General features: G+C 51.4%; 1 protein-coding gene across 2 annotated transcripts; it reads right to left on the bottom strand.

Annotated features, from left to right (window-relative positions):
- Positions 1–45,755: 45,755 nt before the first annotated feature.
- MYBL2 (MYB proto-oncogene like 2) lies at positions 45,756–60,706 on the bottom strand. Of its 2 annotated transcripts, none has more exons than XM_086622969.1 (14): positions 60,687–60,706; positions 59,843–59,936; positions 58,611–58,682; positions 58,133–58,225; positions 56,115–56,335; positions 55,802–55,958; positions 54,757–55,026; positions 53,065–53,451; positions 51,285–51,424; positions 50,393–50,492; positions 49,664–49,777; positions 48,983–49,099; positions 48,607–48,753; positions 45,756–45,884 (listed from the first exon to the last, which is right to left on the bottom strand). In XM_086622969.1, exons 1-14 carry the CDS (start codon positions 60,704–60,706, stop codon positions 45,756–45,758), a joined length of 2,061 nt encoding a protein of 686 aa, XP_086479095.1. The 2 variants fall into 2 exon arrangements, with proteins under 2 accessions (XP_086479095.1, XP_086479094.1); XM_086622968.1 differs by having other exon boundaries at positions 54,757–55,039; positions 55,788–55,958.
- Between the last annotated feature and the right edge of the window lie 242 nt (positions 60,707–60,948).

Genomic DNA, 60,948 nt, shown 5'->3' on the forward strand with positions numbered 1-60,948 from the left:
TCTTTGGAATGTTGTAATCTTTTCAGTTGCGTGAGCCAACAAGCACCTCTGAGCAGCTGAACGGCGCTGCTACTGCGGGGAATTGGCTTCTACTGCAAATGCTGCACTCGGACAAGATGTGCAGACCCCCATCCCCAAGCACACACACGTGCATGCACACACACATGTTCACACCTCTTCTCTGTGCCACGGGAAACTCTTCAGTCCCAGAATCGTAAGACCGTTTGTGTTGGAAGGGATCTGAACGATCATCTAGTTCCAACCCCCTGCCATGGGCAGGGACACCTTCCACTACACCAGGTTGCCCAAAGCCCCATCCAACCTGGCCTTGAACACTTCCAGGGATGGGGCAGCCACAACATCTCTGGGCAACCTGGTCCAGTGCCTCACCACCCTCAGAGTAAAAAATTTCTTCCTTAGATCTAATCTAAATCTCTCCTCTTTCAGTTTAAAGCCATTGCCCCTTGTCCTATCACTACCCGCCCTTGTAAAAAGCTCCTCTCCAGCTTTCTTGTAGCCCCTTTAGGTACTGGAAGGCTGCTAGAAGGTCTCCCCAGAGCCTTCTCTTCTCCAGGCTGAACAGCCCCAACTCTCTCAGCCTGTCTCCATAGCAGGGGTGCCCCAGCCCTCAGATCATCTTCGTGGCCTCCTCTGGACTTGCTCTAACAGCTCCATGTCCTTCTTGTGTTGGTGATCCCCGAGCTGAACGCAGCACTGCAGGGGGGGTCTCACGAGAGCAGAGCAGAGGGGCAGAATTCCCCTCCTTGACCTGCTGCCCATTCTGCTTTGGATGCAGCCCAGAGTATAGTCACCTCCAATCCACAAGAAGCCCCAGAGAGAACCTCCACAAACTCCAGCCTACATCAATCCTGACACCCAAGTCCAGCAGAGACATACACAGTCAGCCAATGCACAAACACACACAGAAATTTTGGGAACTCATCAAAACATAGCTAAAATCTTATCAGCCAGACTCGTCCCAGAGGAATGACCCCCAAAGCAGATCCCCAAAAGCCTCTGACACAAGGACCCAGCCAAGAAATAAAACCAGCCGTGCCCAGCTCGGCTCACATCCCTCCTTGCAGGGCTGGAAATGCTCACAGACTGTCGAGGAGCCGTGCCCGGTACTGAAATCCTGCCTGGGAAAAGTTAGGAAAGAAAGTACAGGAAAATTATAAGGAAAAGAACCAAAACAAGCAACTGATGCATTTGAACATCAAAGCACTCTCAGACAGCTCTACCCCATTATATACGGTTTACTCATGGGTTTAATTTTTCTGCTTTGTTTTGAGTTTATTTGTTGCTATTTCTTTGAGAGAATGAGAGCAACAAGAGAACCCTCTGGGGGATCAGAAGATTTTCTCGTTCTGCTTAGTGAAAATTCTCAAATGATTGTGAAAATAAGGCAAAGTCAATAGAGGATTATTGTCTGCAGCAATTCAGCCACTCTCTGCCTGAGCGACGACGGCAGCTTGGCCGGACTGTCCCCCGGATATTGGCTCCTACCTCTCGTACCAAAGTGGAGAGGAAAGAGCAAGCACTCCTTTTTCACCAAGGAATAAAACAATCAAACAATAAATGAGGAGTGGGAGAAGAGGTGATATAACGAATAATTAGACAACCAGGATAATCCTCAGGAAATTAGCTAATTCCCAGGCAGACAGCAACTGGGAACTGATTAATTGTTATGCCCTGGGAGGTACCATGGGGTAGACAAGATCTGCTTCAGATCTTCTGCCATGGGCAGGAAATAAGCTGGGAAAAAGACATCCTGGGAATTCTCCTCACCTCTTCCCTCCTGGGACCTGGGTGGCCTCTGGGATCCTGCCAGGGCTCAGCCTTCTGGCACCGGAGGGACGATGCTGCAGAAGGTCACCGCCCGCCTCCAGAGCCAACAGGAATAGGAGCAGAGTAGGGTGTGAGCAGTCACTCAGCTTAAATGAATATTCCACGTAGCTGGGGTGACCGTAGCTTTAGTTGAGCTCGGTGGAAGTTATAGGACCAGAAAGCATGTGCCTGGCAGGGATGAGGCAACACTTCCCACGGACTAACGACCAGGAAAAAACAGCAGGAGCACCATCTTGATAACAGGCATTATTTTTATCTCCTGGAGATTAAGATGAAATGTTATGATCGTATTTATCTTGCATCAATGGAGATATATTATGGACATAATAAAAGTGGAGTCTGGCGTTCAGATATGAATTCACCACGTCAGCTTAGTGTTGCATTATTCTTTATTGACTTCTTCTATGGCATGATTAAATAACATTGTTTTAGTCTTTTACCATGAATACTCTCTCCGGGACAGATTCTTTGAGCTCTTGTGATTTTTTTTTTCAGTTAATTTCTGAGGGTCAACACAGGCACATGAGGAATAGGCTGCCCAAGTCACTGGGAAATCTGGCAGCTGGGTCTTTTTCTCCATTAATCCAATCATGAACTTACTGATTAAGGCCCCAGCCCACCCAGCTAGTCACGCTGGATCAACAAAGAGACGACCAAGTATCTAGAGCGATTCCTGCAAGAGCTGGCAGGCATTCCTCTGCTCCCAAGTGGAGGTACCAAAGCACACAAGGAAGCAACAAAACACGATACAAGCACCAGGGTGAGGTTTTCTGCTCCTTCAGGCAGCCAACAGCTGCCAGTCGATGAGGCTTCTCAATACATTGCTCATTAACATGCCAGGTCTGGGGCTGCTGACCTGCTGACTCCTGCTTGGGTGGTAGCAGCCCCAGCTCCTGCTCCAGCAACACCTCTTGACTCCACACACCCAGACAGCAATTTTTAACCTTTTTAACTTACCCCTCACTATTTTCCCAGCAGATCAAGTCTCCTGTAAGCAAATTGAAGCTCCTGACAGTGGTTCTGCTTTGCTGTAGCTCTCAGCATGCTCAGCTGCCTCCAGGTCAGAGCATGGGCTCAAAACTGGAGCCCCGGAGCCGTGGTGATGGTTTGCTGCGACAGCGATGCCGGATGCCACTGTGCCACCACCGTGTCGTCAGACACAGCCAAAAGCTTGGCCGAGGCTGGCCGTGCAGCTGCAGCAGACAAAACCCAGCACGGCAAGATGTGCTCATTGCAAACCCATCCTCTGCAGGAGCTGCCAGCGGCTCAGCTCCTCGCTAACGCAGAGAAAAAAGGGCTAATGTCTCTTTGGCCCATCCCGAGGCTGAGGAGTAATTCTAACTCTGATATAAGCTTCCAGAAAAAAAGGTAAATCGGCTGTTTAGAGGAGAGGAAGGGGTAAGGCCAAGGACACATTTGCTCATCACACCTGCTTTGAGTGTGCGATGCCTGGCCGTGGGCACAAGCATCCCAGAGTGAGCGCTTGTGTTTGATACGATGATAACGGCTCGAGAGATAATGAACACATCTCTTCCAGGACACAGGTTCCTACATATTTGATAGTGATGTTGTAACATGGATTATTTTCCATTTTTCCCTCTCTCCCATTAGAATAGCTTTCCCTTGCACAGCTGCCGAAAGTTTGTCTTGAAAATCTCCAGGCACTGTGTGTCGACAAGCATGATAGAAAAGTATTTGAGCTAACACCTAACAAAGCAACCAATCCCATCATTATGTCAATGGGACAGGTCTTGTACTTACATTCATTTGCATGAGGTCACCTAGAACCCTGTGCACGAGACCATGTTGCTGTCACCCCAAAAACACGCAAGCAGCCAGCTGGAAGCCAGCCGAACCCGGGTACCACACCAACGGCGGCCTGGGAGGTGCGGGAGCGTGGCTGCCCAAAGAGCCCGCTCCGCATCGCCCTGTGCCTCTGCCACTGGGTCATACGCCATGAAAACAGCAACGGGTGCTGCTGACGGGCACGGAGCTGATGCACGGAGGGTTTTCACAGACTCAGGTGGCTTTGCAAAGGAGCCAGGATGGAAGGATGCTGGGATGGGAGGAGGAGCTGGGATTTTGACACGATCGCTGGTGCAAAAAGACCTGCTTAGGGGTGTGACGTTCACCGTAGGCAGCTCTTCTACTTTGTATTCAAGTCCGGAAATAGTCTTTGCTGAGCTTTTCTGCCTCAAATCAAACTACATCCAGGCTTGTGGCACAAGCAAGGCACTCCCCAGGCCTTCAGTTGGACCCCGGGACCCCCAAACTCACCTGTGTGCGGTCTCAGCTCAACAAGAGACAATACAGCACTGGGAAGGGAAAATCAGCTTGTTCTTCAAATATGCAAAGACACCAACACTCTCTCTCCAGCAGCAGTGCCACCAGCTGTACTCCTTGGGGCCATTATCAATAACGGTTTGATTAAGAATTTATACATGTGTTTTACCTTGTTTCTATTGCTGCTGGCAGAAGCAGCCCTCAGCTGAGAGCTAAAACCTCACAGCAGAGAAAAATCCAGGTTTTAGCTAAAAGTAAACACACTTTGCTTGGAAATCCCTCCAGGACGAAGTTTCTGGATTGTCTTTCCAAGGGGAAGCGAGGTCCATGCCATGGTGTAGGCTATGGGGAATACCTTCAGCTCCCGTGTTGGCATGGAGACCGCAAAGCTTCTCATTGGGGACTTGCCATAGTGTCCTGGGTGGGCAGCGGAGGTGGGATGTCCCTCTCCAGGGGTCATTGGGGACCCCAGAGGCCAAAGCCTCCCTGACCCGCTCCCCATCTCACCCGGGTGGGGGAAAACCTGGCCCTAACCAGCGCCTGGATACAGCAAGGATGCAACTGGAGAATCAAGAAGCCAAACAGGTGGTTTGACAGCCTCCTTTGTCTTGCCAAGATGAAAAAAACAAGAAAAACCAAACACAGAGACATACAAGAAAATTCAATAATGTTTTTTTTCTAATGAACGCCAGTGGGCTTGCTTTTATTTGGTACTTTAGGCATTTACATATAAATTGCTCTATAATGGCTCTGCCCTCTTTCCCTTCAGCATTTGTTGTTAATGAGCTGTACAAAAGGTCATGGGGCTGAGCTGAACGCTGCTGCGGGGCTGTGGTGTGATCCTGTCCATGGAGCTGAGCCGAGCTGCGGGTCCCTCCTTTCCCTCCCCTAGTCCCTGCTGGCTTGCCAGGTTCCCAGGCTGTCGGGCACCCAAAAAAGCAGCCAGTCACCTCAAAGATACAAGATGACTCCTGTCCCAGCAGGGGTGCATTGTGCAGCCCATTCCCAGTGAGATCTGGTCCCACCATGTAGATGATGTGTGATGGTGGCACGGCTGGTATCTGCTGGCCTGAGTGCCAGGGGATTCACTCAGTTTCCAACAAGCCTCTTGCAGCCCAGCGTGCCAACTGCTGCCAGCCTGCCCCAGCCCTGCAGCATCGCAGAGGCCACCAACACCCTCAACAAAGAACGTTTGCCCCGAGACATCTTGGAGCACCCTGAGATCGAAGGGAAAGAGCTGTCGGCCAGGCTCCAGTGCTGCAGGATGCAGCAAGGCGGAGCTGATGGATCAAGGAGAGGCTGCTCACCCTGGTGGGAGGGCTGGGGGGACCCGGGGCACCTCCAAGCAGAGCCTGGCCCCAGGGGATCCCCGAGGGTGGCAGGCAGACCCCTTCGGGCAGGGCAGGTGGGGGGGCAGAGCAGAGCTGACCTATTTTCTGCCATCTCCCCGGGATGCACTTGTCTCTGGGACAGGATAAGACTCCCTTTGATCAAAGGAGACTTGTGCTAAAGTCAGCTTTTGTCCATAAAGAATTAAGGCGGCGGGTGCAGGAGGGAGGGGGGGCCGCACCGCGAGGGGAGAGGCGGGAGAGAAATGGCATTAAGAGCGAGAGGCTTTGAAGTGACGGAGCCGGAAGGCCTGTGACACCCCCCAAATGCAGAAATGCCTCTGACGAAAAGGAAAAAAGAAATAAAAGGGAAAAAAAGAAACAGCAGAGCAGCTTCATCCTGGAGTCCAAGCTGGAGATCGCCTTCAGCGGAGGAGGCTGCGTCTGCAGGAGAGAGGATCCCTGCTTCACCAGCATCTCCTCATCGAAGATCAGCTGGTGCCTACAGCACATGGAGCCCCAACACTTGCCCCCTTGTTGTCCACAGGCTGATGCTCCTTCTCTGCACCATTGCTGTGTGCCTAAAAATGGGCAATAATTAGCTGGCGGCCTGGAGAGGAGGGAAAGTGTTTAGGTTTGATGGCATGGGACAGAGCACCAGCACCCATGCATTAGGAAAAGGCTGTGGTGTTGCTCAGTGGCTCCAGGACCCTGAGGCATTGGTGGGGTATGGGTGCTTGTCTCACCTTAGGTCTTGCAGATGACCTGTAATTTAAAAAAGAGTCAAGAGATAGTGTCAGGAAAGCCCAAAGCTTTGGAATTGCCCTGAAATTCCAGTCAATTCCACCTCTTTGCAACCCAACCACACCTGCACGCCTGACACAGTCAGCACGACCCCACCGCTCATCCGTGAGTCTCTGCCCAGTCCAGGGAACTGGAACACCAACGAACCCTCTGCCAAAGAGGAGAAAACAACCCTTCTGCCATCAGATGGAGAGGTTTCTGGGAAGCTCCTGCACAGACAAAGCCAGGCACTTCATGTGATTATTTGTGTCCCTTGAACACGAGGTGCTGCAATGCATCCGCGAGATACGTAACTGCAGAGTATTGAGAATTTTTGCAGAGAATAAAGATTTGGGTTTTTTATTGCAACATTGGTTTAATCTAATGCCTACATTTGGTCAAAAAAATACGTACCCTGTGCATTTAGATGATTAAGTCTGAACTGAAGACAAAACCCTTAATGACAAAGCAGCAAAGGAGAGAGAACATCCTATATCCTCCACAGGGAACGTTTGGCCAAACAACAAAACTGAAAAAAAGGCAGCAAATATATCCTTTTCCCTCTGCTCTAAGCCTAGCTTAAGCCCTTCGGGGCTTTATGTAGGTGTTTCTGTAAAAACACATGCCCAAATGTTCCTGGCCTCTGCTAGGGAGGCTGTCTGCAGCACCGCCAACGCTCCTTCCTCACGCTGCGCACGTTTGGAGCAGATGAGCGTGATGCTCTGCGAATCCCAGCTTTAAGATCAGAACTGCGAGAGTGAGCAGGACTGGGGCATATTTATCTATGGAAAAATCTGGTTGTCACCCAAGCATTTCCTGCAGGCCACGTGCACCATTCCCTTTTTCTCTGAATGGAAAAATTTTTTGCTTACAGATATGCCCTAAAACATAGAAACAAGAAAAACTATATCCTGAATTCTTCCATACCAGAATATCCAGCTTCAGTACTTATTGGCAAGAAAAACTAAAACTGAAAAAAAAAATCACGAGCATTGCAATATCAAAAAGACAGTCACCCCCAAACTGAACAGACTCAACGAGGACATTCAAAATTTTAGTTATCTTTTAACAAGAAGACAGAACTAAAACTTATGCCAAAAAAAAAAAAAAAGCCTGAAGAGGTGAAAAATAAAAGAATGGTTTCTTTTGTTTTCAGAGGGAAGACATACAACTGGAATAAATTTACAATAATAACCTGAAACTTCAACTGAGAGCTGAAATAACCGAAAAAAATGATTCTTCACCGCAGTGGCAGACTGTAAATATTGGTATATAAAATATAATGTCTGGTTAGATACTAGGGAAAAAAGGTCCCCTGGGAGACTGGTGTAGCTCTGGGGCAGGTCACCAGAGGTGATAAAGTCTCCATCTTTTCCAGGATGTGGCCACACAGAACCACATCTGACCAGACCTAGTGGTGGTGACAGTCCTTCTTCGAGCGGGAGATTGGGCTACAGACTTCTAGGTGACACTTTATAGAATCATTAGGTTGGAAAGGACCTTTAAGACCATTGACTCCAACCATTAACCTGGCACTGGCCACCTCGGGGTGCAGAGCCATAGCTCTGGGGTTGCTGTGGTCCCTCCAGGACCACTCAGCTGCAGAGCTGAGCATCTCCAAAAGCAGTTTCTGGCAGAAAGATCTGTAAACAGCAAATTGCTACAGTATGAAGTGAGAAATATTACATAAATTACCACCAATTTAGTATAATTTAAAGGACAACCTTGTCCAAGGAGACAATTAATCATTCCTCAGAACAAAAAGAGAGGTAAACAGCCTGAACAATACATTCCTAAAGCTGGTGAGAGTGTGAAATCCCTCTTTTTATTAGTAGTATCATAGCATTGCAATTAAAATAGTTGCCTGGAGGAAGGAAAGCGAAGTTTTAACCCAGTCTATTAGATGACGCCTCCACAGCTCTGGCAGGAATAATGGGGTTTCACTGGAAATCTAGACCCTCAAAAAGGCACCGAGGGACCCAAGTGATGGTGATTTCCATGGTGACCACAGGCAACCTGGCCAAGGCGGTTACAGAAAACCCCAGGAGAAGCAGCCCATGATGGTCATGGACACCTCAGCCCTTCCGGAGAGCAGGCAGCTGGGGCCAACCAGGACCCACCAACGAGAGCATGAACACCCAAAGCAAAGAGGAGCTTTGGATGATGGAGGACATGCCAATTGCAGGCTGGCGAGGGATGCTCACGTCCCACTCATTACCAGTCTCCTGAACCCTCCCGCCTCTCAGCCTCAGCTGATTAGCAGAAAGCTCGTTTGAGAGGATGGGGGCTGCTCCCTCCCTCGTCCTCCTCCTGCATCTCTCAGGACGCAAACCCTCTTTGCTATAATTGATGGACACAATCCACCGCAATTAGTATTTCAGCAGCAGGTAGTTAACCCTCAGGGCAGAGTGCCCGCGTCTCTATTTCGCTGGCTCTGCCTGGCTGTGAATTTAGAGCAAGCTCTTCAGCTCAGTGTTTGCTTGCTGAGCCATCAGAGCGGGCAGCCCTCTCTGCTCCTCCGTCCAAATAAAGCCCACTGGTCGGGGCAACAGAATGTTCCCTCCCTCCCCTTGGCTGCAGAAGCCAGCCCAGCAAAAACCCTGGACCACCATCACCTGCCTGCTCCGGTAACGAGGCTGAGGTCCCATCCCTGCTAAAAGGAACCAATATAGGTCATAAATGCAGGTACTAATGCAAAACACCTTAATGGACCCAGCACCCAGGCTGATATTTAGACAAAAAGTGATTTTTTTGGTCCTTTAAGTTCCCAATAATCTGTGTTTATTTTAATTGGCACTCATGGCAAGAGCATTTACAGACAGCAGCTGGGAAGATACAATTATGTTATCATCTCAGGTATACGTACACCTAAGGGCTTTCTGCTCACAAACAAAAAAAGAAAAAAAAAAACACAAAAGAGAAAGAAAAGGGACAGCCATGAAGCCATGGACTTCTTGTGACCTGGACCAGACCCAGGCCAGCACAGAGGGCTTTGCACATTTCAGAGATGGTGCACCCCGTGCTGCAAAGAGACCAACATCTGCCAAGACTCCAAGGGCAGTAACATCCACAGAACTCTGCCTGGGAGGTGAAAACGTGGCAGAGAATCTTGCAGGGATTGAAAAAAGCAGGGATTTAGAAATGCAGGGATTTAGAAAGGGAGGGATTTCCCTGGAAACAGTCAATGTTGGAGCGAGGCGGGGGGGGTGTCTCTCGGGGAATTTGGAGCAGAAATAAACATCATGGAGAGCTTGATCACATGGTGCAGGATTACGGCAAAGCAGCAAAGTTTTGCAGGCAAAGAGCTGGGTTTGGAGGACTCTGCCCTACCCTCTCTGCCACGCACCCCTGCCCACGTGATAGCATCCTGAAAGTTTTGGCACTCAGAGACCAGGGACATGACACCTGCTTACGCACCGGCTGGCTCTGGGAAAGAGCAGTGGTCAGGGGAGAAATCCCTCCTGCCGTGCATCCCCAGACAGCCAGCTCCGCACCATCGTCTGGAACCCTACTCCTGTAGGAGAGTACAACCAGCACAATGTCCAGGGCACAAAACCAGCCCTGTTCCTCAGCCAGAGGCACAGGAAGACACCAGTATCTCCAATTTCTACCTCTATATTGTGCTGACCAGGGATCCTCGGGCCCTCCAGCACAAACCACACGAGCCATGCTCCCCCCCACCATATAAACACTGTTCTTGCAGCAAAGAAAAACTCCCTGTACGGAACACGACAGCAGCTGATGTACCACTGCCCCACACTGCCCACTGCAGAGGTGGGCTGTGTACCCGTCAGGTTTTCTTCCAGTTATTTGACTGGGAAAAAAAAAAAAAAAATCTTCAAGCTTTCCAACTCCTTTTCCAAGTCTCTGTCGGGTGGATGCCTGATGACATGCAAACACGTTATGGCATTTCAGTGGGCTGCTACTCATCAGTTGAGTGCTCTTGCCCCAAAAACAAGGTAAAGCATGATGTCTTTAAACTTCAGGGAAAGCAACTGAAGCCAATACCTCGGGGTTTTGCAGTTGGGTCACTCTAAGAGCGCACAGAGTCCACGTGGCAGCTCAGCACCACGATCCGCAGCTCGTTGAGCTGCTGTTATCCAAACCACATTTCATCGTGTTCATACCTCGCATGTTTTAATAAGAGCTTGCTTTTCTTTTTCCCCCCTCTCAGAAAATAAAGGCCTGTCTTTACCAGCTCAACTCTGTCCTAGAAAACTTTTTGCCTGCAAATAATAATTTATATCCACGGACTGTTTTTAACAATATCACAACACGCCTCAACAGCTGTCTTAAATCCTCCCTGTCCTGGATGTATTAACGATGCAGCTGAAAGCCAGCCTGACCAGCATATTTAAAATTGAAGTGGAAGAAAGCCCCAGGTTAATCATCAGTAACAAAATCGTCACTCTGGACAAAAGCCGTGGGCCAAAAATAAACTATCACTTGCCCAAATAAATAAGAAGCAAATGTCAGAACACAGATGGGGGGGATTACCTGCATGAATTGCCCCAGCCCCAGCACAACAGAGCAGAGGCAGCCCCGAGGCTTGGGGCTGGCATGGGGCAGTGCAAAATACTGGGGCCAGCCTGCTCCGGGGGGTCAGAGGCGATGCCCCCCACTCCCAGCCTGTCCCATCCCTCCAGCTCAGGCATCCTTGTGCCGCTGTCATGATGTCAGCCAGGCTCGATGGAGCTGACTTCTAAAGTGCAATTTGTGATTCTGTTACGGTCATTTTCTATATTAATTTTATGAGGCATCAAAAGCCCTTTCATATGTTAAACTCTAATTCATATGCTAATACCCAATTTATGGCAAGGTAATTATTTTTTGTCAAATTTATTACTCGGTGTGCACTGAGGACAGGAAAGGCAGGTAGCTGGGTGAGTTTTGGTGCTCTGCAGCGTGGATGGGCAGGACTGAGCCAGTTAACGCTCTCCTGCTTCCCAGGTGCAAACCGGAGTGGGCACACCACCATTGCCTCCTGCCGAAACCCACTCCTGTCCAATACGGGCATCCCAGCACCAGCTATTTATTTCCTTACTGGTGGCATCTCTGGCAGAGAGCTTGGAAAGGTCTGCTCCAAAGCTTGGAAATGGCATCACTCAGCCCAGCAAAGCCATCCCCACCAGGACTTGGGCTGGGGGCTACTCTGACCCCTCCAGAGCATGTGCCAGGGGAGCAGGGATGGGAGATGGAAGAGGGGATGGAGTTTTCAAATGATCAAGTGAGGAGTAATGGAGCAATCCGGGCAGAAATCAGACACAAATGAAACAGGCACCCACCTCTGCTCACAACAGCCATGTTTTCGCCCCAAAATAACCACAGAACAGTGGGTGCAGTTTCCCCGGCACAGCTGGCTCTCAGGAGGGGATGGGGACAGCCAAGGACACCCCGGTCCCGACCCGAGCACACAGCCCACGCACAGCGCGTTGCTTTACCCTCCCTCCCACCCCTGGAAGAGTTTTGCCGATCAGCAAGAGCCCCCACACCCCCACTACCAGCACGCTCAGGGCTGCGTTTGACTGGACACGCCGGACAAGTCCCCTTTACCGCTTATCCCATCGCCAAGACCTGCCCGGGGAGCCATCACCCACCCGGCACCGCTCCAAGGGGCCCGCGAGAGCCCAGCGAGGAAAGGTGGGGAGGGGGCAGCGGAGCAGGGATGGGGCGCATATGCTACACGTAAAAAACACGACAGCAGTTTAGCCTCCACCAGGGTTTTTTTAACAGCCTATTTTCTGCTTGAGGAAGCAGGTGCACTTCCCGTCCTCGCAGCATCAACAGCCGACAGGCTGTCGGAGGTGTGATGGCTCCAGGACAGTTACATTGCCTCGGATTTCACATTCCTGACACATCCGATAATTATGCCAAATGAGCTCACCTCATCTGCAGCCTTCTGAGCCGCGCGCATTAAATCAAGTGCAAGCTGTTAGCGTCACGGTCGGGAACGGCGGGGGGAGAGGCACCGACCCACCGCGCAGCGGGGACGGTCCCCAGCGCCGCTGCCTTGGCAGGTGACCCACCTACAAGAGTGAGGACCAGCCCTCTCCTTCCCCCAGCTCAAACCACCACCTGATATCTACCAACGCTGCCCATGGGAGAGACGATGCCAACTGCTAGAGCATGGCACTACCGCTCTTCCCCTTCCCTGGGAACCGGCCAGCACTGCATCAGCTTCTCCCCATCTCTCTTTTCCTGGAATCATAGAATGGTTTGGGTTGGAAGAATCCTTCAAGATGATCTAGTTCCAACCCCCCCGCCATGGCCATGGGCAACTTCCACTGCACCAGGTTGCTCAAAGCCTCGTCCAACCTGGCCTTAAACACCTCCAGGGATGGGGCAGCCACAGCTTCTCTGGGCAACCTGGTCCAGTGCCTCACCACCCTCTGAGTAAAACATTTCTTCCTTGTATCTGACTGAAATCTGCCCTCTTTCAGTTTAAAGCCATTGCCCCTTGTCCTGTCATTACACACTCTTGTCAAAAGCCCCTCTCCAGCTTTCTTGTAGCCCCTTTAGGTACTGGAAGACTGGAAAATCTCCCTGAAGCCTTCTCTTCTCCAGGCTGAGAATTAATTTCAGTTAACCCTTTTCTCTTAAACCCTGCACTTAATACCCCAGCCCATCCAGGGAATTTTTCACGTATATATTTTCGGTTCTCCATCTTACGTTTTTAGCATAAAAACCCCCTACGATTTCTTCCAACGCCATGAACGAACTCCACTAGACAAACTGAAGCTGTAACTCCCTCAAGCTAAACTCCAAATTCATTCCATAATCCTTAGATAAAAGCTTAGAAGGCAGAATATTCATGACCAACCCGGGCTCCACAAGCAGACAGGGTACTAATGGAATGGAGCAGATTTGACACAGGGGATGTTGCTACAGAAATTAGCCTGTCATAAGATTACAGGGACTAAGTGTTATTGGGTGATAAGGTGTGATGTGTTAATATTAAATTATCTTTCCATTTAAAAAAAAAAATTAAAAAAAGGCACTGATGAAACTCACATTTATTAAAAGCCTTGAATATGATATTAAAAGATCTCAGATAAGCCAGTTTATTTCTGTGCTGGAGACCAAATTGAAAGAATTCTCCAGCAGGGATTTCTTTGAATGGAGCATTACAACAATAAAACAACAACAAAAAAGAGTCCTTAATAAATGTTGCAGGACTAAAGCAGCCTTGAAATTTCCAGACTAATCTCTCCAGGGAGGGTTCATTAACCCTTCATTCCCTTTCTTGTTGCATCAAAACAGGGATTAACCAGAGAGTGTTTCCATACAAAATAATGCTCCATACATCTAAATTCTCTCTCTATAGCAAGAGGAGATTAACTCTGCTGCTGTGCACGAGACACGGCTGGCATAGCACGGTAACAAAGGTTTCTGGCAAAAAAAATAAATATAAACCACAAGCACAAAGCTTAAGTGATTTGTCCAAGTCACCAGGACCAGCAAGATAACAATAGGGCCATATAGTATCTAGAGTTTGCTTAAAAAACGTGATTTGTGTCCATCAGACAACGACAAATAAGGCTGACACCCAACGCGCATCTGTCCTGAAGCTGTGCGGTTACATCCATCACGCACGCCCGGATGGATGGGAAGCCCGGAGCGAAGGATGGGAGCTGCCACACGGCACAATTATCGGGGCTTTAGGAACGGGAGGGATCGGCGAGGCAGCCACCGAGCAGGTGGGATCCAGGCTTGACAGCAGCCAGCCTGGACGGCGCTCTGGGAGCGCAGCCTCGGCAGCAGCTTTTAACCCAGATAACCCATATATATATGTACGTATGTATATATGGACATATACATGTATACGCTGTAGCGAGTGTCTGACAGGCTCTGCGGGGAGACCTCCTGCCCTGGGAGCTCCCGTGGGTGTCAGGGGCACCAGGTTTGCCTCGCCGGGGGGATTCGGCTGCAGTTACATCTAGGTCAGAAATTAGAAGAGGGTCTCCAACCTCCTGGAGCAATAGAGCGAGAAATACAATTAACTTTAAAAAGTTATTAAGTTCATTAAAATAAAACAGGACCCAGAACATTCAAGTAGGAGAGATGGCAGCTCCACTGGTGAGATCCCCTAGGCTCAGGTCCCCGTTGCCCACAGGCACTTCCCTGTCCCTCCTGCTAACAGCGAGTTCTTGTCCCCTGGGGCAGCCAAGGGACCTCTGGGAAGGGGTTATAAAGACTTAAATAACCGCTTGCAGGGTTGCCTCAAATCCCAGTTGTTTCTTTCTCCCCTTAGAAAAAGACCAGCATTGTTTTCACCCGATGCTTGAGGAGGGAGGTGGTGGTGCTCAGCACAGTGGAGGTTGTCCCCGTGCGTGGCACAAGGGCAAAGATGGGCAGACAGACCCTCCCTGCCCACCCTGAGTTGTCCCTACCAGTGCAGGGTACCCAGAGGAAGTTGGTTTTCAGATGGAGGAGGTTCCAAATTATTGCGTCCGCTTCAATTCCTGAACCTTCAAGTCATTTGTCCTGCTGTCACCACCACCTGGTTTCTCCATCCCACCGTGTTGCCCTCTCTCCATGATGAGTCCCTGCCATCGTGGAACTCAAAGCACAGACCTATCTCTTCAGAGAGCTACAACCACCTCGGGGGCACTTCTCCCCCTGCCCACACCCACTGTGAGCTGGCAGTAGGGACCATCCCTCTACCATGCCAGCATCCCTCCATGTGCCAGCATCCCTCCATGCAGCTAAAGCAAAACCAAGGACCTTCCCCCACCTTCTGGCCTGGTTGAGTCGCAGCCCTCCGGCATTAACACAACTCCAGAGGTAATACAGGTGGCACGTTCTGCCCATGATCCAGCCAACTACATTATTCAAATCTTTTAAAATCCGGCCGCATTACATCTCCCTCCCCTCTGCTCCGATGCACCGAGCGCGGCTCTGGCTCCGCGTGAAGCAGAGGAGCTGCAGAACTGAACTCACGCTGCTCCTGTACAGACGGATCCTGACCTCCTGAGCTGGTGGAGAACTCTCCTGAAATCAAACCACAAGGAAAAAGGAGAGTTTTTCTCCCTTTACAGGAGTAAATTTTACAGCAGTGGGATGTTTCTGTTCTCTCTGTACAAAGGATTACACTTCTTTAAAATATTCTCTCAGTGAAATCTTTTGTGACCTATGAGCAGTATAAAAATGCAACTCAGGGATGCCAAACAAGGCTGTGGATATCCATCGGAGGATTTGGAAGCGAACACAGTGTCGGCACTTAACAAATAATAAATAACCATCATTAATTATTGATCACAACCCCAGCTAATCATGTTTCACCCCCGTGGTTACCATGATATCAACAGACCCCTTTGATAGAGCCTGCAAACAGCCTTGCAGCTCTCCTCCCCTCCGCCCCGGGAGCCCATCAGCTGCTGAGAGGGGATTTGGGGAGGGGGTGAGAGATGCTGCCCCCCCACACACACACAACCCCCCTCCGCCGCTGGGCTCCCAGAGGATGTCTGCACATCCAGAGCATGAAGAGCTTCCAAGGAAGCGGAGCTGCCTGCAAGAGCATCCCGGGGCACAGCAGGGCTGTAACGGGGTGGGAAAGTCTGGAATTATGGCGGGTGGTCTGCACTGCTGGGGTGAGCACGGAGCCAGGGCCAGCTTTGGCTGTGCTGGGGGTTTTGGTTGTACAGCCTGGGAACGGGTCCGAGAGCATCCCCGTGAGAGCAGCACCGTGACCTCGAGGATGCACAGCACAGCTCCAGCCCCAGCCCCACCACCCAACACACTGCTCTGAGCTCAGGGCAACTCCCCACGATGGGTCAGACACAGACTCAGGCCCCCAACACCTGCCCCAGCCCAGCAAAGCCGCCACTTGCTCTGGGCACGTCCACAGCAGTGGGTCCTGCTCCGGCCGGGAAGCGGGAAGGGATGGCACCGTGCTCCGCTGCCACCTGCCCTGATTTCACAAGCAATTTGTGAAAACGTAATACAAGAAAACTCTGTCTTGTGGTTGTGACAACACTTGACTGCCTGCTCCCTTTACAGGGACATTAAATCCTGTTATTAAATGCAAGCCATTATCAGGATGTCGCTGGCGCCTCTTGATGAAGCCATATACCTGTGCAGACAGCTAGCCCGTGTTTGCTTATTTACTATTCATTATAAATGCTCTGGATGGATTTTCCTCATCTTTATCTCTTTGTGGCTGGAGGATTTGTTTTCTCTGCATGAGTCCAGGGCACTAGACTTTGCTGCCTCCTCCCCCGGAACGTTTAGGAATGCAAAGCTCTGCCATTGACATCCTGCCCCAAAAACTGCCCGGTATTTGGGCAGGTTGGCGATCCCACTGCTTCTGCTGTTTGATCCCTTGGCTGTGCAGAATTGTGAGCAAGCCATAGATCACTGGCTGCTTCCAACTAATGTTTAAGGGCACTTCTCACACCTTGCCCTGCAAGTTACTAAGCAGCTGCTACTTTGTCAGAAAAGTGGTAGGACCACCCAGAGGACACTCACCATTTGGGATGACAAGGAAAACAAAATTTTAAAAAAATCTCTTTTTTTTTGCTCCCGGAACCTTATGTCCACGTTTTTCTCCAAGGAAGAGAAAAGTCTTGCAAAAAAGTTCAGGGCTGGAAGTCAAGAGAGTGAACAGGGTCCTACCAGAACAGGGACCTGAGCTCCATGTTGCTGCAACAGGACATGAAGCAAGCCCACCAACTGTTCAGCAAATAAGGGCCAGAAACATTTGCTGAAGGAAGAGTTAAATACATACTGCAAGTCCTAAAAGCAACGTTTCTGGAAGCTTTGATAAATATGCAAATAGAGAGTGCAAATGTTTTACCCACCTTAGTATTTCCCAGCAGATGCCTCCGTCCCCCAGACAATTTATGAGCCCTCATCCAAACCAAACATCCATCTTTCTTTCAATGACATCATGACCCTTCCCAAAATCTCCTTGCAAACGTGCATTTCAGTGATTCTTCCTTGCTGGATGCAATAACGCCGATTCCAGGAGCTGAGAACCTATCAACCAGACTTCTCCCAAAGAGCAAGGGATGGGGTTCACTTCACGGGTCTTCCCCGTCGGGACACCATGGGTTTGGTAGCAAGCCATCCCCAAGTGAGGATTTAACTTAAATAAACGCTTTCCCACTGCCACCCCCAGCCCAGCTCCCCTCCAACACAAAAGTGGCTGTGGTCCCTCTCACCCCATCCCTGCCCCATCCTTGCTGTGGGGCCAGTGCGAGGGCAGAGCTGGGCGCAGGTACTGGGGAGATGGGAACATGCTGGTCCTCATCTTTCTCTCCTACAGGAAAGGGCAAAGGCATCTTGCAAGTCACGGGTAGTTTTTAACCCTCCTCTGCTGATTTTTTAGGCACCCATGACCACTTCGCATGCTGGGGAGCCATCCCGACACAACACCGACCTCCAGATCTAAATGTGCCTTTTTCCCCAGGTGTGTTGGAGAAGCTGCTTCAGGGGCACATCCCAGCAAGGGACCCAGACACAGCGATGCATCCGTCTCCGAGAAATCGGGACGGTGAGGATGGCAGTCCCTGGAAGAAGAGCTGCCTCCTGCGTTATACAAGTTTCCCCAATCAAATTGTATTCCCTCCCGCTCAGGCAACACACACTTGCGAATTTGTGCTGGAAAGCAGGGAATTAAGTATTCCCCTCCCTTGCTGCGTGGGGAATAGCCCAAATTTCCCAGAAATCTCTCCTGATTTGTCCTTTACATAAAGCTTAAATAATGCCACGCTATCCTTTAGGCAGCTTATAGGAGAATATTAAGAAATACAAACAAATGTATACTCACATACAGACAAATATATACACAATACCCTCCTTCAGCTGCCCAGCAAGTATAGCAGGAAATCACACCAGTCTTAAAATACTTACAGATGAGTATTGTGGGACAGGCCTTTAACCCTTCTTTTGCATTCCCAGGAGCCATTGGATCCCAGAGGGACCCTTCAGGCTCCACTGCAATGCTGTGGCCCTGAGCAGCCCCATCGCCACACGTTATTATCCACGAGGTCAGGCAAAACACTATCAAAAATGTTCTGATTGTTTCCTAGAAGGAAGCATAAGCAGCCTTTCAGCCTGGGTGACCCTGGGGGCTTTATCTGCCATCAGATGGGTAACCACCTCAGCTGGAGGGAAGTAGTGAGGGGCTGAGACCCTCCGGCTCCATGGAAGGGCCTTGGCCAACTCCGCCGGGCTCCAGGCTTTGCAGCCACAGCCCTACTTTCTGACAGCCATCGGCTGTTAAAGTTCCTGAGCCATCCCATATTTCTGGGTCTCTTTAGAAAATCTTTCCCAGCAACTAACCCCACAGTGGGAAAAGCACATCCCAGTCCCCGCAGGGGAGGAGGAGGGTGCTAGGGACATGGGTGCTGCAGGGTCGGGATGGGATGGGGCTGCACAGGAACCAGGCACCATTCGCCATCCCCCTTCCCACCCAAGCCGCAATATTTTATCCTCCACAGCAGGCCAAGAAGGAATGGGAATTTTCCCTCTCCTCGTGCCTTCAGCTCATGGTGCATCCCCAAGCTCTACAGATCTCACGTTCTTCCAGGGTTTAAGGCAGATTCTTGCTGCCTGACTCAAGGGATGTGGAAATAAGCATAAAATGGGATTTAGAGAGCAAAGCTGTTACTAGGGATAACCGAGAGCAGAACAGGGGATGCCTCTCAAAGCCGAGGACCGTGCTCAGGTGCACGCTGTGCTGTCGCCTTCCTGGACAGGGGATTTCACATCAGCACAAGGACATGAGGAAGGAAGGGAGCATCAGGAGAGCATTGTCCCCAGCCCGTGGGCCAGCACCCTCCTGGCGTGGTGTCACCACTCAGCTCACACCCAGGGGAAGGGCACCCATCCAGCCCCAGCACCCACAGGAGGAGAGCAGGGAAGAACCTGATATGAACAGGTTCTCTTCTCTCAATGGCATCGATTATTTCTGTAATCAGCACCTCGTTGCCAAAACCAGACATCCATTATTACAGGATTCCAAAACAAAAATAACCCAAGGGAGGGAAAAAGATATAATTCAGAAGCTGTCCTGCTCCCGCACCGTGCGTGTTGGGTCAGTGCCATCTAGAGGCAGCAAACCAGCTGAAAGCAGCTGAAAGCACCCAAAAGCACCCACCGCCCAGGGTTCACCCAGATGCCACGTGGCCCCAGCATGTCGGGGAGGGAGACCCGAGAGGGCATGATGTGTCTCACCCCGGTGATGCAGAGCCACCGGCCCCACTGGCCGCTGCCCCATGGGACCCACGCCGCAGCCCGGCAGCCCTGGGGAACATGTATCCTGCATCCCACATCCCTGCCCCGCAGTGGGAAGCCACAGCCCCATGCCACCGAGAGTGGGACCAAGGCGAAGCTGAAAACGTTCCCTGCTCCCAGCAGCCCGGCTATTAATATGCACCCGCTGTATTAATAGAGCTGGCTAAACACCGCCTCGGGCCAGAGGCATATTTCAGCATTTCGTTTTCATCCCAATTTAGACTGAAACAGCTAAACAGGAACTTTTTTTTTTTTCCACTGATGGAAAGTTCAGGAAAAAAATCAAATGAGGGAAGAAAAAAAAAAAAAAAAAAAAATCACATCCTTCCCATCGGTGGGGTTCAGGCTGGGGCTGTATCTATCTTAGATATAAGGAAGAAATTTTTTACATTGAGGGTGGTGAGGCACTGGAACAGGTTGCCCAGAGAAGTTGTGAATGCCCCATCCCTGGAAGTGTTCAAGGCCAGGTTGGATGAGGCTTTGGGCAACCTGGTGTAGTGGAAGGTGTCCCTGCCCATGGCAGGGGGGTTGGAACTAGATGATCTTTAAGGTCCCTTCCAACCCAAACCATTCTATGATTCTATCTGTCCGGGCCACCCTGCCCCATGGGCACTACCAGCTCCTGCCTCGTGCTCACACACCTTGATGGCTGGTGCCCTTATGTCAGTGTGACAAATCTACCCATGGGACTGAACCGGCTCCTGGAGCCTGGCAATGCCCCCCGAGATGGTTACAAGTCATTCCCAGGGTTTATAGTCAGTTTCCAGATAAGGCTGGGACAAAGCTCGCACCAAACCCTGCAGCCAGGAATGGTGACACCAGCTCCAACACCGGGACCCTGAGCCAACACCGAGCCCACAGGAACCTCCAGTACTTCCCCCCGTGGTCCCTGACTCCATCCTCCCAGGGACAGCGAGGGTCCCAAAAGCATCTCCACGGTACAAACCTTTCCATTCACTCCTGTTCACTTCCTTTTTCAAAAAAAAATATGAATTCCTCTTCAATGTATTTCAGAGCAAGGAGCCTGCATAATGAAAGAATAAAACTGCTTTCTACCCCTGGAAACCCTGTCCTAGTTTGCAATGATTAACTAACCGTATTTGCATACTGTCCGTTCCTGGTTAAAGACTCAGGGGGACCATTTCCAAACACTTTCTAATCTTGCACAGAGCCTGCACGCACTGTTGTCATTTCCTGACAACCCCCAGCGTGGCTGCATCTGGCAAGCTCTGCTTTTGCTTCCTTTTAGTAATATTAGTTCATATTTCTGTGGCCAGCTTGCCCACAGCTAGGGCCCCGCCGTGCCAGGCACTGGACTAACGAGAAGGATGATGCCTTCCTCACCGTGCAACACCGCTGCATAAATCAAACAGTGTTTGCATGAGCAGCGGGCTGGTAAGACCTGTGCCCGCACAGGTACATGAAGGCATCACCTTTTCTGCTGGGTTTTTACCTTTTCTTGCTGTTTTTTTGTGCTCCCAGCTGTGGTCCCAGGGTCATTGGGAATTGCTGCTGCTTTTTTCCTGGGATTTGCACATGAAGGTTTCCCAGGACAGGGTCTCCCTGCATGCACCAATGCCAAGGGGCTCTTCAAACCACCCAGACATCCCAAGATGGTACCTACCTACTGGTACCTATCGATGAAGCAGCAGCGGGTCAGTCCACACATCCCCGAATTACACAACATAAACCCCAGACTGTCCCTGAAGGGAAACGCAGAAGCTCCGGTGGCCTTGGGGCTGGGAACACCATTGGAAATCAAAAGGTTTGGGGACTCAGCGATCACCATAGCAGGGTTTTATTAAGCAAATTATTACTGAGCAAGTAAATAAAGCAGCGGGAATCAAAGCGGCAATCGATAGCACAGTTCGATCCGGGGCAGCCTGAGCGCGGCCTCGTGCGTGATCCTACAGCACCACTGGAGAAGCGCAGGCTGGGATAGGAGCAGCTCGGGGGTCTTTGCTCTCTTTTACACCCCACGTTACACACTGACCCCATTGCTGCCTTTCCCTGAGACAGCCCCCTCCTCACAGCAGTAACCCGAGGCACCATGTGCACACTGCAAGCCCTTTTCCACTGTGATCTGCAGAGTTTATAATCATAGAATGGTTTTGGTTGAAAGGGATCTGAAAGATATCTAGTTCCAACCCCCCTGCCATGGGCAGGGACACCTTCCACTACACCAGGTTGCTCAAAGCCCCATCCAACCTGGCCTTGAACACCTTCAGGGATGGGGCAGCCACAGCTTCTCTGGGCAACCTGGTCCAGTGCCTCACCACCCTCAGAGTAAAATATTTCTTCCTTATATCTAATCTAAATCTCCCCTCTTTCAGTTTAAAGCCGGTGCCCCTTGTCCTATCACTACACATCCTTGTCAAAAGCCCCTCTCCAGCTTTCTTGTAGACCCTTTAGGTACTGGAAGGCTGCTCAAACGGCTCCCCAGAGCCTTCTCTTCTCCAGGCTGAACAGCCCCAACTCTCTCAGCCTCTCTCCATAGCAGAGGTGCTCCAGCCCTCTGATCATTTTTGTGACCCTCCTCTGGACCCGCTTCAACAGCTCCATGTCCTTCTGATGTTGGGGACCCCCAAGCTGAATGCAGCACTGCAGGGGGGTCTCACAAGAGCAGAGCAGAGGGGCAGAATCCCCTCCGTTGACCTGCTGCCCACGCTGCTCTGGATGCAGCCCAGGACACGGTTGGCTTTCTGGGCTGCCAGCACACAGTGCCGTCTCATGTTGAGCTTCTCATCAACAAACACCCCCAAGTCCTTCTCCTCCCAGCTGCTCTCAATCCATTCTCTGCCCAGCCTGTACTTGTGCTTGGAATTGCCCCGACCCATGTGCAGAACCTCGCACGTGTAATCTCCGCAAAGGCTCATGTGTTGCACTTTCTGTCCGTGCAGACACAGTGGCCAGCATGGAGCATCGAGAAGCACTAAGAAAGCCTCCCACCATGGAGAAGAAAGCATGCCACGGGCAACGGGCACCCGAGAAGTTTCCCATTTCTACACTGAGCCATGGTCAAACTGGACCACAGCATCTTTGCATGGCCAGACCGTGGCACAGGGCTTTGCTTCCCTGTGCCAACAGCTGCTCCATGAGCAAAAAGCATCCTGCAGCCACAGCCCATTCCTGCCCAGCGGCCCCAGGGCTGACCCAAAACCCTCTACAGAGAGCTCCAGTGCAACTCCCCTCAGCATTTATTTACGGCACTGGAGGTGAGCAGATCTCCAGTATTTGTTAATAAAGCACGACAGAAGTGAGAGACACCTCTCTGCCCCGGCGGGAATACATCATCGCTCCCTCCAGCGCCTGGAATTTACGTGCTCGATTTTCACAGGCTGCATTACTCATCGGGGGCAACACAAAACCGCGGCCGAGCCCAAGGAAATAAATCTGCCCACTCGGGAAGGCTGCACGGGACTGACCCGCGCCCGCAGGGAGCAGCCCCGGATGGGGACTTTGTCACGGCTGGATGCGGCCACACTCGCTGTACAGCCATGTACCCGCCGCCAGCCCAGTGACCCGGTGCGGTGTTTCCCACCTCCTTTTTTCCCACCTCCTTGAAGCAAAGGAGACCAGCAGCCACGATCTCCAAGGGAAGGGTCAACTATTCGTCCCAGGACCACGCAAACGCAGGGAAGAGCTCTCCCGTTCCCCGACACGCACCGACAGCCCCGTGCTGCTTGGTGCTGCCGGAAAGTGTTGGTGTCCAATATGTCCTTAATTTCCCGCTGCACCAGCCCAGCTGTTATCAGCTTTGGATTACCAGAGTCTTCTAAAGCACCAGACACTGATAACATCCCTTCTGCTACCGACTCTCTAAATCTCCCCAGTCACGCAGATGGTTTCCCCCCAGCAACCCAGCACCAATTACCAGGAAGTGAAAAGAACCTCAAAATAGAAAAAAAAAAAATTAATAATCAGGTGAAAGCCAGACGCTGTTGCAATGAGCAGCTGGTGGCTGGTTTTTTGCAGCAGCACGACTACAAGAGGATATAGAGTGAAATCAGACAGCGGTGAATTTAAAACTGACCACTTTCCCACAACGTATCATTAACCTCTGGAAGATGCTGCCGCAAATTGTCTCCGAGGTTTCGGTGGTTCAGGGCTCGAGCTGATCAGCTGTTCAGATCGATGGTTGAGAAGAGACAACGTCACCTGAAACATAAGGGAAGAATGTCATATGGGTTACGGAGGTTTATCCTTCAGTGTGAGCACATGAAGAATTTCCCTCTTACCAACCATTTTTTCCCATCCTTCCCCTGAAGCTGCTGGGATATGTCACAGCAATAACATCCTGGTCCTGCCCTGGTGTTTCGAGCTGCCTGGCCTGTACTTCTCATCTCTGATTTTCCAACGAAGTCTCCAGAGGCCCCTCGCCCAGCCTTCTCCTCCGACATCAGGACGCTTTTTTGTCTCCAGGTTTCTAGAGGTGTCATGTCCTAAGCAGGGACGTGTTTTGGGGAGGAGGGGTCCCTACACCAGCACAGCCCACGCACCCACAGGGTCACGGCACACCAGGGCCAGATCTTCTCCCTGTCACTGGAGATCCTGAAAAGCAGAGATTGCTGCTTTCCAACAGTTCTCCTCATTCCACTTAATTCTGGGTTTAAACAACCTTGCAGAAGGGTTTTCATCAATCCAGTTGCCTCGAGTGGTAAAACTCAGGTCATGCAGGAAAGAGAAAGGGCTTCAAAAATAACTATAGCAGCCAGAAAACAGAAATATATTAAAGAACATTTTCTTAAAGTCTCTTTCTTTGTGCCAGTGTGGTGTCCAGGGTGCACCCAACACCATGGCCAGGGGCAAGGGGCAGCTCAGTGCTGTGGCATCCCTGGTGCTGCAGCATCCCTGGGGCAAATAGCCTGGGGCATAGAGCAGAACGAAAGCATAGCCTGCCGTTTCCCACCAACCCAGGACGAGGGCAGTGACAACTGTCCCCAGTGACCACATTTTGCAGCACAAACTGGTATTTAAAAGCCCTCGTGTGCCTGAATCCCACTGCAATGTGTTGAGAGATCAGATCCTCAAGGTACTGGGATGGCTCATTGTCTGCTTCGCAGAATACAGTCACATGGGGACGTTTTGGTACTCAGACCTGTAGAAAAGCTTCACGTCCCGGGTCACATCAGTGCCCGTGCAGCTCAGGGTGAGCACCACAGCCTTCAGGGAGAGACACGCGGCAGGGTCACCGCTAACAAGGCACGGCACGTCCCAGGAAGGCTCCTCCAGTGACCCTGTGCTGGCCGTTTGGCATCCTCACTGAGCAGCAAGGGCAGAGGGCAGCCAGGAATAAAGAGGGCTTCGCAGCCCAGCCAAGCGCAAAGGAAATAAAGGAGAAAAAAAGAAAAGAAAAAAAAGAAAAGAAAAAAAAAAAGAGCTGACAAAGAGTGTGGAGAGAGAAACTTTATAGGTTCTCACTTTCATCCCTTTCCTCTTGCTGTACAGTGAATGGGAAAGGGCAAAGAGAAAAGCCTGATGCTTCCGCGGCGACGCTGTGTGCTGGTTCCAACCCCGGCACGCGGGCATCGGCACTGCCACCGTGTGTCATTTTCCTCCGGGTAAGTCGGGTGGTGGTTTTAAACTCTTGAACGTTTTCCAAAGAGCGATAAGGTAAGTCCTCCAGGCCCTGAGCAAGGCTCCCACTGGACCTCACAGGAGTTTTGACTGAATACTGAAGGATTATTATAACCAAAAAGTTTCTGTGGATTCAAATCTGAGCTTTTTCATACACAGCCTGTAGTTGCAAATTTTTGTCCGTGAATGGCCCTGATAAAGCCTTCCTGATTTTCCCCTCATTTTAATATAATTGGTATTTCTTTTCCTGTAATCTGGACAGCTCCTTTTCTATGCCGTTTCACACCAGTACTGAGGATTTACTTTTTTCCTCTCACTAAAGGGAAAAATCAGTTTCTCCACCCTGTGCCCCAAATACTCCCTTTTCCACCTGAACAAGCCCCGCTGCTCTTAAGGTGCCAAGATGGACCCAGGAACCCCAAAGCTGAGATGGCAAAAAAACGGAGACCTGCATCGCACCCGCCTGCCCCGCTCCAGCCAGAAAAACAAGGAGGGGGTTTTGTACCTCCACGTGTTCGACTGCTGCCCAACAGAGTCTGCCCATGTCGATGGAGGCATCGGGGCAGCTCTGGACAGGTTTGTGAGGCTGGGGTGACCCCAGGAGCTGCGGCGCTGGGTGAAGCATCACATCCTCGAGGCTCCATTCAGTTCCGTGCCCTGAGCTGCTCAGCAGCTTTGCCAGCAACTTCTGCAGGGCAAGGGGTGAGGACCAGGGCGATTACCACCCGGCAAGAGAAGCTGAAGCAGCGTCTGGAGGAAGCAGTTTCTTCTTCACGGCCTCTTTTGGGTTATCAGCATTCACAACATCTCCTCTTAGCGATGTGCTGAGAGATATCATCACCCAGCAAAGAGGCAGGTCTTGGAAGTTTCTTTAAAAAAAATCATCATCTCTTTCAAATCTTTGCTTTCTCTGCGTGTGAGTGCAAGGTGATACTTCAGAGCAGTTTCAGCAGGTGTACTGTCTCCTATGGATTGCCGCAGCGGAACATTGAGCCTGAAAGGAGGAAAAGAAATGTCTTTGCTGAGACAGCGCTGTGCCACACCAGGCTCCAGGAATGAGCTTCACCCCAAAGGTCTGAGCCGCTTTGGGGGGCTCACGCCGCAGCTGGGCCAGCGCTACCCCGCTCCCCTTCCCAGGGCAAGGGGGAAGAGTTCCTGTCCATACGTGCCAGCAGAGCCCCAAAGCGAACCGAAAGGAAGAGGAGCGAGACTGCAAACCCCAGGTAAACATCTAAATCGATAGCACAGCAGCTCAGTAACGTTTCCCTACAAATCCAGCGAGCCACGTTTCCAAATGCCTCCAATTGAAAGGCAGATTTCTCAGCAGCTCAGCAACCACCAGCCCTGGAGGCACAGGCTCACAGCAAACGGCCTGTGCCTGCCTGGGCTGGGAGAGAAATAGCAGCTGTGGCCCCAGAGATGAAGCCCCAGCGGTCCCCAAAGCCACTCGAGTACAAAGCTGGAGGCAACCCTGACGTTGCTGCCGATCGGTATTTTGGTGCCCAACTCTCCTGGTGCCTCTTAGCCAGGAACTGCATGGAGCTACTTCTGCCCACATTGCACAGGACTATCTAGGGACTACCTACGTTAGTGCTGGGGGGAAGAAAAAGGGAAAAAAGAGCACCCATCAAGGAAATAGTAGTTTTATGAGCAAGTTGTTTCAGCCAGCCTGCTGCTCGGCGGGTGATGTCAGCCCAGACATGCTGGGCTGCACAGCATCCAAACCCCAGCCGTGGTTTGAAGCTGGATAAGGTACAGCTCAGCATCGCACCGAGCGGGACAGGCTGTACCAAGGAGGAGAAACAATTCAGGCCCTCTGTGAGTGTGGCAGGGTGAGCTGGGGCCAGTCCCTGCTCCCCGAGGCCAGGCTGGAAGCAGAGGTGGTTGACCCCATAAGCAGGACTGGACGTGTGCCCACTGCATGGCAGGGACCAACACAAAGAGCCAGGGAGCTCCACTGAGCGCTGGCTCCTTCCTGGGACACAGACACGGGTATTTGCTACGTCTGCGAAGGCACCTCAGCGCCGCGAGGTCAGGGAGCACAGAGCGGCACAGTCCTGCCCGAGGCGCAGGCTGGCACGCCGTCAGCGACCGCCTCTGCTGAACAGATCTCATTTTTTATTTGGTTCTATTAACCTTCAGATGTCTAGACACAAGGGCTGCAATTTATAGCTCACACACAGGAAAACGTGAAATCGCCACATCTCCCTGTTCAAGATATTTGCCATCACGATGCGCGATCTGCCCCGTTATTAAACGCTGGTCCCGAATCCACCAATACGGGGTTCCGAGAAGGTGAGAGAGCCCAGCTAACCCTCCACCCCTGCACCCAATACATCACTCCTGTCTGTTTTCCACAGCTCCACACATCATCCTGCTTACCTGCCCCACCAGCCCGGGCCACCATCGTATTCTCAATACAAGAAGCCATCGCATCTGATTTATTGCATTCAATAAGGAGAAGGAATTTAAAATAGAAGGTCTATCCAGAGGCAAGTTCTTAAGCATTTCTGCATCTCTGCCTTCACCTCTACCATCCCAAAAGCCTGTGACTTGTTTTGAGTGGAAAAAGGTATTTTGAGGCAGTTTGCAGCTACCCCTGGGCTGCAGCAGAAGCCAAGAAGCTGAGCAAAAGCGCATCATAACGCTGCGACCTTGCGCACCCTTTTCAAACACATGCATCTTAATTACTTCAGAGAACAAATTTCTGACACTGGCAATACAGCTAACCTAGCTGGAGCATCTTTCGTGCCTTCCTAGCTCATTTTGCCACTGGTTCCTTCAAAGCAAACCGTAAAGCCAAAAAACATTTCCTCTAATGCGCTTGATAGGGGTTTGATGGGAGTGGTGGGCTCTTTCATCTTCTGCTGCTTCAAAAAAAGGATGTAGATAAAAAGATGAAAGAAAAAGGAAATGTCATGTACATAAGCATCAAGCAGGGGGAGGCAGCACCTTGCCTGCCCTGGTGGCCTCTGCCCGTGGGACAAGGCTCCTCCATCAACAGCCAACCGCAACACCAAAGGTCCAGCCAGGATGGGGACAAGGCCAGGCAACTTCTCCCACTGGGACAGATCCACAGGCATCTCTCCACTGCAGCCTGCCTCCTTAATACAGCAGAGCTATGCTGGGGGTCTCGGGCACCACGGTCCCACCCCAAGCCAGCCTGGACATTTCCATAGTCCTTCAGCATCTCTGCTCACCCAGAGCGTGACAGCACAGCCCTGCTGCCCCAGGGAGCACACCCCGCCATCAAGGCAGGGCACGGAGCCCCAGTCCCCCACCCCCTCGACCTCCTCCGCGGCCTCCCAGGAACTCATTTGCAGGAGTTTTTCCCCACGGTCTAAATGAAGCATCCTCCCATGTCCCCTGCGTGGCCAGGGCCACCCTGCCCACCTCCCCACCACGCACACCGCCTGCACCAGGCAGGATTTCGAGCATGCACGCAGCAAATCCATCCTCACCACGGCTCTCAAGCGATGCCCTGGGCTGTGTACGTGCGATCTGAGCCCAGCAAAGGCTGCAGGAAAAGGGGCTGCTTGTTTTCTCCAGCCTGTCCCAGCATTATGTGGCATCAGAGAGCTGCCACCCTTCCCACTAACCTCGTGATTACAGAGGTGGTTACTGCAAAGAGAGCGTCAGCCAGGGCCAGGAAAACACATCTCCTTCCAAGGAACAGAACAGGGAGGGAGAGGAGCAAGTAGGAGAGGAAAGATCAGGAGAAGAAGATATGAGAGCTGGCAGCACTCATCTGTCACCACAGGTCTTAGCCTCAGTGCTCATTAAAGCCCTGGGTCTTCAAGTCATGTGAATTAGAAGTGGTAAAAAAAAAACAACTACCCAAAACAACCTCAAATGGAACGGTTTCTTGTAGAACAAAGAAACGGCATTTCTGTTGAAAAGTGAAAAAAATCTGCTTTGACTTGAAAATCTTCTGCTATTGTAAGTGAAACAGAGAGGTAAATACATTTCATTTAGTTTTTATCACTACAACTCATTCTGACATTTACATTGTATTAAAGTTTTAATATTAATATCATGCTCCTACATAATTTTTAATATAAAAATTAAATATATATTTAAGTTAATATTTCATACGCTAAAATCCAAATGGCAAAATCCCTTTGCTCCATCAAAGATAAAAGCACCCGGCACTAATTAAACGTTATCTGATGGGACTGAGGCTCAGGACCAAAAGCAGCACCAAATAAATCCCCTGGAAACAAACCACAATGATTCCAGTAACGTTTGTAAGAGCATCCTGAGGGCTCATCACTGACCTGCACCAATGTGGGGACCAGACAGAAAACGACCCTTCTTGCTCTTCATGCCTTTGTGCATTGCACGTGGTGAGAGCAGAGCAGGACTAGCACTGTGACCAACACGTGGAGAAGTGGGATGAGGAGGGACAGTCGATGGCATTTTGCAGGAAAAACGTTAGCTGTGTAAGCAAGTCACCTCCAGCCAAGGCTCAGCAGCTCTGGACCATCCACTGCAGAGGGTCGGGGCTCCAGAGAAGGGATTGCTGCCTTGGGTCACTGGGTTTGGACCAGACACCACCGCTGTCCCCTCAGGCCATCACAGAGGTGTATTTCTTCAACGTGCCTGTTAACGAGGTCAGCAGCCGTGGAGCCCACAGGAGAAATCAAGAGGAACTGTGCAATCTTACAGGAAAACTGGCACCAGGTCCCAAGGCAGCTGGTCTGCCCTATGCACCACCGTGGCCAGCAGAAAAGGGAGGTTGGTGCTGAGAACAGAGGTCTCAAACACTCAAACCACAGACCCCAGGCCAAGCCATGCACAGATTTTTGGGTCTCAGAAGACAGGTGAGTGCCCACATTTCCTTGTAATCCACAGCTTGGTGGACACCCAAACACCTTGGAGCTATCCAGGACTTATCTCCCCATGCACACAACCACCCCACCCATGGCACAGCCCTTGGTCCTATCCAGGTCCAAAGAGTTACAGCCCACTGACACATCTCTGAAAGTCAGAGAAAACTGAGAGGAACACAGGGTACCCTTTTATTCCCCCAATTTCTCAAGCCCCTGATCCAGTCAGCAATATTCCCTCAGTCCCTAGTTGTTCCAGTGGGCATCACCTCCAAACCTCTCCTGAAGCCTCAAGCCTCTGGTCTCCACCAGCCTGGAGACCACCCTAACTTTCTCCATGCTAAAAGAGTAGATTTGGGTCATTCACCATGTGCAGGCAGGACCATGAGCATCCTCCTGCGACTGGCCAGAGGCTCATTCCCACCACAGAGGGATTGCAGATGGAGGGAGCTGCTCCACGGGTCCCCCTCTCCCCACAAGCTCTGGTTCTCCAACCGCCTCTGCTTAATAGGAATTCAGCTTTGAACTGCCTGTGTTTAACAGGACCTAATCTTCCAAATGAATGTATTTAATGGGGCCTGATCTTCATAATGGCTGTGTCTGAGGCCCTGGATTTCAAAGCAGCTCCACTTAACAGGACTTTGTCTGGAAGCCGCAACCATATAATAGGGCCTGGTTTTAAACCAGGAGTGTTTAATAGGATCTGATATTTAAAGTGTACGTATCTAATTGGACCTAATCTCTATAATCCTCTTTTCCTCCCCCTTTTCTGGTGTTTCTTCTCCTCCTGTGCTGCTCTCCCTGCCTCCAGCACCCAGACCCCCACCCCCGCTGTGGCAGATCCCTGCCTCTGCTAGGACCCCCACCAGGGCCACCAGCTGCTCTCGCAGGGACCAGCCCAAAGCATTTGAAAACCCTCCAGGGTTTCCCAGACCTGCTTCTAACTCCCACTGTGCTCCCACTGCTCCCACCGTCTCTTCCTCAGGAGCCCACCCAGACCCAGCCAGTCCTGGGGACACGGGCACAAGCCCGTCATTAACAGCTTGTTTTAACAGGAACATGAACAGTGGCAGAAAACCCCAAACACCTGATTTGGTGAATGAAGAACATGTAGGGTTTTTCCATCCCACTCTGCAAGAATCACCAGTCTCAGACTGTTTTATTCCTGTATTGCCTTCCCTTTGCTATGGGAGAAGTCGCACATTTTGGAAGGAAAGTCCTCTCCCAGGAGCAGCCAAGACATTCAGTTTCAGAGAACTGTAACTAAAAGGCTGAAGCAACCTTTTGCCTCCTCATTTGTCAAATGGGAATATGTTATTTTAATTTTATTTTTTTTTAAATCAACTCTGTTTCAAAGTTCAAGCATGAGGAATCAGCATCCCTTCCAAGCAAAGAAGCCATAAACACCCCCATACACAGTGTTTCTACAGCAGCTCTGAACAGTCCCATGCCCACCTACACCCCAGCCCTAGACATGCCCACCTCCAAGCCTCGCCACTCACGCTGCCAGAAGCACCGTACCTGCCAGGATCCCAAGCCATGCAAGTCGCCCTGTACCCATCCATGTCATTTCTGTCACACACAAATATTTCAAGGCACTTTTTCCCACGTTTTTAGAGTCCAGGCTTTCAAAACAACACAAATCATGGAGCCATACTGCGATTTCTCCACACTGACGGAGATGTTAGGCTGTGCTTTCGGGTGCCAACCACCACCCTGCCTGCGCATCGCCCTCCCGCTGCCGGCACCCGTCTCCAAAACACCTCTGAGATTACAAAAGCTTCAATAATACATTTTAATTAGTTGACCGTGCTTCAAAATTGTACTGCCCATGGGTCAAGTATTTTTTTAGCATATCTCACATCTAAGGGAGGGCACGGTAACCGAGCCACAAAGTTTGCTGTCCCCAGAGCGCTCCGCCAGCGGTGGGTCAGAGCGCAGAAGGCACCAGGTGATGGTTCTGTTCCCTGCCCAGCCGGCACTCTGCCACTAACACAACCGCTCTCTATAAGGACTTACAGAGAGCTCTCCAGCTCAGCCCGAGCCTGCCCAGGGCCCCCAGCAGCCCACCCTGCACTTCGGCTGTTGTCTGGCAACTCGTTAGCGACTGCAGAATTAAACGAGCCTGTGTCCAGCACAGCCTCCATCACCTTATCTACTGGTCCCTGGAGCTTGCGTTTTTGCCCAGAGACCACAACTTGTCCTCATGAAGCACTGCCTGTGAGCAGAGGCTGCAGCACAGCCAGGCAGGGACACAGCCCTGCACGAGCTCTGTGGGAGACGGGAGCCCAGGGCAGAGACCCGTGCCTCAGTTTCCCCTGCCCACCCTCCCTGCAGCACTGAGAGGGGACAAGCCACAGGAGGTATTTGTACTTCACAGCCCACGGCTGTAGGATCTTTCAGCAATGCTCCTCAGGGCCATCGACCTGCAACGTGGAGGAAACAGAGGGAAAAATATCCTTGACCCCAGCTGACCAAGAGAAATTAAAGCCAAGAGAAAGCAGGGGGTGGTTCGGAGGGTGAGGAAAGATGGAACGTGCAGCAGAACCAACGCGGCACAGCTCTCCTCCAGCAACTGCACAGCCTGACCGCGAGGACATCTCTCACCTCCAGTCCCTCGGATGATCAAAGAACCCTTCCCTGGAAATAAGCATCCCTCCTACCTCCTGGGGCCGACCCCCGCACCTCCCTGGATGGGGCAGCCCAGCTCGAGCTCTGCCACGGGATCGGGCACCTACATCTGCCCTGGGCTTGCACCTCCGCCGTCGCTCACCACCCGTGGGGTACGCCTGCGGAATTAGTGCGCCACGTTTTATTGGCAGTTGAATCGAGCTCTGGCACTGCCCTAAGATTTATGCTCCACACAAGTCTTGTTGACAGACAGCGGGGTTGGGAGGTTAGAGAAGCAATATTTCCAGAATTTGCATAAAACAAGGGCATTTCATAATTTAGCTGATGCAGATTTGGATAAGATGAAATCGTTGGCCATTTTATAATTAGATGGCTAATCATAAAATAACCTTTGTAAGTCATCAAAAACCATTATTATACAAATGAATTCCTGCTCGGTACTAAACTTACTTTACCCTCGTCCTTGAGGCTCAGAGACGGTGAAAGAAGACCTTTTTGGTAGAATTCGTTCTGCAGCCAGCCCCACATTGTTACGATGTTTTATGGATCACAAATGCTTAATCAATAACGCGGCGCTTTCGGGAATGATGTTCTTTCTCGCGTCTTTCTGTGGCTGGAATTGTTTGAGCTGGCTGCTCGCAAATCTTCTGACGTGGATTCATTGTTTTGGAGATACCCTTCCCTGCATCTCCGGGCAGATTCATCAGCTGAGCTAGAAGGAGGGGGAAAGTTTATTGGGGTAAAAAGAGACGTCCTGGCAAGCAGCAAGAATCATTGCTCTGGGTTCGCTGGCCGACTTGTCAGGTTAAGGAATGGCCCCAGGAAGCCATTAAGCATGTGGCGGCTGGAAGATCCCTCCTTTGGCAAATAAAAACAAAGTGCTTCTTCCCACAGCCCAGTGCTGCTTTTCTCAGAAAACCAGGCTAGGAAAGGCCATTCCTGCAAAGGGACCCACTCCCAGACCGAGACCCCCGTGCATCCCTCACTCCCTGCCCAGCACACCAGCAACACTGCTTCCCCTCCAGCTGACATCCCTGCTGCCCCGGGACAGCCCCTGCATCAGCACCTGGATAGAGAGATGGAATTTTCCAGAAAATCAAGTTTTTCCTCTATAGAGTTTTCCCTGCACTCAATTTTCTATCCCATCACAGGGGCAGGTGTGTTGCTCCATGGTCAGAGCTGGAGAGCAGGGGTCCAGGCTCCCCAGCACAGACACCCCCTCACCTCATCTCCCCTCGTATCATAGTATTTCTCTGCCTCGTAGGGTTGTTGTGAGAACAACTCCGTTAAGCAGCTCACAAAAAAGCCCTGCACCAACGCCAGGGACTTGGCTGAGCTCCAGGTCAGCCCTGACCCAAAGCTCACATCGAGCTTCAGCTTCATCCAGACCTCGGGCTCTCGCTGCCACGTTCATCCCTGCCCCAACATCTCCTACAACTCAGACTCTGCTCCAGTATCGCAGCTTGTGTGGAGGAGGCGCTTGGAACAGGCACAACTGCTTGGAGGTGGGGAAAGCAGCAGAAAATGCCTGGACATTTATATATCTGGAGGCGAAGCAATGGCCGTTGTCTGCAGGGCAGCCCCAGCCCAGCAAAGGTGGTAAGATACTTCCTTGGGAATAGTCTCTGGAAAATAGAGAGACACCTGAGTCCTACCCTGTTTAATTTTCCACGCTCGTTATACGAGGAACTATCTATTGCCATTCACCCGTAATTTGTGTGCCAGGCTGTCTAACAGGCGTACCAGCCATGTTTGACTTTGCCACCTGAGCAAATGTTGTGTCTGCTCAGACCTCGTGGACAGGCGAGAACGAGAGACGAGCAAATTGGGGTCTGGCTCATCACACAAACTATCAGAGACGACATTTTTCCTTCAATGATCTCAAAGCACTTTGGCAAACAGTGATTAAAGTGGAGCCCCCCATGCCCCCGGCGTGCAGGTGGGAGCAAGCACACGGCCATTAGAGCAGATGCTGCAGGAGAGGAGCCACCGAGGAGCACGAGAGCTGCAGCCCCCTGGCCACCACTAGCCCACACCCCAGCCACTGCTCCCGGAGCAGCCAGGTCAGCCCATGCACCCGCTCCCCCTCCCCAGACATCACAACCAGCATCTTCAGACACAATTTCAGTATAAACTGAACCAAGCCCTTATCCCCAGCTCTGCTGCAAGGGCTGCAGCCTCCGGGATGAGCCCAGGTAGGAGCAGGACCCCATTCCCGGCGGCACAGGGACCCCCAGCACCGCCGGGCGGGCAGCCCCGCGGGTCTCCATACGTGCAGCACAGAGTTACTGTAGAAGCATCAACCCTCTCTCATCAGCTATGCAAACAGCACGTTTCAGGGCCCATCGCACAAGCACCTTCTCACTGCAGCACACTTACATTTTAATTAGCAGCTTATGCACTGATTACCCTGCTGGTGCCCAGCACGCCATGCAGCGTGGCTGGCCCGCTCCCAGCGCTCGTCGCCCAGCAGTCATTGCAGGGTGCTGACTGCACCCCTCGACATCCACCCCTCATTGCTCTGGGGTCTGCTTCCTCGGGGGTCTCCTTCCTATGAGACCGGCAGACAGTCTCTGCCTGGGATGAAGGAAGGAGCTTTCTCAGGGGGGCTGAGCTGGCCAAGCTCCTGCCTGGAGGATCATCCTGATGGTGCTGAGGTTAATGGTATTCAGAGGAAAAGAGAGAAGCAGGTGGGAAGACGTACACCCTAGTTCAGCAATTAGATGTAGAGCCCTGGCCAACTCATCCAGACAATTGATCCTCACATCAAACCACTTTCAGATAAGACAATATGTTTAAAACCGATTCAGCTCCATCACTTTCCTGAAAGAGACCAAGGGGCTCTCCAGGCATAGTGACCTCTCAGCCTTCAACATGGCAGACATTCCAGTCATCTCTTCTGTGTTTGATACAGGGTTGGGACCTTGAGCTGAAAACCAAATCAAGGGGTGCTGTCTCCAGAGAGCTCCTCATTCTTTGGAACTGTAGTCTTACCCTAAGTTTGCAGGAAACAAAAGACTTTGAAGACCTTCCCATCCTTTGACTCCCAAGCAAGGTCACTGTCAAACAGCCTTTAAGCACAATGATGACAGGAGCCAGAGCTCAAGATGGGCCAGTACCCACCAGAGCATCACAGCTGCCCTTGCAAACCAGCACGTCGGCATTCCCCAGCCCTCTGCTCACTCTGCCAATAAATCTTATTTGTAGAAATGAAAGCCTTTAGAAAACAGTGGAGTTTTGAAGGCTTCACCTTCAAAGATGAACCTGAAAAAGACTTGTACCACAGCAGAGTCCACAGCCTGTCCAACCCAGGATCTGCCCCGTGATGAAGCCACCAGGACATCATGGGGTTCCTGAGCTACAGCTCACATGGAGTTCCACTGATCTCTGAGCCTCAGCAAACCTCTTTTGAGACATGAGATGCCACCAATGCCTCAGCTGCCAGTTTGCCCCTGCAACACATCAAGGAGGCAATTCATAAAATAAAGTGAAGTTTAGGGGCTGGGCCATCTCACCCAAAAGTCATCGTTTACCTGATAAAGCAGAAATCTTTGTTTTGTCCTGAATAAGAAGGATTGAATAAGTTCAGACAGGTGGGGAAGAAGAGGATTAAGGCTGTAATCTTTTTTTTAGAAAAAAAAAACCCACACCGGAAAAAAAAAAAAACACTTAAAAATGTGGGTCATATATCATTTACTGCAACCTATCTGCTCACACCTGTGCGCTGCAACTCAGACACGCACGCGATCCTCCTCTAAACCTGGTGCTAATCCTAAAAGCCTAAAAACTGTTGACCCATCATCATTAATTAGCTTGCTGGTACCAAAATACACAAGAAAGATAATCCCGTTATTAATTTCTGTGCCACCGGCTGTGATGCCGTCTTGGGCAGGGGGACTCTGACAACGACTACCGAAGGATTTCCCTCCCACGCCCTGGGAATCAGCTGCTCACCTGGAGCAGGATTCCAGCTTGGCTGCAGTCTCATCCGCAGCGCAGGACAGTGTGTCATGCAAGTGTGTAATAAACTTAATTATAGAAGAAACTTATGATTATTCAGAAGTGTGTGTGGGCAGAAGCAAGCACTAAAAGACAGAGAAGCATTTCAGTAACTGCAGCAGCACTTCTAAAACCTCCCAGATCCATATTGTAGCAGTAGAACAGTGGGGAGACACCAGCGGAGGATCTAACAGATCTTCCTGTTTAACCTCAACATTGCCACCAACAGTTTGAGTTGGGCAGGCTTTACCCACACCTCCTGCTCCGGACAGCTGTCCGAGCATCACACGGTTGATGACACTCAGCTGTTTACTCCCAAGTTTGCTTCCCAAAACTGTATTACTTCTTTTTGAGAAAAAGATGCACCGATCCCTTTCCACTCCACTTTGCCTCTCCCACCACCCACGGGAGAAGCCCCAGTGCAGAGCAGGACCCGCAGACCGTCGGGCAGCAGGCAGGTGTCCCAGCAAAGCTCCTGTGGGAAGGGTCTCCTCCTGCGAGGACACCAGGCTCCGTTGCACAGCCTCAACCTCCGCTGGGAGCCCACCTGGGTGTGTTGGGCCACTTTTTGGTCCTTGGGCTGAGGCTGCCTCTGAGCCCGGGCAGGCTGCTGCTGCGTTTGGTTCGGGTTATTTACAGCACGGGTGATGCGAAGCGTTGCCAGATGTACAGGCTGTGACACCAGAGCTGATGCACAACGCCTGGGGCGTGCTTCCTAACAGAGCTATGACGGATTTAAATGATAGCATTTTCCAAGCACTTGCACCAAGATGTTTTTAAAAGCCCTGTGCATTAGGCCTCTGCTGAATCATCTCTTGCAGAGATGGGGACACAGAAAGGAGGAATTTAGTTGATTCCTTATTAGTAACATCCCAAATGGCTTTCATTTTTTTTTCAGGACGAGGGCTGGTCCTCAGAAACAGCAGCTTTGCCTTTGCTGGCTGATGCAGAGCTGGAGGTCTTTGTCCTTACTGAGTTATTCTGTGTTCTGAGTTATTCCAGCGTCCTACCCTGACCTCGCTCCTGGTCATCTCCACCTCCCAAAGTCATTCTGATGCTCTGGCATCGCCCTTGTCCCAGGGACATGGCCGCAGGGGACAAAGCAGCCAGCCCAGAGCCAGATGGGCACCAGTAAAACCCCCAGCTAGAATCTTAAACAAGATAAGGGAAAGAAGTGGGGAAAGTTTTTTATTTCTTTGTGGGTTGTTCCTGATAATAGAGGAAATTCAGCAGGTCTCCAGCCAGCCCCAGAATACTCCAAACACCCACAGCAGACACAGCATGGCTTTTTACCAAGCAGAAAAAAGGTTCATCTCCCTTTGCTCTATCTCAAAAGACATCTCTTGAGGTCAGTTACCCAGAAAAAGCAACAGAAGGAAGAATAAAAACTTTTTATGCTTAAGTGTGCCTTTTCTAACATAGATCCCACAGGTGAATCCCCTGCCTGATGCAAAACCAGGGAAAATTTATTAGGGACAACTGGCAGAAAGCACCCGGAGAGCATCCCACAGGTCACCACCATTCACAGCCCAGCATCTCCAGGCAACCCTGAAGCAGCAGGTGGGCAGTGGGCTAACCAGCTGCCCTAGCACGAGCCACCCTCCCTGGGCTCCCAGCCTCTGCTTAGGCACAGCCAGAGCCAGCACGGCACAGGATCAGGCCTTTCTCCGCAGGATTTCACAGTCCTCCCTCCTATCGCCTGTGGGTGGGGAGGAGGAGGACAGGGAAGAAATAGGATCTCACTGCCTTCTCCTGTACATCACACAAAATAAATCCAAGATGGATGGGTGACCTACTTCATCTGAGAGGCAGTAAATAACGCACAGCACAACTGATTGCCTTTCAGACCCACCAGCCTCATGCAGCAGATAAATCCACCTGGGCACAGGAGGCTTTCCCACAGCACGCCTTCACCTGAGCACAGCCCTGGCCTCAGAAAGCCCCGAGGAAGGGACTGATGAGGGGTACGTGCCAGAGACACGCAAAGCCAGAGATGCTCAACAGGTCTGGGGTCAACAGACGGGAGCCAGGAGAAGGGTAAGGTGGGCTGGATGGTGGTGTCTGCCACGTGGGCACAGAACCAGCTCCCAGGGGAAGCTCAGCTGATGTGAGGTGCTGGTGTCTGGACTGCTGTGCTTGGACATAACTGCTTGACTTTTAGATAAGGTCCAGCCAACACAAAAGAGGTTGTGGCAGAGGATGGAGGGTATCAACATATAACACAGCTCACACTGTCTGGGTAATGTTGGCAAAGACACTGACACAAAGCTGTCACCTCTCACAACGAGGAAATCAACACTCTGGCTTGTGTCAGCCCAACCTGCCACCCACCACAGCCCTCAGGGGCTGCCCTGAACCCCACACCCCAGCCGGAGGCCTGCAGCAGCCAACCAAAGCCTTTGGGGGTCAAATCAGCCCCTTGCCACCTGCACAATGCAGAGGGAAGAGGTCTCAGATACAAGGACAAGCATTTATAAGATGTTTGTGCTGGAGCCTGTGCTTCACCTACCTGTTTTATTTTTAATCTTCATTTCGTAGAGCTCAGACAATTCTTTTAAGGTTCCCATGGATGATCTGTATCCCTTTTGCAGCTCATTCCAATTCTGTGAATAAAATCCCTAGGTCATCCTGGAAGAAGAAGAGAAAATGGATGACATGGGAAATGAAACAAGAAACTGGAAACAGAACATGTTTTTAAAGAAAACTCACAACTCTAACTTCAGCAAGCCATAAACACGCGTGTTTGGCGTACGTAGATCCCAATACCCTTTGTAGGAAGAGGTAAAAAAATTAAATGAACTGGGTTATCTGGAGTTTATAGGCAAAGGGACTGGTGTCCTAAGAAGGGAAGGAGCTGAATTAGATATAGATAACCGTTGTATCTCCCAGGGCAGAGGGATAACCTTGAGGGCAGCTTGAGCACGTAAACTATGACACGAGCATCGGATCATGTGAAAGTGGCCAAAAGCAGAGCTCCTGAACTGTCCTACCCTGACAAGTGACTAAGTCCCACTTTTAACGCTCCTCTCCAGGCGGGGAGGGACAACTTCCACAGCAGCTGGCTTTGGAACACTTCTTCTCGTCTTGATCCACTTGATGCTGCGGCGGGAAAACCCATTTCACCAGACTGCCAAGTGTTTATCCACCCGCCTGCATCCTCATCACGCTCTCCCAGCTCTTCATCACCACCCGTCCTCGGGCCCCAAAGGGCTTCAGGGCTCAACCAGCCTCTCTTGGCCCCAGTTGCCAAACCCATCTGGTCGCAAGGGAAGGACGATACTTGACCTGGCTGTCCAAGACAGGTCCAGAACTTGCGTCGCTCCCTCCTTTGCTATAAAACAAGAAGGTATTTGCCCTCCCCGGGTGATGCTGGGCCAATTCCTTCGCTTCTGCTCTCCCGCTGCTCCCGGAGGCAGAAGCGGCGGCGAGGAGGGACGGGGACCGGCTGCTCGGGCCCTGCGGCGTGGCAACACCCCCCCTTAGCGGCAGGAGCCGAGAACAAGCCTTCACACCAGAAACAGAGGGACAAAACGATCTGCCGGCTCAACACGGGTCCGGGGAGTGAATCCGGGAGTGAATCCGGCCGCGTTTCCCCAGCGCAGTTCCCGCCGCCTCCCGCAAAAAAGATGCCCAACAGTAAAAGATGGGAAAAAGAGATGTTCTTCCTTGCAAGGGAAGGATGCTGTGCACATCCCTGAAGAGAGAGCAGGGTTGGTTTTGCAGGAGGGATGGAAGCTGCAGCCCAGCATTGCCAGCCTGGAGGGGGCTGCGGGGCAGGATACGGCCCTGCTGCAGGGAAGGCTCCAGAGAACCGCGACTGCAGGGATTATTAGGCAGAAATTAATCTGTAAAGAAAACTTAGCAACAGTTAGAGAAAATATCGATTTCGTGTTTGTCTGCTTCTGCAGGGCCTGAGAAATGGCAGATTTAGACATTAACTGGGACTGTTTTCGCTTAATTCAAGCCTCGATTTACACTAACCCTGCGAATAGACAAGTACATCAGTGGAATTGAATCTAAAATGATTACTTTTTTCCCCCTCCTTCCCCTTATCTAGTACTTTTAGGCAGATCTGACACCAATTTTGGCACCCATTACCTGCTGCACGACTACAGATAACAGGCCTTATATTTACAGGGCTGCAGATTCTAATTTGATAGTGGAGTTTTTTAGACCAGCAGTCTGCCCGGACAGAGGCATTTGGCAGCACCATCCCCAGCCACTCACACCAGCACCGCTGCTGTTACAGTTTTGACAACACAGGATGGTAAAAAAACGTGGGTTTATGCACCAGACTTTGCATTGGAGCTCAGGCTGCCATGGCAAGGGGAGCAGTGGGCAGGGACGTGGCTCTGCTCAGCCGTGGGGTGGTGGTGAACATCAGTGCAACGCACTGGAGCGTCTCCCCATCCACGTCTTTGCCCAAAGCATGGCCGGGCACTGGGCTCTCCCTTCCTTGCTGGGTGGAGCTGGGTGCTTTCTGCAGCTCGGTGACCCTGGTCAAACTGAGGACAGGGCCCAGTGTATTTGCACCAAAAAAAGAAGGGAAAAAAAAAGAAAATAAGAAAGTCTCACCATAAGAGGCATCACTATACAAGAGTGGTACAAGGCATCCTTTCTGCTGGGCTGGCTGACATACTTGAAGCCAAAGCTTTGGGTGACGTTTCCAAAACCAAGAAAAAAAAAAAATCTCCAGCGGAGTTAGGAATGCAATTTCTGTTTATTCTCCTACAACATCTATTTAGTATTTTGAAAAACCAACCAACCAACAAACAAAAAACAAAAAAAACCCACAAAACTAATGCGTATACAAATAAACCTCCCTATAAAGTATTAAATTTGCCTTTCACGAGCTATTAGGTCATCGTGGCAACAGGAGGCAAGCCTGCACTTGTACCCCCAGCAGTTCTGCTGGGTCTTTGCACAACAGGGGTTTTAACTCCCTGAAATTTCTCTTTTCTAACGTTTTCCAAATTGAAACGTCCATTTCCTCACCCCAAACCCTTCGTTTTCCACAGCAAACTGTTTTCCCTGACCTCATATCATCTTTTAATCTTTTATTACTCCATACTAGTGGAGATGAAAAATTGCAGTTTCCTCACTCCAGAAACAGGGAGAGGAAAAAAAAAAATTGAAGTTTCCAAAGCACAATTAGTTTCCTGTACAGCTGCAGCCAGCTCTTAACACGAGTGGTCTCCATCTCCCACAAAATCCAGGAGCTGCTCAGCTAATCCTCAGTATGTACCTACCAGGCTAAAATTGTCCTTTTAATTTCCTAAACCTCTAAACCCACAGGTTAGAGTGTCAAAAAGAGCACATGGGAAGATTCAGAAGGTTATTGCTTAGCCACTGCTCAATAAACAGCACAAATGAAGCGGCAGAGGATGCACTTTGCTGCTTTGATAATTCCCAGGATCAAATATTTTTGGGCTAAGCAGAAGCCCTGGCCATCCACCCTGACCTCAGCGACCCCTTGCCCCCATCACAGGGTCCAACACGGGGTCTAGTGCAGCATCCCTCCCTGCACAGAGCTCCCATAAAGCTCATGAAACATCTCCAAGGTGTAACCAACTCAAATTTTGCCACACCAATGGGAAATCCATCTTTTTGCCCCCAGCACAGCCCAGCTGCAGCCCCAAGGGTTGCACAGCCCCAGTAAATCCCGCTGCCCCACGCAGGAAGGGAGGAGGAGAGCAGGGCTGAAGCAACACGCCTGCGCATCCTGAGCAGAGCAGAGATGGCTCCCAAACAGGAGTGTTTGGAAATGCCGGGGGCTGGGACGCTCCCAGTGCAGCTGTACTGTGGGATGACCACACCACTGCTCCAGGACAAACCCACTGGACCCCCTCCGTGCACACCGCAGCCTCGCCGTGCTTTCCTGGCAACACACACCGACAGGTTATGCGAAAGCTCAAACCTCCGTATCACCGCTAAGCAATTACTCTTTGTTTCGTGCTCCACAGTTCCCTTTGCACTCTGCCATTGTGTTAGTTACTACGTACCATGTGCTAGAACGGTCAACCGGACAAGTTTGGGTGGCACTGGTAATTGCACCCCAGTTAGCAGCTGCGGTGCTGAGCGGTGCCATCCCACCCAGCACAGCTGCACCGGCAGAAAGCCCCTGTGCGGGAGCAGGCAGAGCCCTTGTTCTACCAGGGCTGGTTTTGCGGGTGAGCCGGGGAATGGGGTGCATCACTTGGGTTGTCTTTTATTTCCTTTAGCTACAGGAAATGCCTGAAACAGGAAAAAAATACTTTATTCACTGTTTGCATCCCTCGACAGCTGCATGCAGGGACGGCTCTCCCCATGGGTGCCTTGCCAAAAAGCCCCTGTGAGCAACTGCTGTTGGCACAGTGCTGCAACAGAATTACCTGGGAAAACACGACAAGGAGTCTCTGAAATCCCTCCGACCAGCAGGAACAAGCCCGGCAGCCGGGAGCCCTTTGAGGCACATGTAGCAGCTCCCAGGCTGTGGAGCTGTGCAGGCTCAGCACCACTCTGACCCTGCCGCTGCCCACCTGGGGAATCACCCGGCTCCATCCTGAAGTAAAAAACTGCCAGTGAAAAACCCTGGATGTCCTCTTCCCCCCCCGCCTTACTCAAACATTTTTGCACTCTCCATCTTTTCCAGGGCTTGTTCCAGCTGAAAGCAACATCCCACTCGCAGTCTGGGCACTGCCATGACCCCGGAGCTCCAGCTCTGCTATTCCACTCTCATCCCTGCTAAAAGTCAATCCTTGTCTCATGTCTGGATTCAAACAAAGGGTCCCCTGCTCTGTCGAGGAATGCAAAACAACAAAAGCAAAAACGAAGTTTAAAGCCAGGCCATGGGAAGGGATTCCTCTCCCACACGGCAGAGGCTCCTGGGACTCTTTCAGCCTGGTCTTTCGTTTAAAGCTAAATTAAACTTCCAGGTTTCTTTTTGCCAATGAGGGTTGTGCAGTTTGAGAGGGCTGTCACTGCAGCGGCTCCGAAGGGACAAGGGGCAGGGCACAGCCAGGGACACGCAGCCCCAGACTGAGTGGAGGCTCCAGCTCCAGCCCAAGGACTGCACAGCCACTGGGAAGTTCAACATCTATGAGGTTTTTACTAGAAATAAAGCAGAACATCCAAATTAACAGAAAAACAAAGCAAGCAGAGCCTTTTTTCCCCCCACTGGCAGAGCAGTACCTATTCCCAAGCCCCAGAACAGCCAAGCCAGGCTGGTAACATCCACACCAGAAGGAGCTCCGTTTTCCAATTAAAAGCTAATTGTCTTTTTACTCATTAACCATGCTAGGCCTTGCTCATTTTCCTCGGTATTTTTCTGCCCCTCAATCTTTCTTAATAAGCACTCCGCAATGCAGGACACTCGGCACTACGGATTTACAGCATCAGAGCAGCAGTTAATACTTCTCAGCCTCATAATCCTCTAATTTAGGGGCAGCTCCCAAACATATGCGCCGGGCTCGTGCACAGATTTATTCTCCAGCAGCCACTGCCTGCTCAGGACTCCCAGCTCACGTCAGCTCCAGGAAGGAAATGCAATTCCGGACTCGGTTTTGTCCAGTCACCCAGTGCAGGAACAGCTGAGCCCGCTAAAGTGAGTGGAGAGGGATGGTTTTATGATGATTTCTCTTAAAATAACAACAGAATTGAAGCAGCTAGAGCCAGGCTTTCAGACAAGTGGTCCCAACCGTCTTTCCAAAGCAAACATTGCAGCACTGAGAAACAGAAATAAAAATTACTTCACGGATTTACTTTGGCCCAGAGCTTGTAGAAATGAAAAATGATTTGGGTTTTGAAAACTCCCTTGTTTCCCAGGATCCAAGGTTTTATTAACAAGTTTGTCAGTAAAGGGTTTTTTTTCACTCTATTTCCCATGTAAGCCACAACCTGAGGTGAGACTTATACAGCCCTGCTCTACTTTTCCACTCTGCAAAAAGGGACTGAGGACAGTGACCCTGTTAAGAGGCACAGGGCTGAATGGACCCCCCCCTCCTGCATCTTTGCTGTGCTGCCACCCCCAGCCAGACAGGTGGCTTTGGTGGCTGATGAGGGATGGCACATCACACTGCAGCCCCGAACAGGGCTCACCCAAAGAGCTGTTCATGGGCTGGTCTACCCAGTAAGTTGCTCTTCAGTATTCCCAGCACCTTTCCAATAGCAAACAGTTAATATAGTGCTGCTATCACTGCATTTCAGCCTTGGCTACACCAAAATGGCACACTGTTTTACTGTTATCGCTCTGAAACAGCAACATGGACACAGCTTTAGCCTCCAAAGGAAGGACACGAGAGGCTCTGCTGCATCACACACTCCTGGTGCTGTTCTCCTGCCCACGGCTCTCTCCAGCCTCCATCCACTCGTGCAGCTTTCCAGCGATACTGGCCACCCCGAGCTCAAACACAGCCCAGCACCTTCCCGTAAAGGAACCAAAACCATTCCTAAACAGTTGATTACACTACCGAGAGTGCGGGGAAAAACATCCCTAGCCACACAGAGGCTAGCATGAATTTGCCAGGAAAGAAAAGATCCCACACGAAAGCTGGTGCTTTGCTCCATCCCGGCACAGCGCTGCCTCCCTCCAGGCATCAGGAGACCCCAGGCAGAGTCAGAGGCCGAGTGACAGGGTGATGTTAGCACCATGGTTTATTTGAAGAGAGAGCACAGCCCTGGGAAGAGGGTCTGTCGCTCCCCTTCTGCAGCACGGCAGTACAAAGCAGCCCCACAGGGATCAAGGGGCCAGCTCCAAACACGCGTCACCCCAAAGCACTTCTCTCATGAGTGCAGAACACTCCCTCCTCCCGGAGCGAGGAAGGACCACTCCATTTCTTGGGGAAAGCTGGAAGGGAAGATGCAACACATGCAGGAACCTTTGCAAAAGCCGTTTCCAAGGTACCAGAGCAGGCAGCACAAAATCCATGGAGGCTGCAAGGCTGGTCTTCACCGCCTGCTGCACACGCTGCTTCAAGGTGGGACATGGCTGCGTGCTTCTACTTTTGCAGAATCCAGGTCTTGCTGTTAACTCTTCACCCTCCCTTGTTTGCCTTTCCACAATGATCCCAAAATTTGCATTCCACGCATTAGCCAGCAGCTAGCCCAATTTATTACAACATAGATCTACCTGGGAACAGAAACAAGAAATCCACCCCCACACACTATCACCTGGCAGAGGATTTTTTTTTCCTGTGGTTCCCCCTCCGCTCCACTTATAAAAAAATGTAAAAAAATATAATAAAAAAAGCAGAACAATCCTTCACGATAAGATTAAGGTCCTTGATGTGTGACTCTGTTTCAACATGCCCAAAAACTGTCGAGCTTTCTCCTGCATGAAGAGTTGGTCTCGGGTTCCACCACAGGCCACCGCTTTCCAAGCCCTGGTCATCTACAGAGGAAAAAAAGCATGGGTATAACAGCTACGGGAGAGGACAAACACAATGTTGACATCCTGTTTTAAAACAGTGCAAAAATAAATTAACTAACAGCTACCTGCTACCCAAGGGAAATAAAACCTCCCACAAGAGCACCCATCTTGCAACCAGGAGGAATTTGCACACCACCAGTTACTCATCACAGCCGAGATGGCATTCCCAGCAAAGGGAGGTTGTGTTCAGCAGTTTCCCAGTGCTTAGTTTTAAGACTACAAACATGCCCTTTCAGGGCTTTCCTTTAGTTGACTTGAAACAAAAACCCCAAAGCACAAACCCACTAAGGCTCCTTGTGCTGGAGAAAGTCCAGAAGGATGGAAGGAATTAAAGAACAGCTTTGAGGTTAATTCCCAACCAGTTCAATTCCTACATGAGCTGCACAGCCCCAGGTCTAGATTGGTCAAAGACCATCCTTAACAGCAATTCGGTGCCTGGAGTTTCAGCAGGGCCCTGCAGCACACAGAAAGAGCTGAAAATCTGGTGCACTTCAGTCACCGCGTGCAGACAGGGCACCCACGAGGTGTTTTTGCACTCCAGGAAAACCCCTGCAAATCCTCCGATAAATGCAGCCAGGAGATACGCAACACCCTGAACTGGAAATACCCGTTCACACGCACTGCAGAGAACCAGAGCTCCAGCTTCAGCGTTTGCTTACAGTAACAACGCCCCACGCAGCCACAGCAGGGCTCTGGGGCTGGTTCAGCTTCAGCCCACAGCTAGGTGAGCTTCCTTAATAAATAACTGCCACCACTAGCAACACCAGCCCGGCACAACACATCCCGAGAGCCCAGCAACACCACCGACAGCTCGGCTGTCTTTGGGCAATGGGATTTCATGCACACCTGTATTCTGTCACCATGCAAGCTGCCTTACTGACACCTTCAAGTCATTCCCAAAGCTGTATTTATATGGATCTACTAGCTCTCGGAGCAATAAGACCCTGCCTAGGACAGGAGGAGGAATGGAAGTGTTTAAGTAGGGTTTATTTTGAGAAAGTGAAGGTATTTGTCTGGCTGAGGAGTATTTATTTGTCAGGAGAAAAAGCCTTCACAACAGACAGCTCTAATCCAGGGACAGCTGCAACCTTCCTTGCTGCAGTGTGTAACAAAGGCTGAGCCAAGGCTGCTCAGGGAAGACAACTCTGTACCTGGGCTCTTCGGGGGATCTGAAAACACTCCCACACTCACCCCTAGTTGCAGTTTCAACCCCCACCAAGGACAGCATGTATTTCCATCCTCATCCAAGCTATCAGAGCACCCCAATGACTTCACTCAAGCAAATATCTGTGAAATCATCATTCAAACCACAGAATGTCAGGGATTGGAAGGGACCTCAAAGGATCATGTAGTCCAATCCCCCTGTCGGAGCAGGACCACCTAGATCAGATCACACAACAATGCGTCCAGGCGGGTTTTGAACATCTCCAGAGAAGGAGACTCCATAACCTCTCTGGGCAGCTTGTTCCAGTGTTCTGTTACCCTTACTGGGAAGAAGTTCTTCCTCATGTTTAAGCGGAACCTCCTACGTTCCAGCTTATATCCATTTCCCCTTGTCCTATCATTGGATGCCACTGAGAAGAGCCTGGCTCCATCCTCATGACAGTCACCTTTCACATATTTATAAACATTAATGAGGTCCCCCCCTCAGTCTCCTCTTCTCCAAGCTAAAGAGACCCAGCTCCCTCAGCCTTTCCTCATAAGGGAGATGCTCCACTCCATCATCTTTGTGGCCCTGCGCTGGACTCTCTCAAGCAGTTCCTTGTCCTTCTTGAACTGAGGGGCCCAGAACTGGACACAATATTCCAGATGTGGCCTCACCAGGATAGAGTAGAGGGGAAGGAGAACCTCTCTCGACCTACTAACCACAGCCCTTCTAATACACCCCAGGAATCCCCTTCTCTAAGCCACGCTGCCAAACAAAGCAGGGATACTCCTCCACCAGTGCACTCTGCCTGCAAACATACCAAATGGTGAAGATTTTAAGAAGTGCACAAGAAACCATTTATGCCCCAGAGTGCATTGACTCTGGCACAGCTCACAGTGCAGAGCTGAGGGACAGAGCAGCTGTAACATCACCAACCTTGACACAGCTAAAAAGGTGTCAACTGGAGCTCTGTGCTGCCACGAGTTCAGGTAAACACCAGGATAAACCCAGTCTACACTGCCTATGGCACACAGTTTATCACAACCTAGAAACCCTAAAAATCAGAGAGATAGGAAATACCTTTTTGTTTGGCATTTGTACAGTACTTCAGACTTGTTATACACAGAGAAGCGAAAAAGAAAAGCTTACTATCACCCACTGAAGGAGTGCTCACTGGAAAAAGGCAAGTTTACATCACTGCTGGGTCAATCCTCTAAATTCCCTGATGGATTGGGACAGGATAGGGCTTCCCACGAGGAAACCTGAGGCCAAAGAAGCAGGCCACAGCTCTGATCAGCCACGGCGCTTTGAGGCGTGGCAGAAAGGCAGGTTTGTAAAGAGACAAAGAGGGAGCTGTAGCGTGACATTGCTGGCTCAGCATCTCCAAACCTGGGTGCAAAGACAGCCCGGAGAGTGTATGGATGCCTACACAGGAACGTGCAGAGCTTCATCCCCTTGCTCCTCCTCCCAAGAGGGGACAAGAGCTGCACTATCAGCTGACCTCCTGACTGGGAGGGCAGTGGCTCCAGGGCTTACCGGTGCTGGTGGTCTGAAATGGCTCGGCATTTTCCTGTAGGACATTTTCTCTGGCTGCACTTGCACGAAGGCTCTGTTGAGCAAACCGCTGTCGTTCTTCCTGCTCGAGGAGGAAAGGTTCAGGGACCTCGACAGGAAATTCACAGGCTGCAAAGGGGCAAAAAAGAAAAAGTATAAGGAAACAAGTTAATTTGCCCTAACAGTGTTGATACTCAGCCTGGCCAAAAGGCCACCAAACAAATCCAGCCCTTCATCCACATTCACATGTCCTGTTCAAAGGCAGCTGCAGGTGGCAAAGCTCGTACCACTGCTTTGCACAGGGTCTCTCTGGAACAGGAGCCAGCTCTCCCCCTGCTCTGAGCACAGGACCCCTCACCTGGGCTCTTTTGAAACAGACAGTCTTGGGGAGGGCAGGCATATTTTGCGTCATATCTTCATCCACAATATCCAGGGCCAGAGACTTCCGGACCTTCTTGATGGGACTCCTGCGCAACTGGGGGACACAGGAAAACAAGTGTCAGCATCAATCAACTCGGTGATTGCCACTGTAAGGGCCTGGGTTGCACACCAAGCCCATGTCACCCCAGGTCTGCGTTGCACCATCACCTCAGGAAGAAGGCGTGCTGCAGCCTTCCCCACCAAAGGGCACAGCAGCTTGCAGTGCTCTCCTCCTCCCACCAAGAGCCACTGACTTAGAAGAGGAAGCCTCTTTCAGTAGGGAAGGAAGGCAGGCCAGCAAGCAGCTGAGCCAAAGGACTCTTCACACCAGCCCACAGCCTTCTGGGAGCCCAACTTGCCACAGACTCTCCAAGTGTGCCATGGGTCTCTCCTGTAGGTTAGGGACATGGCATCTCCTAGCATGCCCTGAGTTCAGCATACACCAGGACACAGCTGGCAGTATTTTAAGCAGGCCTTAACCTCAGGCACCTCGTGCTGATTAAAAGACATGGGCCAAAAACTTTTTGGAATCAACAGTAGGATGAGAAAAACAAGCCAAAACACCCCTTAACAGCACAGGGCAGCTCAGCAGCAGATACTAGAGGCAAAATCAGCCCACCCCTTGTTTCCTCTTCTGTTTCTCAGGCTTCACATCATCTTCTATGATAAGTTCGATGCCAGCTTCACTTCGGAGCACTTCTTTCAAGTCTTCTTCCAGGTGAGGAGTCTGGGGCTGGTGGGAAAAGGCAGAGAGAGAGCACAAGACAGTCAAAATCTGGAAGCCAGGCAGGCTCACAAGTATTTCCCTCAAGAGATAAATGGGTCAGGGGAGGCCTCAGTGGGAGGACAAACAAAAAGATGACTTATTTACTTCCCAGTTGGAAAAGATGCAACAAGATTTCTGCTAGCCTGACAGATTTACAGGATCTCCAGGCATGAGAGACTCATCAGCTGAACCCCAAACGTGCCACCTAGAGACCAGTATGCACAGAAGGCCTGGGATACTGGAAACTGCCATCCCCGCAACACCGGCATTAAGAGACCCTCGGAGATACCTAGGTAAATTGTTTCCTTGCTCTTCCTCAAGGGTATCAGTAGCCAAGCACTGCAGCCTCATTCAAGGGCAGGTTTTGTCATTTTTAGATGGTTTAGAGAAGAGCTAAAGGTTCTGTGGCTACTTACCATGACAAGGTCCCCTTCACCCCTCCCATCTCAGCCTGGCACTACCAGTACTTTGTTATGGCACAGAAAACAGTTGGCTCACAGCTCCGCTGCAAACTACTCCATGTCCTGTTTGCATTCATTATTTTCCTGTCACCAGCAGGCAGCAGACCTGCCCAGTACTTACCAGAGGCTTAATTGGTCCATATTTCTCCAGGGCATTCTTGAACGGCGTAGGGGTGTGAGGTGTGTTGTCCACCACATACTTCTGATCTGGTGTGACAAACCTGGCACCAGAGAGCAGGAAAGACAAAGGATCAGACATGCTGTAACCCTCATAAAGTTACCCCTGTCCTTCCAAGCCCTCTCATTGCACAAGCCACTTGCAGTCTCACATGACAGCAGCAGAAGTCAGCTGCCTGACTGGACTGTTGCTGGGGTGCGAGCAGGGCAAACAGGCATGGAGACACCTTCAACAGGGAAACACCCTTCAGACGTGCCAGTTATGCCACTCCACCTGCCAGCTACCAAGCACCCTTGTCAGAAAGCAGTACAGCACCCTGACACAGGCAACACACGCAGCTCTGCAATACTTCTGCTGGTGGATCTGCTCAGGCCCTGCCTGGGCTTGTCACAGTCACAGCTCAACCAGTACAAGTCCTGGGTGCAAATGCACTCAGAGCAGCCAAGTCAGCTCACACCACCTGGACAGGAGAGCTGCTCTAGACCATGCCAGCACCCCAAACACTGTGCTGCTTCAGTCCGCCAGCAAAACACTCCCCGTGCAGACCAGCCCTTCTCGCCTGCCTGGTACAGGAAATCAAATCCTTTCCCTGCTGGCACAGGGCTCACAGCACAGCAATATTGCTCCGACAAAGACGTGCACAGAAGGCAACAGCCCACCCAGCAGCTGAGCACTGGAAACACTGATTTAGGGAAACCTTCATCCTGCCCTGCCCCTCTCCCAGCAGTGCCAGTACAAGTACTGGGGGAGGTATGTTTCAACTGGACCAGACTCCTGGGTGGAAAAGGATGCTGCTAAGGTGGGGATGAGAGAGGAAGAGGAAGAAAGGACTTACGCTGAATTCTTCTGGAGCAGAGGGGTTTTGTCTCTGTGCAGAGGGGTGGTGACGATCACCTTCTGACTGCACACAGGTGTGGAGGTCAGAGATGGGTTCTCCAGTTCTAGTGTATCCTGTTTGGTCCAAAAGTTTAAGAACTGCACAGCACAGGAACAAAAAAAAAAAAAAAAAAAAAAAAGATACTCAGTCTCAAGCATCCCAGATTAGTATCACAAGTCATTATTTTTTCCTAAATACAGGGGAAAACCTGAAGTAGGGACAATCCTCCCATACTGAGTGGCACAAGAGAGGTCTGTCCTAGTATAAACCAGGATGACCCTTACAGACTCATAGTCCTGTACAGGGACACATACGTGACAGTTGCCAGAAGGTGCCTCACACCTATAAAGGTTATTCACTTCCAATAACAGATGAGCTGATATGACTATAAACAGCTACAGGGTGGTAGAGAAGTCTCTCCTTGCACTGGTTCAGATAAGGCCAAGCAAAATGGTGAAGGAAGGCTAACGTAAGTCAATTGAAGGTCTATTCCGACCTCAGGCTGGCAAAAGTGAGAGAAGCCCACGTAACACAACGGCGTACCAGCTAGCAGATTTTGCATTGTGCTGGCTTCAGCCTAAACTGTGAGAAAATGACAAACTGATGCATCTGCTACGATTTTACTTCACGACAGCCAATGAGCGACAACATTACTCCCACAAGGAAGGAGGCTTGTACCCAAGAACCTATCAGGAGAGAAGAGCTGGGTGTGTTACATTCACTGATGGCTGAAGCTCAGCCTGAGAGGCAGGACATGCCGTTTGCCTTCTCAGGTTCGTTTCAGGCCTTCTAGCCTTTTACACTCTGCAGAGCTGCACATTCCAGGTCCTGCTCTGATTCCCCAGCTCTTGCTGGCCTTGCATTCAAGGCCTGGGTGTCAGAGTGTCCTGTGGTGTTCTCCCATGTGCCACCCAGGGCTGCAAAACAGCAGAAACAAAGGCCTGGAAGGTACAGGCAGACAGGGTGTGAACAGCACAGCAACTGTGGGAAGCGTGCTGGAGAATGCAGCAGCACAGTAGCCTTTACTCTGTTTTATAGGCAGAACTCCATCGCAGCAATATACGAGAGGGTTTGAACACCACATTTCTCCAAGACAACATATGTTAGAGACCATGTGTACACACATTTGTGGACACTGTAGGAGTCATGACAAAGGCTGAAAGATCCTGAGTCCCTTTTGCAACAAAGACAAGCCCAGGAGTATTTTCCTACTCAGAGATCTGCACAAGGATGTGCTGCTCATCTGGCTGTATGACTTCACTGGAAGCAAACAGGGAAAGCCACTTATCACTGTTGCCACTCTGCCACCCACAGCTGGGGCAGCAATGCCCTGTGGACTGAAGCACCATGGTCTCCAGCGATCCTGGAGTAGGCAGGCACATAGATCTGCACAGCGGTGCTCCTACCTAATGCCGAGCACATGCCCTGCCAGCACACAGGGTAGCTGGACTTCACTGATGCTGTAAGTGCTCCCAGGGGCAGACATAGGCTGCTGCTGCCACAGGAAGAGCAGCGCTGGAGCCAAGCAGTGCTACAAACCAGCTCCGAGCCTTGTTTTAGCAAAGAGACACACCTGTGCACCAGCACTGCCTCACTCAGGGGAGGAGAAGCACAAAGCTGGCAGAGCTCATGGGAATACATAGCATTAAGGCAAGTAGATAGAGCACTAACATGCCTATCAGCTCATGACCAAGCCCGAGCAAAGGAGCACAGACTGTGCTCTGCCATTGCTCCATACCTGAGATGGAGAGAAGGGCAGTGTCTTGACAGGGGTGCTCTTGGGCGTCATGCTGTTGCAGGAGTCAAGGAAGGAAAGGCTTGTGCTGGTGGCATTCTCTGTGACGGGGGAGAGGGAGATCTTCCTCTTCTTCTGTCTCTTCAGCACAGAGGGCGGCGTGCCAAAGCTCACCTCTGCATGCGGAGAGATAGGGATGAGCTCCCCCTTGCTGCTCTTGCTCAGGTCAGAGATGGTGTGACCATCCAGGCGGTACTCGGTCACATTGGGCAGGGACGACGTTGGCTTGCTGGGGGTTTGTCTGACCGGGCTGTTGCTGCTACTGCTGCTGCCGGCAGAGGGTTCCTCAGGCAGGTCAAACTGGGTCAGATCACACCACCCGTCTGGGTCCTGCACACAAGGGAAACCATCAGAGTCAGCCCAGGAAGAAAAGCTGAGCAGCCGACTGGTGCAGATGCAGAGATGAACTGGGAGATGAAATAAGCGGGTGTGTGAGATTGCACCGGCTTTTGCAAGGAGCCTGGATTGCATCAGCTTTTGCAAGGAGCCTGGCTAGAGGAGAGCTCCAGTCCTCCTCCCCTCTGCTGCCAGCACACCTGAGAACCAGACCAGGGAACAGACCCAGCTGAAAGCTGCCGCTCATGCGTAGGGCAGATTTTTCTATTTTCGCAAGGTTGGTTTCCCAGTTCAGTTCACAGCACAGCTGCACAAACAGCTGCACCTCCACACAGAGGGGACAAAAAAAAGCAGCTGGGGACCGGGGCTGAATGAAGCGACTGTCACCCAACTCCAAACCAGTCTTGGACACACCAATACAGCTGGACACAGGGCTCTGCTGTAACATGCGCTGCTGGAAGCAGGTTAAAAATAACCAGACCAGTTCAGAGATCAGCTGCTTCACAGCTCAAGCCCACCCATGCCCAAAGTGCCATACAAGCAGCCCCCAGGAATCCACAGATGGGCCGTTAAGCCTTGGGCACAGACTCTCAGCCCTCCTATACACATGCAAAGTGGATCCTCTACAGATAATCAGCTCATAAGCTCCTCAGGCAGGGTAGGGGCTGCAGTGACATCTTCCTCTGATGGCAGCAAAGTGCTCTGTTGATTCTAGCCAGCCTCCCGCCCTGGCATGCCTTTTTCAGCCTGGGCACCTTAGTGCTTGCTTGACTGGCCCAAAATGACTAGCTTCAGTGAAGCTACCTCCACTGAATGCAAATGTCGGCATCATCTCAGTGTGATGAGGTCCGTCCTGCATACTACAGGGGGGCCTGGCCTGCTCCCAGTCTGCCCTGTCCTATCCCATCCCATAACAGGAGGGAAAGGAAAGCCCAAGAGCACTGGCCTGAACCGTTACGAAAGGGAGAGCTGGGGACACTGGCTGACAACGGAGGGCTTGAGATCAGGTTTGCCAGCATCCACAGCCTCCCACACCAGCAGAGCCCATGCACAAGGACAACCATGCACAAGGACACCCACCTCGAGGAATCTGCAAGCCCAGAGCAATACTGGCAGAGCTGGAAAGGCCTAATCCAGCCCTGGAAAAGAGATGGTGGGAAGCCACAAGCCGATGACAGACCCAGCCCTCCTCAGGGTGCCCATGGTGATGAGCAAGGGGATCCAGTAATTTCTCTCAAGGGAAAAGTGTGGGGATCGGTCTCCCTACATTAGCCAGAGGAGCAAGGGTCTGTTACTTACAGATTCAATCATGTCCAGAGCTTCATTGAAGGCTGGCACAGATGTTGGGTACAAATAGCTGGCAGCTTCGACGACCCACTTGTATGGTGATGTGACAAATGAAGAGGCATCCTCAGGCACTGCATCATCTGGGGTTCCCTCAGCGTTATGCTCTGCCAGTTCGGCAGCCGGCAGCTCCGAAGGTAACTCCTGCACACCCGTCACTTCCTCATCGCTGACATCCTCCTCCTTTATTTCAGAGATATTGACTGGCCAGTTTGGCCGGACGGTCTTTGCACATACAAAGAAAGTCCAGCCGTTAGTAGAAACCAAGGGAACAATGTCAAGTCCTGGGGACAAAACACAAGGGTCTCTGGACAAATTCAGCTCCGCCTGCTCTTCTACTTGCCATTCAGTTTGTTTCGTATCCCCATTCTCCCTCACTGCTCTGTCCCATACACCATCTGAGCAGGAGTCCATGCAACACAACAAGCACAGGACTGTTACTGAAAATCCACTTAACAGTATCCCAGGAGAAAGTTGAACAAAAGCTGAGCAGATAGCACTAATTCTGCATTTCCTACTTTCCAAGAGCCTGCCTTTGAAAACTACCTGCCTCCTTCATGAAAAAATAATTGGGTGTACTTCCTCTGCTTCCTTTTTGAGAGGAAAGGAATGCAATAACTCTTCACCATGCCCCCCGCACTGTCTGGAGCGGCATCCTTCTCCCACTAGTAACAGGACAACAGGGCCAAAGAAAAAAAATTTTTGGTCTCCAAGACAGACCTGATGCTGGGATTGGCAAGATAACAGCACCAGTAGACTGCTGTCCTCTGCCTGGATAACACACTTGGGCTCACATTACACCTCTAGCTCCTGGAGGGAGAAATCTCCCAAGAGTCAGTGTCTTGGAGAAGGCTGAGGGAAGGCACAGACCCTATGTAGACATGTGGCTGTGGCAAAGGCGGCATGAGAGGGAGCAGACGGGTGGATGAACAGCTCTGATACGCATTAGTGGAGCAGAGGACTGACCCAGCTGCCTGCTGTAAACGTTCTGGTGCAGTACCTGGCTCCCAGCTCCCGTTCGACTTTGGCTCTCCTTATCATCCACTTCCACGAGCAAGTACAGTGACTTGGACTCCTTAGTTTCATTGAAGAAGCCTCCTGTGTCCACCTTCCGCTTGATGGTGGAGTTCCAGTGATTTTTCACAGCATTGTCAGTCCTGCAGAGAAAGCAGAAATAGAAATCACCATTTACAGCAGCTTTAAAGCACAGCTAACAGCTCCTACGTGCTCTCCAGCCCCACCCTGTGAGCCCAACACATGGATCTCCTCGGGCCACCCAGCTGTGAAGGCACCAGCGAGCAAAGAGGTCCTACCTCCCAGGCAGCAGCTTGGCAATCTCCGCCCAACGATTCCCCAGGACTTTGTGGGCCTCAAAAATGATGCGATCCTCCTCCTCTGTCCACGAGGACTTCTTCACCTCTGGGTTCAGGTGGTTATGCCAGCGTTCCCGGCACTGCTTCCCTAACCGCCCTTTCAGGTGCTTGGCTATCAGGGTCCATTGTTTGGTGCCGTATTTTTTAACCAGTTCTATTACCTTTGAAGAGAGAGGTAGGGAAATAAGGAAATGGAATAAAGGAGGGGAAGGTTAATACATTCATCTTCAGGCATTGCTCTTCAGTTTTTTGGGGACCAGGTAAGGACAGAGAGAGAAAGGTCTCTTAAGAGAAGACGCTGGAGGGATCCAGCAACTGACATTCAGGTGCATCAACACTTGTGAGAGCAACGATTCAGCTGAATTTCTCAAACAGGCTGTTTCCAGGCAGATGTTTTGCCACATGGCACCTGTGAATGCAGATGACTGCTCACAGAAGACAGAGTGGAGACTGGCAGGTGCACCAGGAGTAGAAGGGCCCAGATTTAGAAACATATGCCCATTTCCAAGCAAGGGCAAAGTCCCACGTGCTCAAAGGTTCCTCTGCCCTCCCTCCTACTGAGGACCTGGCTGCATGACAACAGTCCCCATCACCTCTGCACTTGTCTGCCCACTGGGACAGAGGCACAGCATCCCTTTACCAGTGTGCTACACACACCAAGGACACGTCAGGGTCTGCAGCTCCATGCCCCGCTACCACCAGGACACATAGTGAGAACTCCAAAGCATAAACAAGCCATATTCACTTACGAGATACGCAGTTTGCCACTTTCCCTCCACCCAGGGCTTAGTCACTTCTGCGTGAGGCTCAAAGCAACGCTTCTGGGCACAGAACCTGTTCTGAGCCCCTGTGATATGTCCATGGCACAGTCAGGATGAAACAATAGACTGCTTGCAATGTTCAGCCCACAAAAATGTTAGAAAGGAGGCTGAAGAGTTCTCAAAGAGTATTTCTACCCTGGCCACCTGCAGTCAGCTGAAAAGTGCAGGTAGCCAGGTGACACTCACCGTGCCCTTGGCCCACAACAAATGTCTCTACTGCAGACTCCTGACTATCGAGCCCAGACAAACGGACCAAAGACGCTAAACTGAGGCACAGGCCAAGGAGCTGGAGTGCTTGCAGGATGAAACAACGTGCAGTCTCAGAAGGCGAAAGCTGGAGCCCAGCCTGACCAGGGTGGCAGCAGGCAACATGACTGGGTAGGCTGGTGGAGTCAGGACACGCAGAGGGAAGGGGAAAGCAGGCAGCTATGGCTCTGCTGTAGGAAGGTGGAAGGACATCATAAGCTTCCTTAAGACATGCTTGACATAACACACAGATGGGAGGCAAAAGGAACTGGAACAGCCTGTAATGGGACCAAATGGGAAAGAAATGGGGGAGCAGAAGCGTTACGGATAATCTCGCAAATTAGGAAAGTTTGCAGCAGAAAAACCTTGGCAAAAGTTGGAATTCATTCCAACTTTTCTTAAATACATCAAGATGATGAGTTTATCTGAGCTGGCCCCTCTCAGCTCACTCTGGAATCAGCAGAGAAGCAGGTTTTCAGAAGTCATGATTCACCTAGCCGACCTCAGACCTCCACTTCAGGCTGTCTACTGTGGCACAGGAAATGCCAGTTTTATTTTCTCTTGGGCCTAACATGACCAGGTCAGGCGGAGATCTGCCAGCAGGCAGATGAATTAATTCCCTTTTCTGCCTTCTCCCTTGGCAGTCTACTGTAGCAGAACTGTGTGAAAGGGAGACAGAGTTTAGCTAAAGAGGCCCAGACCTGCTTCTGCTCATCATGACCCCAGCTGCATTAGTCTGCTCAGAACAGGGCAGAGCGCTGCTCTTGCAGATACTCACCATGGGGAAGAACTACCCACAGTTTACAAGAAAAGACCTGAGACCTCCATCCTCTCCATGCTCTCCGTCAACAGTCACAGCCCAACACTCAGATCTTCTGGGCCCTGACTTACCTTTTGGTCCTCCTCTTTGGTCCAAGGGCCCTTAACCAAGTCTGGATTCAACACCCTCAGCCACCGGTACTGACACTGCTGATCGCTGCGGTTCTAGGAAAAGGAATGAGAATAGCCGTGCATTAGACCAGAGGCTCCAAAAGCCCCTATAGCAACAGCAGTCCCCACACACACAAGCTGTCCCATGGAAACTCTGCAGAAGCACATGGAGAATATATACTATGACTAAGGCACTGGGCACAGAGACAGGGACTGAAACCTCAATTTCTCACCCCAGCTCCAACAGATGCCCTTGAAAGTCCTCTATGCAAAAAGGATGTCTCCCTGCCCCGAAGGAGCAACGTGACAGCCTGGAACTGCAGTCACAGAACAGAATCCCACTGTGCAAGGTGCTGCACAGACATTGAGAACCAGCACAATGAGCACAAGAAGCAACATGTAAACGCTACAATTCCCAACTGGGCAAGGGGTCACTTACAGGAAAGTGACTGGCCAGGAACTTCCAGTCATTCTGCCCGTAATGTCTTACTAACATCTTCAGCTGCTCATCCTGCAAAGAACAAAAGACATCCACTTTCACATACACTGAGGCAACACATGCCACAGGCACGCCTGGGCTGACAGCATCAAGAGAACAAATCTGATATTTTGAACTGTCAAGAAGGTTTTTTTGGCATTCTGTGTTCAGGGGAGGAAAGTAGCTCACTCCATCCTTTAGCAGTCTAAAGTGTACATGGAGCCCAACCAGAACAGACCGTTTGGTTCTGGGCTCTGTACTAGGGTGAGCTCATATAGTGAGTAAAAAACAAGAGTTCAGCTCTGTTTCAGTACAGTCTGGTTTAAACCTTGTGGCCAAGGCTACCTGCTTATCCAGCCCCAGTACACTCCTGACCAGACAGTTCACCTCCCACAGCCACTGCTTTGGCCTGGCCAAGAAAGCTGACTGGTTTAAGTGTATCACCACTAGCTCAGTGGTCTACTGTCCTTCAGTGCTGCTGGGCTGTACAGCACTTCCCTGACAAGCCCTGCTACAGCCCCGGTTTGCCTACTCTTACAGCTCACAAGAAGCCTGCTATAGGTGTCCTTGCCTGTGTGCTCTGGCTGGGCAGAGGCAAGAAGTAATTTGCTGCCCAACACAAGCCCGAGGCTTTGATCACTGCACAAAGACCGTCCTACTCAGTGTTCAGACCCCAGGGGACACAGGACGTCTTGTAGTTTTCACGCAGAACAAAGATGATGGAGGAAATGGGAAGACAGAAGAAAATATCCCAACTAATTTCAGGCTGACAGCCAGGATGACTAAGCCATGATCCCAACAGTCTCAACACTCCCTGCGTTTGCTACAGAAAAGGGAAAACATTTCCACTACATGGTTCAGCTTGCTGGAGGCCTCATCCATCTTCTGGAACCTCTTTGCTCACAAGAGCTCTGCAGGCTGCAGACACCTCGCTCAGGGCTCAGACGCTTAAGCTAAAATGGTTGGAGCTCCTACACTCCAGACTACGTTTCAAACTCACCTAAACTCCCTATCCCCACTAAGACCTTGGCTCACATCAGCAAAACAGACACACGGTCTCCAGTAGTAAGACAGCTGGACGTGGGTCACAGCCAGCAGATGAGAACTGGGGTGGAAGCACCCGAGCCCCAGGTGCCATCTCAGAGGCCTAACCCAAAGCACTTGCCCTCAGCAAGTGCCAGGCTCTCACTCACCTCTTCATGCGTCCACTTGACTTTGCACCTGCCGTCCCGCTGCTCCGGCACATCCGAGTCAGTATCCTGGCAATGCAGCTCATCTTGGTCCTCACTGAAAAGATGGATAAACAAAGACTATAATCCCTACCTGCGATAAAAACACAGCAGAGGGAGCAACCTCCACCTCACAGAGCAGAGCTCCAGACCTACTCTCTCCCAGCACTGAACCCGGACACCTCACAGACATTCGCTCAGACACCTCCAGTTTAAAAGAGTCCCTCAGCTTCATGCTCCCAGTGCACAGTCACGATTTTCATGCTGCTGAGAGCCAGGGAAGGGGCATTTGTCTCCATTTCTGCTCGCTCCCATCCCTCCGCGAGGACTTTGTGTCTAGGGACCGGCACCATTTCCCCTTTTTTACAGCTCGCCAGTTGCCCGGATTGCTGGAGCAAAGAGAAGGGATGCAGGAAGCAGCCAGAAGCCAGCCAGCGCCGGGAGGGCAGCCCCAAAGGGCTCTGCACATCGCCCCCCCGGACCCCCAGGCCTGCCCTGTCACCCCGCCGCTCCCGGGCGGGCAAAGCCAGGCCCGCACCCAGCTCCCGGGTGGAGCCGAGAGGCGCCTTTAGAGCGGGGATCGCGGAACGGGGAGCCCGGGGGTGCGGGGCTGCGGCCCCGCCCGCAGCCCGCCGCCCCGCTGCCTGTCCGGAGAGCGGGAACGGGCCGTCTGGGCGGGGGCGGGGGTCCGCGCGGAGAAGAGCAGCCTCCGAGGGGTCCCCGGGGCTGCCCCACGCCCCCCTTCCCCCCGCACGGCCCCGGCAGGGCCAGCGCCCGAAGCCCCCGCCGCGGCGGGAGCTGCACTCACCCGCGGCTGCGTCGCGCCATGGCGGGGCCGGGCGGCGGCGGCGGCACTTTCCTATCTCGCGCCAACGGCGCCCCCCCCCGCGCGGGGCCGGGCCGCGCATGCGCGCTGCCGCCTCCCGCCCGCACAAAGAGGCGCGCGCGGGAGGGCGCCCGCCCCGCCTCCGGTGACACTCCCGGGGTCCGCAGGGAAGTTCCCGCCGAGCACCCCCCCAGCCGACCCCAGTTCCCCCCCAGCACCCGCAGCAGGCAGCCCTGGGCGCGGG

This window comes from Tauraco erythrolophus, chromosome 18 (genome assembly GCF_009769465.1).
Source record: "Tauraco erythrolophus isolate bTauEry1 chromosome 18, bTauEry1.pri, whole genome shotgun sequence".
In the NCBI taxonomy this organism is placed as follows: domain Eukaryota; kingdom Metazoa; phylum Chordata; class Aves; order Musophagiformes; family Musophagidae; genus Tauraco; species Tauraco erythrolophus.

Coding starts and splice junctions, on each gene's coding strand:
- MYBL2 (XM_086622968.1), bottom strand. CDS start 60,706: ATGGCGCGACGCAGCCGCGG. Junction 58,226..58,610: donor TCCTGGCCAGTCACTTTCCT/GTAAGTGACCCC, acceptor TCCTTTTCCTAG/AACCGCAGCGATCAGCAGTG. Junction 53,452..54,756: donor CTCTGGACATGATTGAATCT/GTAAGTAACAGA, acceptor CCTTGTGTGCAG/GACCCAGACGGGTGGTGTGA.